Here is a 72,089-nt window from a genome sequence, read left to right as displayed (position 1 = left end):
AACTGAAGAATCATCTCAGCCTGGTCTCAACATCATATTCCTAACTTGCCTTTCTAGGCATCTCTCTCTAGATAGTGAATTTCCAAGCATATCTCATTAGACTGTGGGTTCCATGAGGAAAATAATTAAATCACACACGTTTTCATTTTTGTCATCCTATTCATTTGGTGACTGTTTTCTATTTTCTCTGTGTACTCTGGCTTCTAATCTAATTCTGGTTCTTCTGATTGGAATACTTCCCTCACCAAGTAGTCAAGTTGTGTCTCAAATACCAACATCTTTAAAAAATATGTGTTAATTCCTGTCTCCGACCCAAAGTCCCTCATTGAATCTCCAGAACAGTTCTGTGTATCACCATGTACTTCAGCTGCAAATCTTTGCCTTTTGAGGATTTATGAAATAATTAATCACAGTGAATAGCATAATAGGCCAAGGCAAATAATTACAACCTTGTCAGGCAGAGACTGGCAGCAAAAAAAAACAAACTCTGTAAATGCTTTCAGACGTGCTTGATAAAAATTTTAATTTCCTGATCTTTTAGCTATCTACAGTTGAAACAGAATAAAAATTAATGGTGGTTCTGGTGTAGTAAAAGTGAAAATTGCTCAGTCGTGTCTGACTCTTTGTGACCCCCTGGACTAACCCACCAGGCCCCTATGTCCACGGAATTCTCCAGGCAAGAATACTAGAGTGGGTTGCCATTCCCTTCTCCAGGGGGTCTTCTCAACCCAAGGATCAAACCCGGGTCCCCTGCTTTGCAGGCAGATTTGTTACCATCTGAGCCACCAGGGAAGCCCAGTGAGCCTAATTCTGAGGGAGATGATCAGATTAAAATCCCCATGGGCTTAGGGGTAGATTAGCATGAGTAGGAGCTTCAGAGTCAGTCAACTGAAACGACTGATTAGAAATGTTATGTAGAAACACCCCTTTACAACATCCCAGAGAAACACTCTGTTAATATGCAAATATGTCATCTATTATCTACATCAGAGCTTCTATGGAAAAGGACGGAATAAAACTAATCTCCTTCCTTCCTTCAACATTAGTAACTTTTGTTCCTTGTCTGAAACATGAGGAAACTGTGATCTCCAATCCAGGGAGGAAAATGGAGAACTATACTCAACGGCCATCCTTCCTCCTGGAAGACTCTCCAGTGTAAGCCATCTCTCTGCTCCTATGGGATAGGAATGCATATAATTTTCAAAAGAAATTGTGATGTGCTTTTATGAGTCACCATCACTAATACGTGAACATGTTCATTTCCTTTCATGTCTTTATCCTCAATATTGAGCACAAAGTTGGTCCAGATAAATGGTAAACATTCATTGAATACATAAATAAACTAACAAAAAGTGAAGACATGTGGTTCTAGAAAGAGTTAACAAATTTCCAGCTACAGAATGACTAAGTCCTGGGGATATAATGTAATACACAGAGGGAGTATAGTCAATAATATTGTAACAACTTTGTGTGGTGACTGATGGTAACTGGTTTCACTGCTGTGATCATTTCATAATTCATAAAAATATTGAATCACTGTGTCATACACCTGAAGCTAATAAAATAATTTAATAATGTTAATTATAACTCAGTTTAACAAAAAAAAAGTGATATTTGGGTTAATGCAAAAATCCGGGGGGAGGAGTGGGAAGGATCACATCCCATGACAGAGAACTCTCTCTTTTCAGGGCCTGAAAAGCAGTTTGCTTATAGTTGGCCCTTGGAATAGAATTGGAACCTTGGGAAGACTATCAAATAACATGTTTTAAATCTAGTCCTATCATTATGTTACTGGATTATCAGATTAAAACCTCTGGGTTTTTCTACCTACAAACTCCTCTGAAGTTTGTATTTAGTTTATACAGATAAAAAGTTTACATAGATAAAGGTACTTTCTCAGCAAAACTACTGCTGGATGAATACATTCCTGAAATGCTACAAGTCACATTGTGTTTCTAAGAGATTTAGCTGTTGATAAATTGGAGACTATGGTAACAGCTTATTGGGCTAAAGAAAGTCACTGGATGTCTGAATTGGCTGGGTGAGTTGTTTCTTTCCTTGGCTTCTATTACGCACCTGGCTTTGAGTCATAGTTAAATACAGTTTCTCAAATAATTGAAACCCATTTGACCTGAAAGAAATCTCCTTCCCAAGCTGAAGGTATTTTAGAACACATTACAGAGCAAGAAATTTGTTGTTTTAAAAATGACAGGAGAATATATATTTTGAAAGAGTTCTTACGTTCTTGAAGAAGGAGAATGTTGCCTTATCATTTAATTAAGAGTGCAGAGATTATTTATCCCTTGATGGTTCTTAGCTAAATGCCCTCACTTAGCTGAAAAGACATTGCCTCAAAAAGTCTCTCAAACAAAATGAGTAAATTCTCGTTGGTGTAAAAACTTTTATAATGAAGATTTGGGTTTATTTCATTTTTTTTTTTTACTTTTTATTTTATGATATTTTTAGAATTGCAGAAGAGTTGCAAAGATAGTACAAAGAATTCCCTTATCCCCTTCAACCTGGCTCTCTTTAAAAAAAAAATAATTTTATTGGAGTTGATTTACAATGTTGTGTTAGTTTCAGGTGTACAGCAAAGTGATTCTGTCCCTTTTAGTGTTAACAGTTTATGCAGCTCTACTATAATTATCCACCTAAGGAGTCAGCATTGTTTGATGCCACAGACTTTTTTCTAAACCATAGACTTTTTTCGTTTTGTGTCCTGTTTCAGGATCGAATCCAGGTTTTCACATTGTGTTTATTTTCATGTCACCTTGGTCTCCTCCAACCGTGAGAGCCCCTCAGTTTTGCCTTGGTTTTCACAGCCTTGAGACTTAGGAGGTGGATTGAATGATCATTCTGTAGAACGTCCACTGTAGGCTCATCTCATGGTTTGTCATGACTGCACTGGATTCACGCCATGACGTGCTTTTCTGCGCATTGGATCGAGGGTACATTAGGTCAAAATGTTTCATTGCTGATCGTGTTAACCTTTATCCTTAAAGTGGTATCTTCTAGTTTCTTCCCTGTCAAGTTACTAGTTTTCCCTTTGCAAATTATAAATAATTCTTTTAGAGTAGATGCTTTGAGGCTATGCAAATACCTGTTCTCCTTAAACTCTGTACACTAATTTCAACATCTATCAGTGGTTCCTGCCTGCAGCAAATTTTACTGGGTATTCTAACCAGAACTTTCTATTTTCACCATTGTTTCTACATTTGTTTATTTATTTTGTTTTTATCAGGATGGACTCAAGGATATTTATTTTAGTCTTTGGATTGTATTACAATGTTATCATTTATTTGCTAAACTTGTTCCAGCTAAAGCCACTAGGCACTTTGATTTTTGTTTTCCTTGTTTTAAAAATACATTCTTTAGAAGAGCTTTACAGTTACAGAAAAATTAATAATATAATATATGGAGTTCCCATATACTCCCAGTTTCTGCTATTATTAACATCCTACATTAGTATAACACCTTTGTTACAATTAATGCTGCTGCTGCTGCTGCTAAGTCGCTTCAGTCGTGTCCAACTCTATACAACCCCATGGACTGCAGCCTACCAGGCTCTGCCGTCCATGGGATTTTCCAGGCAAGAGTACTGGAATGGGGTACCATTGCCTTCTCCTACAATTAATGAATTATATCAATTCATACTGATACCCAATATTGATGCCTTAGCCTTAAACTCAGATTTCTTTAGTTTTTATCTAATGCTCCTTTTCTGTTCCCAGATCCCACGGGATACCATAGTATTTACATGTTGTCTTCTTAGGCTCCTTGTGGCTGTGATAGTTCTTAGGTTTTCCTTGGTTTTGATGACCTTGACGATTTTTGAGAAGTACTTCTCAGGCATTTTCTAGGATACCCTTCTATTGATATTTGCCTTAATTTGTTTTTCATGATGAAAATATAGTTATACAATTCAAAAAGAAGTCAAGTGCCATTTTTATCACATCACATAGAGAATATACATCAATACAACATGATTTATCAGTGTCGATGTTAATCTTGATTAAAAATCTACCTCCTTTTAAAAAATTTATAATCTTTTTATTTTTTAAACTTCTTATTTTGTATTGGGGTATAGCCGATTAACAATGTTGTGATGGTTTCAGGTGAATGGTGAACGGACTCAGCCATATATATACATGTATCCATTCTCCCCCAAACCCCCCTCCTGTCCAGGCTGCCACATGACACTGAGCAGAGGTCCCTGTGTCAGAAAGTAGGTCCCCCTTTTTTTTCTGCCTTTCCAGCCTTCACTTTTTGGATGGAAGCTGCTATGCATGGCACATACTTAAGGAGTGGGAAGTTAACCCTTTCTTTTGACAGCAGAGTATTTATGTAAGTTATTTGGAATTCTGTGTGGGAGACTTGCTTAAGTTCCACATTTATGTATTTCTTCATATATGTATATCGTTATTTACTTTATATTTCATGTATGTATGTGACTTCCCTGGTGGCTCAGATGGTAAAGCGTCTGCCTACAATGCGGAAGACCCGGGTTTGACCCCTGGGTTGGGAAGATCTCCTGGAGAAATGGCAACCCACTCCAGTATTCTTGCCTGGAGAATCCCATGGATGGAGGAGCCTGGCGGGCTACAGTCTATGGGGTCACAATGAGGCGGACACGACCGAGCAACTTCACTAGCTAGCTAGTGATCTGCACCGACTGCAAACTAAACACAAACGCATAGGAATGTCTTCAGCTCTAACCCCTTACTACGTGGACCACCTAACTTCCTCCACTTGCTGATCTGAACCTCACACTCTTGTGCGGAGAAGTCTGGCTCCCACAATCCCCTATCCACTTACTTAGCTATTTAATTCCAGACTATGTCAGGGTTGTTCATCTACATGCCGACTGGAAACGACTGTGTCATGAGAGTGCGGTGCCGACGGACGGCATCTCTGCCTTTATTTTACAGACTTCCCTGCTTTCCGAAAGTGCCTGGGTCCTTTTCCCCATCAGGGCTTCCCTGGTGGCTCAGTGGTAAAGAATCTGCCTGAAATGCAGGAGATACAGGTTTGATCCCTGGGTCAGGAAGCTCCCCTAGAGAAGGAAATGGCAACCCACTCTGGTATTTTTGCCTGGGAAATCCATGGAAAAAGGACCCTGGTGGGCTAAAAGTCCATGGGGTTGCAAAGAGTCAGACATGACTTAGCAACTAAACAACTTTCCCCCACACACCTTTCAGTAAGGTGGTTTCATATACTTTTTAAAGTCGAGGTATGTGCCTGCCTGCATGGTCAGTCACTTCAGTTGTGTCCAACTCTTTGAGATCCTGTGGACTGGAATCTTTACCACTGAGCCACTGGGGAAGCCCAAATTGAGGTATAATTGACATATAACAATATATTAGTTTCAGATGTACAACCTAGTGAGTCTAGTTAACATCGGTTATTATTTCCTTAACATACATTCTAAATACAGTTAGATTCTTTTGTCACAGTCATCACTTCTTCTTGGAGCCCCTGAACTTCTAAATAATTTTTTTAAAGTTTTGAATACATTAATATTTGCTTTTTAGGTATAAAGCTCTCTGGGTTTTGACAAATGCATAATGCCATGTAAGCACCATTGCACACCGTATACAATAGTCTCCCTGCTTGAAAATTTCCCATAGCTCAGGCGTCACCCCATTCCTGTCCTGGCAACCACCGATCTCCAAACCATCTCTGGTTTTGTCTTTCCTAGAAGGTCATGTGAGTGAAAGTATGTCGCCTTTTAAAGGTTGGCCTATTTTATTTACCAATATACATTTAAGTTTCTTCCGTATCTCTTTTGGCTTGATAGATCATTTCTTTTTATCACTGAATAATATTCCATTGTACTTATGTACCAACTCATTATCATTAGTTTATCAAAAAGACATTTGGGCTGCTTACAGTTTTGGTGATGATTAGTAAAACTGCTATGAACATTCACATCAAGATTTTTGTGTGGACATACATTTTTTAATTGGTTGGATAAATGCAGCCGTAGGGTCCCCTTGTCTGTGGGGTGTATGTTGCAAGATCTCCAGTGGGTGCCCGAAACTTCACGTAGTACAGAACTGTATATATACTTTTTTTCCCCCTATATCAGCATGCAAACTTCTAATAAAGTTAAATTTATAAGTCAAGAAGAGAATATTTGAATTGCCATTATCATTACGCTTGTACTTTGGGGCCATTATTAAGTAAAATTAGACTTACTCTCACACGCTGTAATACCATGACAGTTGATCTGATAACCAAGTAGGCTACTAAGTGACTCACGGTGGGTAATATATACAGCATTGCCATGCTGGATAAAGGAATAAATCACATCCTGGGCAGGATGGAGAGGATGGGGCAAGGTTTTAGTATGCTACTTAGAACAGGGTATCATTTAAAGCTTATGAATTGCTCATTTCTGGAATCTTGATCTAACATTTTTGGACCACTGTTGTTTGCAGATAACTGACACTGTAGACATTGAAACCCAGGGCCCAGGGTGGGGAGCTGCTCTGCTTGGAGTGGGATTAATACATTGTCCAGGAAGATTATGTTTACTTTGTAAGAAACTGCCAAGTTGTCTTCCAGTGTGGCTGTACCATTTTTGCATTCCCACTGGCAATGAACACGTACTCTTGCTGGACCGCATTCTCACCAGGATTTGGTATTGTCGGGTTTTTTTGTTTTGTTTTGTTTTACTCTTCCTAGTTGGTATGCAAGATCTCACTACTGCTTTAATTTGCAATTTCCTAGTGACAAATAATGTGGACATCTTTCCACATGCATATTTCCCATATGTTGATTTTCTTTTCAGATTGTTTGACATTTTTTAAGTTGTATTCTGTTTTATTGTCTCATTGCAAGAGTTCTTTGTAGATTTTGAAACCAATGTTTTATCAGATACATATTTTTCAAATATTTTCTCTAAGTTTCTGTGGCTTATCTTTATTCTTTTGACAGTATCATAAGAGAATACATGTCTTTAATTTTAATGAAGTCCAATTAATCAATTTTTCTATCATTTATTGTTCTTTAGGTGTTGTATCTCAAGACTCACTGCCAAAGACAAGATCACTTCGATTTTCTTCTATATATTTATAGTTTTATATTTATGTATGTAATTTGTTTTGAGTTAATCTTTGTGAAGGATGTAAGATCTGTGTCTTGATTCACATTTTTGCTTATGAAGATGTGATTATTCCAGCACTATTTGTTGAAAAAGACTATACTGTCTCCATTTAATTGCCTTGTTCCTTTGTAAAAGATCAGTTAACTATATTTGTGTGGGTTTATTTCTGTGCTATTTTGTCCGATTGATCCATATATTTGTATTTTCACCAGTACTACAGTGTCTTGATTACTCTAGCTTAAAAGCAAGTCTTCAAGTCAGTTAGTGTCAATATTCTAGCCTTATTCTTCAGTATCACACTGATTATTCTGAGTCTTTTTCCTTTCCTTATAAACATTTGATCAGTTTGCTGACATCTACAAAATAACTTGCTGGGATTTTTGATAGGGATTGCATTGAATCCACAGGTCAAATTGGGAAAAACTGACATCTTACAATTGTTAAGCTTGGCAATCAATGAACACAGAATATCTCTTAATTTATGTAGGTATTCTTTTATTTTTTATCAGAGTTTTTCAGTTTTATGCATGTTTATCTGGTACATATTTTGTTAGGTTTATTGTTATAGTATTTTTAATGCTAGTGTAAATAATAAAAAATATTTATATTATAAATAAAATAGTTTTATATTTCAAATTCCAGTTGTTAGTTGCTAGTATATAGGAAAGTAACTGATTTTTTGCATCCTTATCTTGTGTCCTGAAACCTTTTTATCATTGTTTATTAGTTCCAGGAGCATGTCTGTTGATTCTTTGGGCTTTTCTACATAGATGATCATGTCAACTGTGAACAAAGAGTTTTATATCTTCCTTCCCAATCTTTATGGCTTCTATTTCTTTTTCTTATTTTATTGCACTCACTAGAACTTATAGTACAATGCTCAATAGTAGTGGTGTTTCCACTACTTTGCTCCCAACCTTAACGAGAAAGGAACTAGTTCTCACCAGTAAGTACAATGTTAGTGGTTGGTTTTTTGGTAGATGTTCTTAATCAAATTGAAGAAGCTTTTCTTTAGGTGCTTGTGGGATTTTATTTATTTTATTTTTTTAATAGTAGGTAAGATGTCATCCCTGAAAAAAAAATATACAGTTTCTCAAAAGAACATTAGTTGAAAGTTACTCCATTCTTATTATAAGAATAAAAAAAGTTCCAAAAATTGTATCTTTTAAAACCTAGTTCCCTGACATCTTTTCTTCATAAGCCTCTTTATGAAATGATTGGTTGACTTGTTGAAGCTCTTCTAATTTCGTTTAGGTCACACCTCAATTATACCCATCATAGGCAAGATTTTTCATGGAGATAATTGGGAGACCCTGAAATCTCTGTCCAAGGAGAGCTGTTCAACACGTGGATATATTCTGTGACTTCTTGTTGCAGAGAGGATGAGTCTGGATGAGCTGATGTGGTGAGTTCATGAGCTGCATGGGACTCATGTTTGTGCTAACACTCAGTTCTAGACTCACACTATGTAGACCACCATCTCATTGGAAGCTGGCTCCCCAGGTATCCTGCATACAGGGATAACTTGTGCTGAATTGAGAGTTGAATAAGTTTCCTTCAAAGGGAAAAATAAAGAGAGGTTTTTGGCATTCAAAATTTATTCATTAGCATTATGTGTAGTCTCATATGAATCTGTTCTTAAGGGGTAAAGATGGTTTTGAAATACCAAGAAGTGACACTTTTAATCTCTCAAAGTCTAGGAATTGTTTATCAAAATTCACTGAAATTTTGAGATTCTTGAAAATTTTGAAATTTTGAGTGAGAGATGTGATTCTTGGGACCATCAAAATCTACCATATAACCAGTCCTCTGGTTTGGAAAGACATCTGCTGCCAGAATAGAGAATGTACTCTGAGAATAGGGTACCTGTTAAAAAACAAGTCGCATAGGTAGGAATCTGCATAAAAATTTTAAGTCTGCACTGATGACTATACTTCTCAGAGAATCTTAAGAGATGAAGAAAGCAATAATCGAAGTATATTTCTTTAAACCCATAGTAACCCAGTCTCTCCCCTTTTCTGTCCCTTAGAAGGTAATCAGAATTCCAAAGAGAGCTGGACAAGATGGAATAATACATTTTGTATAAGGAAACTTAGAACTTTCCCAAAATGTCATCGGCTTCATTTGCTTCCCCCTTGCCGCATTTGTGTTTCTCTTCACAGTCTAACTCCATAGTTGTCCTCTTCACTCCCACCTGGGCCAAGAGAGTACATGTTGATCTCAAGCCTGAGAAATTCTTTAAAGGTAGACAGGAGGTGTGAAGAATGATCACGATGATATTTTCTGCAACACTTTCACAGCCAGTGTTATCTGTGAATCTTCTGAAGTAATCAATCACTACCTTAGGTGAAATAAATTTACAGTCCTCTAAAGCTTTACATAAAATTTCTCTTAAGTCATATGAATAAGTAGAAAGTGCTCAAGATTTAATAAATTCAAACCCATTTCTGGTGATTCAATTCAAGCTCACCAAACCAAGTGCTTCGGTGATTTGTAGTCAGTTATGAAGCTCTCTGGCTAAGTAGTATCTCTCTCTAGTCACCAAATGAAGGCACCGGTCTTGATGATATTTTAAATCTCTTCCAGCTCTTATATTATATCTTTTATAGGCACTGACACTCCTTGGAAACTTAAATAATATCTTTCCCATGTGTTCATTTCATGCATTTTGATTCATTTTCCTTCTAAAGTAAGGTACTTGTCTTGGTATAGAATAAACAAAATCCAGATTCCACAGGCTAATCGAGCCAGAAACCAGAAAGCTGGAAGAACTGAAAATCTCATAAGATGCTCAGATTAATGTTAAAGATGTTGTGGTTAGCCATAATCAGAGAAGGTTTTAGATGAACCCCCAAGGGGCCAGTACTTTCAGCATTTGGAATTCCTGCTAATATTTCAAAACAATTTCCCATAATAAATCTGTTGTATTAAAGAACGTTAACACTCTGTATTTTATCATCTATTATACTTTACAGATGTTACCTGCTTTAAGAGTTTTAAATTTATCTTACTGGTATTTACATATTTAGGAAAAACAATAAGAAGAGATTTTAAGACTGGTGTGGATAGAATCAAGTTTTGACATGGATAAAACACAAGGTGTGACAAGGAATTTTTGTATTCTGGTATCCATGCCTTTATTCATCACATTTTTTTTTGAATGCTTACTTTGTGCCAGGTGATATGAGAATTGCAGTGAATAGAAAGAGTTAAGTTTCTGCCTTCACAGTATTTACATTTTAGGAGAAGGCAAAGCAATTAGAATGGAATGTGGTAAGTGTAACAGGTATCCTGGGGCATGTAGAGAGAGAATGCCTAACTGGGACATGATATGTTAGGAGAGCTTCTTGGAGAAGCAACATAGTAGCTGAGGCTAACTGTGGGTCACAGAGCATCCAAGCAGAGGGGTGTTCATGAAAAACATCAGAGACCAGGGAGATGATGCTAGGGAACTGAACAGATTTCAACCTAAGCTGAATATAGAGAACAAGGTGGGAAGTGATGGAGAGTTAGACTGGAGGTGTCAGCAAAGGAGACTCTGAAGGATACGATTATCCACGAGAAGCACATCTAGTTTCATTCTAAAGGCAATGAAAAGCCAATGGACATATTTAGATAGTCGTTGACATGATTTAGAACATTTACTGTGGCTGAAGTAGAGAGTATAGAATGGGTATGAGACATTACTTTAAAAGTCACAGACACCATACTTAGAAAGGATAGGATATAACAAGTTGAGGTGGCTGAACAGGGTTGTGACAAGGGGCATTCAAGACAAGTGAGAGAATTTGAGTCATAAGAATCAACATGACTTGTTGATGGATTTCAGGTGGATCGAAATAGAAAGTTGCCAGATGTGACGCCTAATTTCCCATCTTACGTGCCCAGTTTGGTGGTAGTTGGGCAAGCTATGGCTCCCAGAAAAAGGAGCAAACCGGGAATGAGAGATAAGAAGAGGGATCTGTGTTAGAGGCAACTTCTCTTTGGAGTTCCTGTGACCTCTGAGTGGAAATGTCAAGGAGTCAGTTGGATGCGGTAGTTTCAGGACTCAGGAGAGATATTTGAACTGAAGGACTAAAGTAGTCCTCAGTAGTCCTCATTTGAAAAGACCCTGATGCTGGGAAAGACTGAAGACAGGAGGAGAAGGGGACGACAGAGGATGAGATGGTTGGATGGCATCACCAACTCCATGGACATGACTTTGAGTAAGCTTCGGGAGTTGGTGATGGACAGGGAGGCCTGGCGTGCTGCAGTCCATGGGGTCTCAGAGTCGGACATGACTGAGCAACTGAACTGAACTGAACTGACTAAACCAGTGAGTCACCAGAGGAAAGACAATAACGGTGAGGACAATGAAAGCTTACTCAGGACTTTCTGTGCTTCAGTGACTGATGATTATTCAATTACTTGAAGTACTTTATTCATATTAATTCCTTAAATCTTCAAAATAACACTTTGATGTAGATACTACTGTTATTCCCATTAATAGATGAGGGAACAAAGACAAGGAGAGGGACAGATCCAGAACTGAATCCTGAAAACCTGGTCCAAGAGTCCATGGCCTTAATCACCGAGGTAATTGAAGCCACAGTAGTGTGGATGCATGACAAAGGAAAGTATGTAGAGTGACAAAGCAGCATCCTCAGAGAGGACCGATATCACCAATATTTCAGAGATTGGAAGAAACGAAAAATATGCAAAAGAGACTTAAGAAGAAGACGGTGATAGAGGGCAAGATTGTAGGTGGCGCGGTGGTAAAAATCTGCCTGCTAATGCGGGTGATGCAGGGGATGAGGGTTCAGTCCCTGGGTTGAGAAGATCTGTTGGAAGTGGGCATGGCTACCCCCTCCAAAATTCTTGCCTGGAGAATTCCATAGACATAGGAGCTCAGTAGGCTACAGTCCATGGGGTCACAGAGAGTCAGACACAACTGAGCAACTGAGCACGCGGCGATGTAAAAGGAAAAGCATCTCCTGAGTCATAAGAAATAGTCAGCGCTTTCAAATTCCACCGAGAAGTCTGCGAAGATCAGCCCTAAAATATGCTCCTTGGGCCCGACAGGTCATGAGCCCAAGTGGAATGGTCTTGTATGCCATCCCAAAGTCTGGCTCTTGTTCTGTGGTCTAGAGATTGCCTGTCTGGGTTTTGTGCAGCAGAGTCCCCTGGATCCTGTTTAGGCGTGCAGATGCCTGTGTCTCCAACCCAGATCCAAAGATCCAGACACTTTTGAAGTTGAGAGGAGTGTACAGACATTTTGAAAGCTCTGCAGGAGATTTTGATGCCCATCCAAAATTCATAGTCAGCGCTCTTAGTCACTGGGGAGTCGCTGATCACTTGGGGTGGTGACCTTGATCCATTCATGTTGTGGAAAGGTTTCTTTGATGGTTGTGCGCCAGCATGGGGTGGGGCTGGCAGGGAGAATAGGGGCCAAACAACAGCTGAGAGAGCTAGACAGGCCAGTGTTTTGGATAAACTCCTAAACCTGGACTGAAAGTTATAGCTATTCCTTGAATTTCTCATACTTTTTATTTTCTTAAGGCAGAATCTATTAATATCACGGATTCCTTGTCTCTGAAACCCTGTGGTCTTTGCACATGAAAAAGCTTTTCACGGTGAGTTTCCAGTGACTTAGTTTGGCAGATGTGAAGTTCAATCAGAAACTCCCGAGTCTGAGATACAGTTGGAAACAAAGGGCTTCCCTACATTGTGTGGTTGGTTAGAAACGTGTAATTTTTTTCCCCCATTGCTTAGAAACAATGCTTTAACACGGCTATAGTTCTAAACACATGGGAGGGGGGTTCCAATGGAAAGCGTTGGGTTTATTTATTTATTTCAAAGAATTACAAAGAAGAGAGAAAAGGCACTGTTTTCCTTCCTGTCTGCTGCTTTTCAAAAAGCTTAATTGAGCACAGCTGTGATATAGCCCAGACCTAAAACAGGAAATGAGTGTTTCGATAATTCTACATTTGCAAAGCACTTCTTAAATGCCGTGGTGAAAATACCAACAGTGTCTTTTGAGATTAACTGTGAAGGGATTGGATTTAACTCACCCAATTATTTCAGAACACCCCATTTTCAAAAAGATTCTGAAAAAGATCCCTTTTCTCTAAGCTGTCAGGGTGCAAAAACATAAAAATAAAAAGCGAGAAAAAAGAAGAAAAGTGAGTGTACAGAATAGAGCAAAAGGCTGTTGTTCCAAGCGAATTTTTCTTCCCTGCGTTGTGGCTGCCAAGTACAATTACACATTTTTTTATTTAGGAGCAGTCTTCGCTAGATCATTTCTTCAGCGGGAATGTGACCAGTGATGAAGCACTTGGGCTCTTGGACCAAGTTCTTAAGTACTTTGCAATGATGTGCTTCAGGAAGAGATTCTTTTTTTTTTTTTTTATAAAGACTTTCAATGTCAACAAATTTTAAAGTTAATAGCAGCCCTGAGTCACACACAGCCTTCCCCACGGCCACCCCAAGTTCCTCTCATTTGGATTACCGACAGATAACGCTGACCTGCTGGCCTTGCTGCTGGCAGCACAGGAGACGCTCGCTTTGGGTCATTTGACTACCGTGTTCTTGGTCATAGGTTGTTGGATTTGGGTGAGCTGCAAAGTGTGCTCAAGATAGCAAACATTTCATGTCCTATTTTGAAAAACCAGCTTCCTTGAGAAAACAAAAGGAAATGATGACCATTTTCATCCTGATTTTTCTTAGGAAATTCACCATTTAGTTCAGTTTGAAAAGCACTTACTGAGTATATAGAGTTCCAGGCAGTGTGCTATATGTTGGTAACACAGAGTTCCACTGCAAATGAGTAATAGTTCAATGCCAGAACATGCAAACTTCTCTATATAAGGTCAAGAAATCAAATTTTAGGCTTCATGGGACAACACACAGCCTGTGCCACATGATCTTCCTGTGCTCTTTTTCATGTTCACATGTTCTCTCTTTTACAACCATTTAGATATAAAATCCATGCAAAAGTAAGTCACTGATTTAACACATCAATAAATAATACATAAAAGTCAGCCCCACACATGGAGAAACAGTAGTTTGGGCCATTGGAAACTGCTAATAGTTGACCATTTTTTGATGGCAATTTTGTATGATTTTACCCATGTGCTAAGTCCAACCTACAACATAGTTAATTAAATTCCAGACAATTTTACAGTCTATAATGTTAAATATAAGTGTATAGGTGAAGGAATTAATAAATACTACCTGAGAGTATCTTCTCAGGAAGATACATTTTGACTTATATTTTGATAAGCAGATAAAAAATAAGGTGGGAGGAGTTGGAGAGAGTCCAAGCAGATAAAACTGACAGAACTGTGACCCCAAACCCTCACAGTGGCTCTGAAGTACAAAGTGAGTATGAAAGATATACTTGGATAAACTTGGGCTGGAGTGTCCAGAGCTTCATACAACTTGCTAAGGAGCTTAGACTCTATCGTACAAGTGTCAAGAATTGAAGACTTAACCAGAGAAATGCTGCAATTCTGTGTTCTAGAAAGTTAACTTTTTCCAGTGTCAACTATTTCATGTGACCCCTGTGTGCAAGAGGTATAAGACATTCCTTTCTTAAGTCAGTTTTCTTCTTTACATTGGGAACGTTATCAAGTATATTGATTTTGTTACAACAGAGTACTTGGTCATCTGATGGAAATCCGCCGTAATAAAATGTAAAAATCTATGGTGTCTGACATGTAAATAGTTTTTCTAAGGGGTAACATTTATTTATTTTTTGTATGAATTACAATATGGCAGCTATGCCACTGGAAGCAGAATAAAGTTAATAGTAGACAGGAGAAGAGTAACCCTGAAGTAAGTTAGGAAACTCAAAATAATCCAGATCCAGGCAAGAGCTGTTGAAGCGCTGGGCAGTGGAGGTCATGGATGTTACCGACATAGAAGCTCTAAGAGACGCTGCGTGTACAGATCAATAAGGAGAAGGGTTTACATGACTGTGAATTACGTTTATCTGAGACAACTGGCCAAACAGCTTCACCTTTAACTGTGAAAGGAAATGCGTGAGCTGTGATGTGCTTCCGGAGAATTTGGAAAGTTGAATTTTGGAGATGCCTAGACCCCACTCCAGTACTGTTGCCTGGAAAATCCCATGGATGGAAAAGCCTGGTAGGCTGCAGTCCATGGGGTCGCAAAGAGTCGGACACGACTGAGCGACTTCACTTTCACTTTTCCCTTTCATGCACTGGAGAAGGAAATGGCAACCCACTCCAGTATTCTTGCCTGGAGAATCCCAGGGATGGCGGAGCCTGGTGGGCTGCCGTCTATGGGGTCGCACAGAGTCGGACACGACTGAAGCGACTTAGCAGCAGCAGTGTAACGTAAGTGTGAAACACAGACAATTTCCAGTGTTTGTCTGGATCTCAAGAGAGGGGCTAATAGCACACACAGGCTTCCTCAGCGTGTAAAGATAGGAGAAAATTGTGATGTAAAAAGCAGACTCTGGATAAGGAAGAGAAATCAGCTGAGAACAAAACATACAAAGTTTGAAGGAAAACTTCAAAGGAAAACCAGATACAAGTGTTATCATGGATTCAGAAAGGAGCAGAAATATTTCCAAAGGTGTGGCCATTGAAACCATACCCATCCTTCCATGCGGGTCTGAAGGCCGTGAAGCTAGGAGGGCAGCAGTTACCTTGGTAAGACTGGTTTGAATAGTGTGGCCAAGAAAGAATTCAGATTTCCGGATGCTGAGGCGAGATGAAAGTGAGGATTGGAAGACAATGAGTGAGTATCCAATACCCTGTCATCACCGTTTCAAAAAGCCTGACTGTAGAGTCAGGTAAGGTAGACAAAACTCACTGAGGAAAGCTTTTGGGGGTTTTTAGGGTAGGAGGGAAATAACAACAAAAGAAGATTGCATATTCAGTCATTACGGGTATGAATAATGTATGAAGGACAAGTCACAAAGGAAAAACATAGAAAATGAACTTCCAAGTGTAAAGATCAACAGAAAAGCGTGTAAAGGTAGCAGGACATGACTTACTGTCCCGTGAGCAGCCTGCACCAGATGTGTTGTGAATTTAGGCATTATCAGTGTTTACTCCCTTCCTCCACTGAGTGCCCTTTGCATTGTTTCCAGGCTGTGGGGGTTTGGAAATCAGAGAAAAGGAGATAACGTTGTTTCTAGGGTTTGAAGATATTTGGAGGAGATATTTGAAGATATTTAAATGAATGGAAGGCCACCGGCAGTTTGATTTTCTAAGCTCCCTGCATAAGAGAGAAAACACCAGCTCTGCTTCTCTGTGACCAACCTGTCGTGGGTCTGAGGATGAAAGACAAACCCAGAGACAAAGTAACTCATCCTAAATGGAAAAGCTCTTTCTCCCCATGAATTCTGGAACCCAGTGTATAGAAAGCTCTGTCTCTCTGAAATTTCTTGTCGGTATTCCTCTCCTCCTCTTCTCCTCCCCGTCACTGCCGTTGCCACTGTGGCCACGGGACAAATCAAGTTGGTGTGTTTATTTTCTATTTTTTAATTTTATTGGCGTGCAGTTGGTTTACAATGTTGTATGAGTTTCAGGTGTATAGCAGAGTGAGTCAGTTATACATATACACGTATTCAACCTTTTTCAGATTCTGTTCCCATGTAAGTTATTACAGAATATCGAGTAGAGTCCCTGTGCCATTCAGCAGGTCCTTGTAGCTTATCTGTTTATACACAGTAGTGTGTGTCTGTTCGTGCCAAGCTCCTAATTTACCCACACCCCACCCTGTCCCCCAGTTTTGGTATGTTTAGGCTTTCCAAAGCCGTGAACTTGTCCTGAGGACAGGTCTGTGAGCATATTTTCCTTCCATGATTAAATGAAACCAGCGCTTCTTCTGACACCAAAGAACACAAGCTCTCTTCTTCCGAGATGGATCGATAAAAATCATCTTCTGCCTTGAGTGGCACTCCGGGCGACGGCTCATTTGTGCACAGACAACAATCTCCCTCTGAATCTCAAAGTGGACGACTCCATACATTATTCCCGGAAAACAGAGAGAGTTGAATCACTTAGAGTTCACCCGGGCTCCGATTAGACACAATGATACATTCAGGAGGAACATGCCGGAAACCAGACAGCATACATTATCACAGGCCTATTGAGTACGCCTTAAGAGCTAAACAGTGTAGTCTCTGAATCTTCCTAGACCATCGAAATGCTCTTTGCCCTCCCCTGCTGCTCAAGAGCCTGGCAGGAACGTAGAGAATTTAAGGTATCCAGGGTGGATGTTCCTAAAATTCAATCAGATCGGCAGGATGGGAGAGATGCTTCATTTTGGTAAAGAGATATGAGGGGTTGAAACTGCAGCTTGAAATTGCCGAAACCTACCTACCTGTCTGAAGATTGGGGCTGAGGTTCACTGGGCTTTGGATTATCTGTCTTTAAGGTCATGAACAAGGAAACTAGGAGAGTTATTCACGTGTAACTATGGCATGATCTCAAAAAATATTGAACCTAACAATCGAGCAGCATTAAGAATTAAGATGCAAATTGCTCAAGAGGTTTGAGGGACATAGGATGATGGGCTTGCTGATTTCAGCCTATATGGTGTCTTGTCTTAGAAGCTGTTCAGTTTCTCACAAAGATAAACACTTTGCAAATTTATTTCAAGTGTAGTGTATCCAGTGTACCATTATTGAATAAAGTACCCGCATGTCTGTCTGCTCAGAAGGAACTGAAGTTGCCCCTCCCTGTAAAGGTCCCACCTTGTCTTTTACAAGGTGGCTCAGTTGTAAAGAATCTGCCTGTCAAGCAGGAGACACAGAAGATGTGGGTTCAATCCCTGGGTTGGAAAGATCCCCTAGAGAAGGAAATGGCAACCCACTCCAGTATTCTTGTCTGGGAAATCCCAACGATAGAGGAGCCTGGTGGGCTACAGTCCATGGAGTTGCAAAAGAATTGGACTCGATTTAATGACTAAACAGTGGCATGGCAACAGCTTTGAGAGTCTGGAAGAGGTGTTCCTGTTGTTGAGAGAATGTGTGTGAAATCTGAATTGGGGTAACATTAATTTGTAATAAATATTTTTTTTAATGTGGACCATTTAGTTTAAAGTCTCTATTGAATTTGTTACAATATTGATTCTGCTTTATGATTTGGTGTTTTGGCTGAGAGTCATGTGAAATCTTAGCTCCTCAACCAGGGATTGAACTCATATCTCCTGTTCTGGAAGGTGAAATCTTTTTTTAGAATATTTTTAGCACATCTTTTAAAATTTATTTTTTAATTGGAAGGTAGTTGCCTCAAGAATGGAACTAGTGGACACAGGGTAGAAAGAGAAAGCAGCATTGACAGGTGTATACTCCCTACCGTGTGTAAAACAGATGGTGGGAAGCTGGGCTTCTCTGGTAGCTCAGCTGGTAAAGAATCTGCCTCTAATGCAGGTGCCCCTGGTTTGATTCCTGGGTCAGGAAGATCCTCTGGAGAAGGGTTAGGCCACCCACTCCAGTATATTTGGGCTTCCTTGGTGACTCAGATGGTAAAGAAGCCACTGCAATGCAGGAGACTGGGTTCGATCTCTGGGCCGGGAAGATCCCCTGGAGGAGGGCATGGCAACCCACTCCAGTATTTTGGCCTGGAGAATCCCATGGACAGAGGAGCCTGGTGGGCTGCAGTCCATGGGGTCGCAGAGAGTCAGACACGACTGAGAGACTAAGCCCAGCCCAGCCCAGCGGGAAGCTGCTGTCTAACATGGGGAACCCAGCCTGGTGCTCTGTGACCTAGAGGGGTGGGATGGAGGGGAGGGAGACTCAAGACAGACATATATAAAATATATGTATATTACATATATATTATAATATGTATGACTGATTTGCATTGTATGGAAGAAACCATGCAGCTTTGGACAGCAAAGTCTTAACCACTGGACTGCAGGGAATTCCTGGGATGATATTCTTGCTCTGATTTTTTTCTTAACCTATTGCAAATATTTCCATATTTAAAAATTTACAATAGGTCAGATGGTGCGTGTGTGCTAACACACTTCAGTTGTGTCCAACTCTTTGCAACCCCATGGACTATAGCCTCCAAGCTCTTCTCTCCGTGGCAAGAATACTGGAGTGGATTACCATGCCCTTCTCCAGAGGATCTTCCCAACCCAGGGATCTAACCCAAGTGTCTTATGTCTACCTGCACTGGCAGGCAATTTCTTTACCACTAGTGCCACCTGGGAAGCCCACTATTTTAAAAATTTACAATAGGTCCAGATGGTACAAACATACTAATAAACCTTCCTGCTGCCTCTGATTCCTCTTTTACCTATGACTCTTCAAATCCTGAGGGTGTTTGTGGATGTGTGCAAGGGCTAATAGACTATTTTGCTTTGACAATTTCAGATTTTCAGAGAACAACTCTTCTCTGGAAATTCCCTAGGCTGCTCCAAGCCCTTCCTCCTTTCTGTCTTGGCTTCAGTTAAACTGTTCAGTTGCATTCCTACAAGAAGTACAGAAGAAGGAGAAAAGTACAAATGGACTGATTTACAGAAACAGACTCACAGATGTGGAAAATAAACCTATGGGTACCAAAGGGGAAAGGCAGAAGGAGAGATAAATATGGAGTTTGGGATTAACAGATACACACTATTATATATAAAATAGAGAAAAACAAGGTCTTTCTGTATAACATAGGGAGCTACACTTAATATCTTATAATAAATTACAACAGAACAGAATATGAGAAAGAATATACATGTATATCAGTTCAGTTCAGTCGCTCAGTCGTGTCCGACTCTTTGTGACCCCATGAATTGCAGCATGCCAGGCCTCTCTGTCCATCACCAACTCCCGGAGTCTACCCAAACCCATGTCCATCGAGTCGGTTATGCCATCCAACCATCTCATCCTCTGTCATCCCCTTCTCCTCCTGCTCCCAATCCTACCCAGCATTAGGGTCTTTTCCAATGAGTCAACCCTTCGCATGAGGTGGCCAAAGTACTGGAGTTTCAGCTTCAACATCAGTCCTTCCAATGAACACCCAGGATTGATCTCCTTTAGGACGGATTGATTGGATCTCCTTGCAGTCCAAGGGACTCTCAAGAGTCTTCTCCAACACCACAGCTCAAAAGCATCAATTCTGTGGCACTCAGCTTTCTTCACCGTCCAACTCTCACATCCATACATGACCACTGGAAAAACCACAGCCTTAACTAGACAGACTTTTGTTGGCAAAGTAATGTCTCTGCTTTTCAATATGCTGTCTAGGTTGGCCATAACCTTCCTTCCAAGGAGTAAGCGTCTTTTAATTTCATGGCTGCAATCACCATCAGCAGTGATTTTAGAGCCCCCCAAAATAAAGTCTGACACTGTTTCCACTATTTCCCCAACTATTTCCCATGAAGTGATGGGACCAGAGGCCATGATCTTAGTTTTCTGAACCTTGAGCTTTAAGCCAACTTTTTCACTCCCTCTTTCACTTTCATCAAGAGGCTCTTTAGTTCTTCTTCACTTTCTGCCATAAGGGTGGTGTCATCTGCATACATACATACATGTATATATGCATAAATAAATCACTTTGCTATACACCTGAAACTAATACAATATAAATCAACTATACCTAAATTAAAAAAAAAAAAGAAAAAGAAAAAGGAAATAAAAATCTCCTTAAGCTGCATGAGGTCAGATCTGGAACAAGGTTGGGCAAGGGTAGGATTTGACAAGTGTCCATTAAGTTGAACACCAATGCTTATATGTGGATTTCCCTTCTTAGCACATGAAATGAACAGACTGACTGTCTTCTTAAGATACAAGGGACAGATTTGAACAAGGATTTTTATGAATACCCATGAATAGGTAAATGGTGTTACTTTGTGGCTAGAGATGACTCCATTAAGTCCCAAGCCCAAAAGCTGTGTGATCCAGTTGCTAGTAGATGTCAGGGAAACAAAAATGAAGAACAATAATGTATCAAGAATTGTGGGGCTTCCCTGGTGGTCCAGTGGTTAGGAATCTGCCTGCTAATGCAGGGGACATGGGCTTGATCGCTGGTCCACAAAGACCCCGCCTATTACAAGGCAACTAAGCCCGCGTGCTGTAAGTACCCAGCCAGCGCTCTAGGGCCGGTGCTCCGCAGGGAGGGCACTGCCCTGAGACGGCTGAGCGCCGCTGCTCGAGAGCAGACCAGACCCCCGCAAGCAGAGAGAGGCTGTGTGCACGGCCAAAGATTAAACACACGTAAACCTATGAAAACGCATTCCGAGGACTTCCCTGGTGGTTCCTGGGCTGGGACTCTGCTTCCAATGCATGGGGTGCAGCTGTGATCCTGGCTGGGGAACTAAGATCCCACACGCCTTGAGAGGAAAAAACAACGAACAAAGCATAAAACAGAAGCAATATTTTAACAAAGTCAATAAAGACTTTAAAAATGGTCCACATCAAAAAAAAAAAAAAGTAAGCTTTGACCAGGTCGATTTCACTGATAAGATTCTTGGAGGAGCAACACGGAAAGACCACACCTTCTTTTAGAAAATGGCTTACATGGCTGCAGGGGCTGCTCTCTGCAAAGAGGTTCTAAAATATTGTCATTGAAAAAAATGAAAATGAATTAATGGAACCACAGCGAAGATGCGATCTCAGCGATGAATGCTGGTAGTCCACTGACTTAAAAGTGACTGTGCCACGTGAGTCATGCTCGGGAATTAAAGTAAATTATTCATTGAAATTCTCTTGCCTCTCCTTCAGCCACCCCTTGCCAGAGAAGGATGGATCCCCGTAGAAGTCTCCCCTGAGCTTTCTGTCAGGAACATTTTCAATTCCTCACACTATAACGCCCACGCTTCTGGTAGGGGCAACTGGACGCCCCATGCGGATAAATGCCACGTGAGTATCCGTTCCTCTGACGGGCATTGCCTCGGTGGACACGCGTTCTAGGAGGCAGGGAGGCAGGGAGGGCTGAATCTGGGAGGGAGGGACATGTTTCTCACTGTTCGGAGCTCAGCGCAGTTTCCTTTTCACTCATTCTCTCTCTTTCTCGCTCTCCGTCAGCCTGGAGTTCCACGTCAGAGGTGGACACCCCGAGCAACCGACATTCTCAGTGCATCTCTATGTGGATGTCTCAGGCAAACTGTGAAGCGCTTTCTAATTTCTTATTCCTTATTATCAGCATCCACCAGATGATGGCCCTGACGGATGTAACACAGAGGACTTTCTGCACTGACAGCTTAAAGAAAGCAAATTAACAAATACCAACTTATATGCTTTGAAATTACTTAGTTTTTTAAATATAAATTTTAATATTTTAAATGATAAAAATAACCTGTGAAGCTTAACCTGAAAAAGATCTGTAGTATGAAGTCCGAACAGAGCCAAGAACAAAAAGAGCAATGACCACATATTTTCAAATATAATAATAAAGTGACACTCCTACTGGTTCAGTAAATGCTACTCCAGCTGAAAGTAAACGCTTTTCATTCGAAGCACCAGCCCCATTGATCACTTTGCTCTAGGATCTTCAATTGTCAATCTCAGTTTTGATGGCCGTATTAAAATAGTTTTGCTAGTACATTGCTAAAAGAAACATCACACTTGCTATCGAACATTTACGTGGTTTGAGTGTTGTCTCCTATAAGGTCACTTAGCTTCTGCATCTCCCAATCAAAAGTCTCAATATAGCCCAAGGCAAGCTTAACCCTGAGGTTACTCTTCCTCCTGTAAAGGGAGTGGGCAATGGCATCCTGTGTGTTCCCAATGCCTCACTTCCTGCTGACTTTCTGTGAGCCGGAGACTCAGCCTGACTCAGCAAGAGGACTTTTCAAACAGTCAAGTGTAACTATGAGACATTTCTTTATAATCATAGTGTCTTATAAGCACAGAGGAAGTGACATATTAAGGTCCGCGCTCTCTCTCCTTTTTCCTTCCCCTTCTATCAATGTTAGAAATAATGGGTTCAGAACAAGGAAGCTGTTCTTAGCAAAGAGGCAGCATGAATAATATTATTTTCTTCATATTCGGGATCAAAGAGTGAGGATCACAACAAATTAAATTTACTGGAGGTGTGTATTAACTCCTTTGCTGTGCTGTATATATGATATACACCTATATATACACATGGAGTTGAAGAAACATTTTCTGTATAGTAGAAAGAAATTGGACAAAACTTTGAGCCAGATAACAAGTGTTAAGTTTTCTAGTGTTAAGTAGTTTCACAACCTTGAAAGATACTTTGCTCCTCTGAGTTTCAGTGTGTTTATATCTAAAAAAACAGATTAAAAATAACCTCAGAGGGACTTCCCTGGCGATCCAGCGATTAAGAGGCTGTGCTTCCACTTCAGGGGTGCAGGTCTGATCCTCAGTGGGAGAACTAAGATCTGTCATGCCATGTGGTGTGACCAAGAGAAAAAAAATCACAAAATGACCACCTAAATATGGACAGGACCTGCCTGAGGGCATTCAGGTGGAAGCTGACACTATAGATAAATGCCTTTCAAACGCAGATCTGTCTTTTGCCATGGCCTGAAGATCCCCTGTAATGATTCTCACAGATCAGCTGGATATTCCTGGCTAGAGATTTTATCTTTTGCAGCAACAGTTGCAGAAGGCTTTCATGTCTTCTTGAGAGTATAAGTATATAATGTGACATATTTACCCAAAGGTATATAGCACATTTTAAAAATTATCTGTGAGATAAGCAGTTTTTTAATACATAGATAACTTCAAATTCCTGTCTAAGTAATGACAAATCTTTAGGTTAGTTTCCTCAGTCCGCTGAAAGCAGAACTGCGTTGAGGAGTGCCAAGTAAAATGTCACAAAGGCTCTTATTTCTCACCAATCTCTAGAGTGGAGTCAATGAATTTAAACAGTGGAAATCTCAGCTGACTGTTTTGTTATCACTCTGCATGGAGAGTTCCTGTTTCCAGGCTGGAGGAGTCATTGCTGTTCAGTCGCTCAGTCGTGTCTGACTCTTCGTGACCCCGTGGGCTGCGGCACACCAGGCTTCCCTGTCCTTTACCATCTCCCGGAGATTGCTCAATCTCATGTCCATCGAGTTGGTGATGCCAGCAAATGATCTGGTCCTCTGTCATTAAATCCTCCCTAATCACCTCATGCTGTTACTCTTTCTTCTAAAAGAAGCAGGATGGCCAGCTCTTAGATGACAAGAGGCCACCAAGAAGTCTGGTCATGGGCAAAGTAGGACTCCATCTGTGGCCTCCTGCAGGAAAAGGCAATTACTTCTGAAGATTCCCGAACAATAATGCAGAGGAAGAGAGGGGGAAAAGCAAGTAGGTTGATTTTTAAATTAGTATCAATAGATCTAAACCTCAACAGCTGCTGTGACCCTCCTACACTCCTGCTGTCTCCAAGGTAGGGAGTGGAAAGGTGCAATCTCTAATGTTCTCAGGGATGATACAAGCAATCTATACTAGAAAAGAGACTTGTGGTTGCCAAGGGGAGAGCGTGTGGGGAGGGATGGACCAGGACTCTGGGATTAGCAAATGCAAACTATTATATGTCGGATGGAAAAACAACAAGGTCCTACTGTGCAGCACGGGGAGTTATACTCAATATCCTGTGACAAACCATAATGGAAAGAAATATGAAAAAAAGAATATATATATATATATCTATGTATAACAATAATTTTGCTGTACAGGAGAAATTAATGCAACACTGCAAATCAACTACGCTTCAATAAAATAAATTAAAAAGCGATCAAGAAAACAGTCTATACATATTTTAGGGGCACACGTCCTTGAATGGATGCTATCGCCTTTGATTTGGGAAAAAAAAATGGATTGGCATAATATCTCTTTGTCCAGTGTTTTTTGTTGGACTATGGTTTCTTAATCATAATAATAGAGGCCTAAGCAGACAGCTGAGCACTGAAGAATTGATGCTTTTGAACTGTGGTGTTGGAGAAGACTCTTGAGAGTCCCTTGGACAGCAAGGAGATCCAAACAGTCCATCCTAAAGGAAATCAGCCCTGGTGTTCTTTGGAAGGACTGATGTTGAAGCTGAAACTCCAGTACTTTGGCCACCTGATGTGAAGAGTTGACTCACTGGAAAAGACCCTGATGCTGGGAAGGATTGAGGGCAGGAGGAGAAGGGGATGACAGAGAATGAGATGGTTGGATGGCATCACCGACTCGATGGACATGGGTTTGGGTAAACTCCAGGAGTTGGTGATGGACAGGGAGGCCTGGCGTGCTGCGATTCATGGGGTTGCAGAGAGTTGGACACGACTGAGCGACTGAACTGAACTGAACTGAAGCACATTTACATAATTTTGAGGTACAATATTTTAAAAAGCGACAGAAAGATGTTCCCTGTAATACCAACAGGAAAAAACAAAAGTACTAATTAGGCCAGGTGAGGCACGGTTGCAGCCCTGCTGAATGGGGGAAGATCCCAGGAAACCAGGCTTGACTCCAACCTGGCCACCGCCTCACTGTGAGCTCCTGGGCAAGTCATTTAACCTAGACCAGTGCTGGGCAGTCAACTAAAAGTCAAGCAGCAAACACATGCCTTATATGTATTCTTGAATATTCTAGTAGCTACATTAAAAATTTTTTAAAAGAAATATGTGAAGTTAGGGGCTTCCCAGGTGGTGTTAGTGGTAAAGAACCCACCAGCCAATGCAGGAGACATAAGAACCACGAGTTCGATCCCTGGTCAGGAAGTTCTCCTGGAGGAGGGCATGGCAACCCACTCCAGGATTCTTGCCTGGAAAATCCCATGGACAGAGGAGCCTGGCGGACTACAGTCCATGGGGTCGCAAAGAGTTAGACGTGACTGAAGTGCCTTAGCATGCACACATGCATGTGAAATTAACTTTAAATCTATTTTACTTGACCAAATATATAAGATATTATCATATAAACATAAAATCAACTTCAAGATTATTGAGATATTTTACATTTTTTTCATTATAAATGTGCAAAATACAGTATTTTATATTTCCAGTACATTTCCGTTCAGACCAACTCCTTTGCAAGTGTTTAGTGGCCACATGTGGCTCATAGCCACTGGAAAACGCAGTTTTAGGCTGTTAGGGTCTTCATTGGTAAAATAAAGATGACCATCTCATCCATGCCTAACAATATTTAACTCTTTGGTGCTGCCTTTTGCAATAAAAAAAACCAAAAAAATGGCCTTGTATGAAATAACTTCAAGCATGGACTGGATGTTTCTTTCTTTCTAAAATCAAACATGTTACTTAAAATGTTGAGAGCAAGATTTCCTGTGAAAAATGGAAAAACTTAATGCTTAAACTTAAATTGTGTATATCAAATGACCTAAGATGATAAACGCTCAATATATATCTTTTTACATTTGGAATTAAAATATACTAAAGAGATGGAAGAGGAAATGGCAGCCCATTCCAGTATTCTTGCCTGGAAAATCCCATGAACTGAGGAGCCTGGCAGGCTACAGTCCATGGGGTCGCAAAGAGTCAGACATGACTGAGCATGCACACATACTAAATATGAAGGCCGAGAGAATGGAGAAGTCTTTGTCATGGGGCAAATCTGAAACCATGGAATGTGGCATGTATTGAATATTACACTTGCCAGTTTATGAAAATTGACATCTATTATTGATTGCCCTTTCCTCTTTTGGGGCTTCCCTGGTGACTCAGCTGGTGAAGAATCCGCCTGCAATGCCGGAGACCTGGGTTTGATCCCTGGGTTGGGAAGGTCCCCTGGAGGAGAATATGGCAACCCACTCCAGTATTCTTGCCTGGAGAACCCCATGGACAGAGGAGCCTGGAGGGCTGCAGTCCATGGGGTCACAAAGAGTTGGACATGATTCAGCAATGAAGGACTGGCACCCTCTTTTTTTCTGGATTTTTCTTTCAGGGCAGTTAATGATACAACTCTCAGTCTAGGTACCTGACTTTCCCTGGAAAAAGATCACTGTAGGAGCCAAACCAGCCCAATCTGACTGCCTTCACCTGGAGCTTGAATCTGGGGAAGAAACTCCAGGAAGGAACACGGTTGAAGGACTCTCATCCCAATGGGACGTTCCAGGAGAGACTCTCCATTTTCTCCTCCTGCTCATTTCTCTGGACCATCACTGGATGTTGTCCCCTGTCTGGTTACGTAGCCTTTCCTCTGATTCTGTAACATTCCCTACAGCTTTCACAGAAATTCCCCCTCTTTGATCAATACAGACAGTTTCTGCCAAACACCATGACTGGGCTAGATCAAAAAATTATACTTTTAAGCTCCATGAACCCTTCTCATTTGAACACCCCTCCAGTTGAAATATCAATTTCAACACTTTGAACAGCTTCTTTCAACTGACATATGAAATCAACAATCACTCACACTTGCTAAATTTCTGCTGGTAAGTTTTCTGGTCTTCCAGGCTACAATACCCAAGATTGTAGCCACTAGTTAACTACACGTGGTTATTTAAATTTACGTTAATTCAAATTTAAATTCAGGTTCTCATTCACACCAGCCAACCAAGTGTTCATTTAACAGCAACATATGACTAGTGGTCACTGTCTTGGGCAGCACAGAAACAGAGTCTTCCTCATCTCAGAACACTCCACTAGACAGCACTGGTCTAAGGACTTTCCAGGACATTTGTTCGAAAAAATTCATTAAAGGTTGAGATACTTCCTAGTGAAGGCTATTGAGTAGAAACAAAATGAAGTATATGGTAAGAAAAAAGAATCATTTGGAAAAAATGGAGATTAAACAAATAAAAGAAATAATGACAAAAAATGACAGTGTTTTTTATAATTCCAGTTACTCCTTGTTTGTTGCTAGTACATAGAAATACAGTTGATTTTTGGATGTTGATCTTGTGCAATCTTGGTAAATCATTTGTCAGTTCTAGTAGTTCCTTAGAGATTTCACTGCATTAACTAAATTGGTGATCAGGTTGTCTGTGAATAAATAGAATTTTATTTATCCCCTCCTCCAAAGAAATTTAAACAAATGTGGAAGATTAGTTTAATAGTTTTAATTCTTTGAAAAAGAGTCACTATGGAGATGAACACACAATCAATATCTTGATTTTTCCTTTAAGGGTAAGGAGATCTTTTTTAAAGTCCTCCTCTTTTTAGGTCATTGAATTATTAAATTACAGAGTATTCATTTCCTAGTTATAGTTAGTGAGTGTCAAGTCATTCTTACTCACTTTCAAGCTCCTGGGGTAGTCCAGAGAGCATACGTCACTTTCTGGGTCAGCCTGCTCACTCATCTGCAGAAATAATACCTCCTCAAGTCCCAGTCTAAACAACTGGCATCTGTGGGACAAGGTATATTCAGGACATCTTCCTAAGAGTCATTTCTGGGGCATTATCTTAACTACAAACAGTCAAATCAGAGCCTTCCAGAACACAGCCATCCTGGTCTCCTATGAAGCCGTGCCATTCTGCAGGTCAACGTTATAGCCGGATGTATCTGGGTTTCTCTAAGGACCAGGGAACAGGAAGTAAGCCCTCTGGTGTCATGTAACCGAACCTGACTATGAATTATCTAAATTTTATCCCCTGAAGTTTGCAAGTCTCCATCGATTTTCTCAAGCAACTTGGGAAATTAAGTCATTGTTGGCAGGTGCATTTTGTTTAGATAAGGGTCTTCGTAGCTAAAATAATGTGTTTAATAAAAAGGAAAAAAGCATTTGTAGGATTCTTTGTGATGCATCCTGCAAGCCAGAACCAGAGACAGCATTTCCTATTATTAAGTGAAATGTTTTATGTGAGGAAGAGAAAACTGTCAAGCATATAAACCTGCTTTAAATTAGGTCAGTTTCCAAAGAGTCATATTCATGCATATGTAAGTGAAAAATACACTTCTGTCCTTGGGGCCTAAATCTGCCAGGTCTTGAGTTCCGGAACTTACTCTGGACATTCTTAAGTTTTACATTTCCTTAAGTGGTTTAGTGTTGGCTTGGCTAAAGTTTCCCTGCCTGCCTGCCAAATCTCCCTCTCTGTTACACATTTGATGGCTTCCTTCTGGGGCTGCTAACTTTTGCTGTCTGACAAATGAATTAACAATAGGACATCATCAAAGTGGATCCTAGATAATTAATGTACATTTGACATTTCAGTGCGTTTCTACATTGAAAGACATTTGATTTTAATGTCTACTCTTATTCCCAACTTTACTTGGGATTTTTTTCAGCTCCTCTTTACAACCTTTTTGGAATAATAATCATGTTTCTTCTCACAGGCTAAAGCAAATTCCATGTATTTTGCTTAACTTCTGTCATGATTCTTTGTCTCCTTTGCTGAAGATCTCTTTGATTCTAAACCAGATCATCACTTTAAGGCCCACTGGCTGATTCAATTTAACACATGTTTTTACTTTCTCCTGAGTCAGTTGAGCTGGCCCTCTGCCTTGGAAATGGTCTGTAATGCCACTTAACAGGAGTCCACCCTTCCAGGAGGCTGGAGATCCGAACGCTAAGAGAAAAATCATCTTAGAAGGGTGACTTACTTTCTGAGGAATGGAAGAACGAAACTGAAAACTATTCTTTTATTGAGGTCTTCTGATGCTGTCCATCACCTCTTTGGAACAGAAGCCAAGTAAAATGACCCTAACACAAGCACAAATAGAAACATAGCCAGCCCTTTTAACTCACCAATAAGCATGTCGTGTCGGTTTCAGGTGTACAGTAGAGGGATTCAGTTGTACATATACATGTATTCATTGTTTTTCAGATCCTTTTCCCATATATGTTATCACAGAGTATTGAGCAGAGTTCCGTGTGCTGAACAGTAGGCCCTTGCTAGTTGTCTATTTTAAACAGAGTAGTGTGTCTATGTCAGTCCCAGTCCCCTAACTCACCATCGCCCACACAAATGAATTCCTTTGCAAAACAGAAATAGATTGCTTGGATTCTAATCCCAGCTGTTACTTACCTCTCTGCTTCAGTTTCCTCATCTGTAAAACAGGAATAAAAATAGCATATACCTTATAAGGTATTCAGATTGAAAAAGAAAATATAAAGAAAGATCTTAGAAACATTAGTTCATCATTACGAAACTTATTTTGGTAGTAGTTTATTATGATAAGTTGGAAATCTATCCCTGGTAGCCTAAAGTAATTGATGCACACCTTTTTTATCTTCCTGTGTTCAACAAAGCTAGAAGGAAGCAGACCCCTTCTAGTATCGGATCTGGGAAACCTAGAGAACTAAATTCTATTTTCAACTGATATTTCCTTAGTTAAGGGTAAGAAGGTGAATCATGTGTTAGTATAAGTTCAAACTCAGGAGTGCATGCAAATCTATTCTTAATCCTTAGGATACTAGCTAAGCAGCCAAATCAAGAGCCCAGGTAAACATGGTTTAAAACGATAGATTCTTTCTCTCTCCTGTCACATAAGTCACCCAGGTCTGATATTCTTCAGCTCTCACTATCACAAGCATATTCTAGCCGTAAAAAAGAAGAGAAAAGGACAAAGGAAAACATAGCCTTTTTATTGAAGGCATCAACTGAAAGTCAAACTCACGATTCCTATTTATATACTCTTGATCAGAACCTCCACGGCCCAACCTGCGGGCGCAGGGGCCTGGGAAATGTCTTTAGGTGGGAGACCACGCTACACCCACTCCCTGTTTAAGGTGAGAGGTTCTGTTCCTAAAGGTAGAGAGTGGGAGGGTGAAGGAAGGACAGATAGGAATGGAGAACTCGAACCAGCTTCCGCGAGCTTCTTCAGGAACGCAATCCCTAGCTCCTACCCAAGGGAGTCAGAGTACCCTCGAGTTGTTGCTTTGACCTGAGGTTTAAGGTCTCTGGGTCTGTGAGGAGTTTTCTGTTCTTAGGGTGTCCTTTCTTTGCTCTGCTACCTGAAAACTAGACTATAAGGAGTTTGCAGCAGTCTTAATCCCTACTATGCCCAATTTAGAATGATGAAGAATGAAATGGGCAGAGAACATCCATAATAAAAACGTTTCCTTGCAGAAGGTGTGGAATGGGGAACACACGGCAGTTGCTCTTCAGAACAGTTGTATCTTCTGGGCAAGGACTCTGACCATCCTCGGTCCTGGCCCGCAGGTGAATTCCTGGCCCACTGAATATTTCGTAGTTGTTAGTTTGTTTGGAGACCATTCTCTTCAACAGTTTGGGGTGTTTGCCCTTGGGAGTTTTCCCTGCTGTTTTGCACTCCATGGCCACCTCTGAAATGGGCGCTGGGGAGAGTTTTCTTCTTGCAGCCACTGCAGTCCTTGGGTTGCTTTACATGTCAAACAGCCACAGGCTTTGACGGTCGGGCTGGTGGTTTCTTAAATAGCAAAGTACATTCAACAACCTAGTCTGCTTGCCTTTGATCAATTCGTGTTTCGCCAGAAACACAGCGAAAGGTATAACATATATATATTTATACTTTATACTTGATAATTTTGCTCCTTTATTTCCTAGCCTCAGTGGTTTGCACAGCTCCATAATTTTCAGTTTAATAGGGGGCCAATGGAATGCTACTGAAATAATAGATGATGTCTTGGATTCCCATGGAGTACAGCCTCAGACAAGTGGTCATGTGACAATGACTCATCAGTGAGCGTGATCAGGGAGAACCAACAAAGGAGGAGGGAGGGCGGCCAGAACGTGAAGGACAGCAGGCAAGGTCAGGGAGGGCCCCTCGCCCCCACCGTCCAGAGGGGCTCTGGGGGTGCTAGAGTGGTGGAGACCACGCCTTGAAATTCATCCTAATCAGGTACGAAGGGAGTTAGAGGATTTATATTTCTGCACCCGGTGGTCATTATTCTGGGGGCTGCCCCAGGTTAATTAAAGGAACTCCTGGCTCTCTCCCAGTTTGAGCCAAAGTAGTTCCAGCAGCAGCATCAGGGCAGCCTGCCAAAAATGAGATGCTGGCTCCAGGGAGAGGAAGCAATCTTGGAGCCTCTGTATGCGCTACTCGAATGTAAAGGGACCACAGTGAATATTGGCAGAGCACTGGCCCAGTCTCCTTAGGATATGGAGACAAAATCCTTAATCGGATAATTAATTCAGTGGGCCGACTCACAGCCTCACATGCTGCTTGCACAGGTTCTGTGGCGGGAGCTCCTGTAAGTATCAATAGTGTGTTATGGATGAGATCCTGGAAAGCTGGCAGAAGCTGCCAAAGCGTGAGAATTCTTACCAAAGGCAGGGCTCCTAGATGAGAGGGATTAAAAAAAGACATAGAGATAATCCTGAAAAAATGCTTACTGCAGTATTGTTTACAGTAGCATCAAATTGGTAATAACCACGGGCTTCATTTCATTAGATAAATGTCTCACCATATTATGCAAACATTAAATTTTTTCAGAGAGCTATTTTAAATTTACAAAATATATATTTATGTTTATATAGTCCCTCAGATATAAAAATATAATACAGATAAGTCTCTCACACGCCTCATCCTCTATCAGCTGAAATCCCAAGTGCCCAACCCACAAACCACCACAGATATACTTGTTTACCTTCCAGAGTTTTTAAAATGCCCATTCAATCATACAAGCATAGATTTTTCTTTTTCTTTTTTTTATACACTATATGTGGCAGGCCATTTTCACCATTTTACAATATGTTTTTATCACTGAATGATGTCTTTATGTTCTTTCCATGTAAATACAGGGAAGGATTCCTGATTTTTTATTAATTTACAGATCATAATTCCATTGTGTATTTAACCAGACTCCAGTTCATAAACCTTTGGGTTATTTTTATCTTTTGCTGTTACATCAAGTGCTGCATAAATCAACTTGTACATTCATTACTTACATAATTTTGCACCTGTGTAAATATATCTGTAGAATAATTCTCTAAAAATATGATTGTTAGATTGAAGGGAATAAGCTTTTGAAATGTCAGTAGGTATTGCCAAATTGCCTTTGACAAAGGAGTATATGAATTTTCTATCCCACCAGCAGTGTATGAGAGTTCACTTTTTCCCGTAGCTTATACTAAAGTGAATTGTGAACCTTGGATTTCTCTTAATTCTGTACATGAAAATGGCATTTCAGAATGTGGATGATTATTTCTATGTGACAACCCCCACCCCCAAGCTTCCCTGGTGGCTCAGACAGTGAGGAATCCATCTGCAATGCAGGAGACATGGGCTCAATACCTGGGTTGGGAAGATCCTCTGGAGAAGGGAATGGCTACCCACTCCGGGATTCTTGCCTGGAGAATCCCATGGACAGAGGAGCCTGGTGGGCTATAGTCCATGGGGTCACGAAGAGTCAGACAGGACTGAGTGACTAACATTTTCACCGCCCCCCAAAAAGCACTGACTTGAAATAACCGTGCACCAGTGTGATGCATCATTCTGGGCGGTGGCTGGGCGGTTCTGGTTTTTCCTAGGTTTTACTCATGTAACTACATTCAGCTGGAGGTTTCCTGGGACTGGGTCTGCTGGATCTCCTTGGAAAATTCATTGTGCCTCTCCATGTGGTCTATCATTCCCAAAAAAGCCACACTGAACATTTTTACAGGGTGGCAGCAACCTTCCAGGAGGCAATCCCAAACAGGCATCACATTTTCTGATGTCCTAATGGCCAGGCGATTCCCATGACTCAGGCCAAATTCCCAGTGGAGGGAACCCCACAAAAGCACTACCATCTGGAGGCATGATTCACTGAAGGTGCAGTTGTGGTAAGTCTACCAAATTTAAGGTGGTTGATTTGCATTTCTCTTGTTATAAATGAATTTGAGGAATCTGAACATCCTTTCACATGTTTAGCAGCATTTTTTTCCTTTTCTACTAAATGTCTAATATATCTTTAGCCAGTCTTATTTCTCCATAGTTTTATTGGGCTTTTTCTTCTAAAGTTTTAGGAATTTTCCATATAGTAGGGGGATTGTTCACTTTTCTATGGTGTGAGCTAGAGATGTTTTTTCAAAAACACAGTAGCCTATGGAGACATTGCACTAGTGGACCTTTTGCATTTTCTGTTGGCATTACTACTTTTTAAGACATTTTTGAGGAATTTTGTGCGATGCTACATCAGAATCCTTTTTTTTTTTTTTTTGATTACTGATTGCTGCATTAATTGGATTTTTCCAAACTAATCTTTTTAGACTTTTCTGTGGTATTTAGTTTTTATTTTTAATTGATACACTCTAATATTTTTCTGGTTAACAGTCTTTATGTTAACATGGTACAGTAAGTCCCCGATATATGAATGAATTCTGTTCTGAGAGCGTGTTCATTCTTAAATCCAATTTGTCCATAAGTCCAACAAAGTCAACCTAGGTACTCAACTAACACAATCAGCTATATATACTGCTGCTTTTGCCATTGGCTTCTGAACATCCTTGGTTTGAAATAAAGATACTGCACTACCGTAGTAATGTACTAAGTACATTTCAGACTCTTTTGTTGACTATGAGGATTACTCCATTTATTCTAAGGGATTCTTGCCCACAGTAGTGGATAAAATGGATGAATTAAATTCACCCATTCCCATTCATTTTAGTTCACTGAAGAAAAGCTATGACAAATTTAAACAGCATATTAAAAGCAGAGATATCACTTTGCCGACCAAGGCCCGTATGGTCAAAGCTATGGTTATTTCAGTAGTCCTATGTGGATGTGAGAACTGGACCACAAATAAGACTAAATGCCAAAGAGTTGATGCTTTCAAACTGTGGAGCTGGAGAAGACTCCTGATAGTCCTCTGGACTGCAAGTAGATCAAACCAGTAAATCCTAAAGGAAATCAGTCCTGAACATTCACTGGAAAGACTGATGCTGAAGCTGAAGCACGGATACTTTGGCCACCTGATATGAACGACTGACTCCTTGGAAAAGACCCTGATGCTGGGAAAGACTGAAGGAAGGAGAAGAAGGGGACAACAGAGGATGAGATGGTTGGATGGCATCACCTACTCGATGGACGTGAGTTTGAGCAAGCTCTGGGACGCAGTGAAGGTCAGGGAAGCCTGGTGCGCTGCAGTCCATGGGATCATTAAAGTAAGACACAATCGAGCAACTGAACAACAACAAAAGGAACAAGTATATTTCTGCAAAATTAAATAGAGAAGATTCCCAAAGATAGTTCTGAAAGTATGAATTTTAAAAGTCTGGGAAGAAAAGGGTTTTGGAGTTCAGCAGGCTTGGGTTCATAAGGACCCTCATCTAATTGCTAAGTGATTTTTATCAGATGCAAATTACTACAAAATTCTCAGATTCAGTTTCCTCATTTGTAGCATTATACTACTAATGTTTATTCGATGTGTTCTTAGGAGGGTTGAGTACAATATATTTTAAGTGATACATCCATAGCTGTCTTTTCTATCACATATTAACAATTATTTGATATAGGCAGAGTAATAGAACAATGGCTGGGTATTCATAGCTTTAAAATCACCAAGTATGTAGAAAAATTGACATACTATAGAAGTTTTTAAAATTTGTAGAATAAATGGCTTTTATCTAAATAGTTGTAAAATGCTTATCAATGTTGAAAAATGTTGAACTTTACCTCCCACTTAAAGGCAAAATATGTCATAGTTCCAATGGTTCATTTTATGTGTCATCTTGGCTAGGCTAGGTGAACAGCTAATTGGTCCCACATCCATCAAGATGTTGTTATGAAGGTATTTTTAGATGTGACTGACACTTTATTTTCTTTCCCCTTCCCCCAGTTTAACTGAGAAATAAATTGACATATATCAGTAGGAGTTTAAGTTGTGCAGCATGATTTTCTGTCAACTGATGATCACAACGGGTTTCAGTAACACCCATCATCTCATAGAGAGACAATGAAGAAAAGAAAGCGAATTCTCCTTGTGATGACAACACTTAGACTCTACTCCCTTAATAACTTTCAGAATATCATACAGCAACGTTAACTATACTCATCACATTGTATGTTATATCCCTAGTACTTTTTATCTTCTAACTGGAACTTTCTAACTTTTGACCAGCTTTCTCCAATCTTCCCACCTCCTTTCTCCTATCTCTGAGGACCATAGACCTGACCTCTTTTTCTTTAAGTTTGGTGTTCTTTATTTTTGTTTTTTTGAGTCCACATAAGTGAGATCATAAAGTACTTGTCTTTCTCTGTCTGATTTTTATCACATAGCATCATGCCCTCAAGATCCATCTTCAGTTCAGTCAGTTCAGTTGTGTCTGACTCTTTGTGACCCCATGGACCGCAGCACACCAGGCTTCCCTGTCCGTCACCAACTCCCGGAGTTTACTCAAACTCATGTCCATCAAGTTGGTGATGCCATCCAGCCATCTCATCCTCTGTCGTCCCCTTCTCCTCCTGCCTTCAACCTTTCCCAGCATCAGAGTCTTTTCCAGTGAGTCAGTTCTTCACATCAGGTGCCCAAAGTATTGGAGTTTCAGCTTCAGCATCAGTCCTTCCAATGAACACCCAGGACTGATCTCCTTCAGGATGGACTGGTTGGACTCCTTGCAGTCCAAGGGACTCTCAAGAGTCTTCTCCAACACCACAGTTCAAAAGCGTCAATTCTTCAGTGCTCAGCTTTTTTTATAGTCCAACTCTCACATCCATACATGACTACTGGAAAAACCATAGCTTTGACTAGATGGACCTTTGCTGGCAAAGTAATGTCTCTGTTTTTTAATATGCTGTCTATATTGGTCATAACTTTTCTTCCTAGGAGCAAGCATCTTTTAATTTCACGGCTGCAGTCACCATCTGCTGTGGTTTTGGAGGCCAAGAAAATTAAGTCTGTCACTGTTTCCATTGTTTCCACATCTATTTGCCATGAAGTGATGAGACCAGATGCCATGATCTTAGTTTTCTGAATGTTGAGTTTTAAGTCAACTTTGTCACTCTTCTCTTTCACTTTCATCAAGAGGCTCTTTAGTTCTTTTTGTTGTCAAGATTGCCGGGAGCAAGATCCATCTATATTGTCACAAACAGTACAGCTTCCTCACTTGTTTTTTTATGTTGGAGTAGTATTCCATTGTGTGTGAACGCCCAGCTTCTTTATTCATTCATCCATTGATAGACACCTATGTGATTTTCCTGTCTTGGTTATAAAAATAATGCTGCTGTGGGCATTGGGTGGCAGATATCTTTTCAAGTTTGTATTTTCATTTCCTTTGTATATGTTCCCAGATATGGAATTGCTGGATCTTATGGTAGTTCTATTTTTAATTTTTTGAGGAATCTCCGTACCATTTTCCATAGTGGCTGCACCAACTTACATTCCCACGCACTCTGCAAACGAGGCGAGCCGTGGGCTTTCTACGAGCTGGGCTGTTGGATGGGCGAGCAGCTCCCTGCGTGCTTGGGTTAGGTTCCCTGTGTATAGGCTGAAGGCTGCGTGAATTATGAATTAGTTTCCCACTCCAGGCACACAGGAGATGCAGCTCTTAACCAAGTAAAACCCTTTGTTGTCTGAACTCAAGCTGACCTGCACCCCAAGCTCCCTGCCCAAGTAGGACTACTGGCTCTGCTCTGCAGACTCTCAGCTCTGCCTGCCCGGATCTTGGCTGGAGCACTGTCGTCTTACACAGTGTCCTGGTCAGAGGGGGCCAGGAGATGCTCTCCAAAGTGGGTGGCGCCGTTTCTGTCACCTCACCTGGATGGGGTGAGGGAAGGACACTCCAGGCTGCACCCGGCCGCGTTCATCCCAGTTTAGGACCTCATCTTGGGTGTGTTCTCCTGACTTGGCCATCCCCCCTCATCCCAGCTCACCACCAGAAGCCCTCTGCTCCGAGGGGTCAGCAAAGCAGATGGCTGTGATGATAATCAGCAATGGAAAGCCAGCGCAAATGCGGGTGTCGAGAGCAGCCGCACCAGGCGGCGGACACTCACATGTGAGGAATCAGCGCCTCTTTGGCAGCAGCTCGAGTCTTCGGGTCTGCCTGCTTCGCGTGTCAGTGGCCGACACCTCTCCAGTTCTGGGGAAAGCGCAGGAGCCCCAGGATTCTCGGACCTTCTGCGAGAAGGGCTGCTCTTGCACATTCCTCTTGCTAGGTATAGGTAGTAAAGGTGAAAGAGGTAAGAGAGCCAGTTAGGAGAGTAGAGCCAAGAAGATATATTTGGTTGTTCCTGACAATACGAATGAAATAATGCCACTTGCGGCCGCATGGACAGACCAAGACTGTCAAACTGAGTGAAGTGAGTCAAACAGCGAAAGAGAAATATGGGGGGGCATCTAAGCGGTAAACAGACTCTGAGACCTAGAGAATGAATTTATGGTTATGGGGGAAGGGCAGGGGAAGGGGTGCAGAGGGACTTTGGACGGACAGGTACGTGCGCTGTATTTAGAATGGACGACCACTCGGGACCTACTGTAGAGCACCGGGAGCTCTGCTCAGGGTTATGTACTAACCCAGTTGGGAAAGACGTGTGGAAAGAATAGACAGAAGTGTGTGGGTGACTGAGTCACTGTGCAATACACCGGAAAATAACACAATGTTGTTAATCAACTCTACTCCAATGTGACATTTTAAAAGTTAAAAAAATAAGTGAGGAAATCTTGAGCGAGTAGAGAGTAGTGCTCTTGTCACTGTAGTTTAGAGCGAGGACTAATCTCCCATCAGTGTCTACAGAGTTTGAAGTCACAAGAGAAGACTGGAGACAGGAAAATGAGTCTCTAAAACTGGAAAGAAAACACACTGAGCAGTCACTAAGTCAGAAAGAGAAAGCGTTCGGCGTCACCTGGGCTCAAAACATCTGTCATCAAGAGACTTTGTTTTTGCTTTTCGGCAGTTAACTGCCCAGCACTAGAAATTTTGGATAAGATTTCTAATTTCTTTTTTTTAACTTCTTTATATTTGTCCTTTTAAAAACTTTTCACTGCTATCACTCTAATTCAGAAATGAGACTCATTTTGCAGGAGATGTCTGATTTTTCCAGTTTATCTTGACCAATGATTCTCAAAGTGGGTTCCCCCAAATGCAGGATCAGCAGCTCCTGAGAACTTAGTCAGAAATGCAGTGTTTCCACCTCTGCTGGAGATATTCTGAACAGGAGTCTAGGGATGGGAGCCGGCAAGTCATGTTTTAACAAGCATGGTGATTTCAACGCACGCTTGAGTTGAGAACCACTGAACTGGTTAATTGGGCCCCCTTGGTGGCTCAGATGGTAAAGAATCCACCCGTGATGCAGGAGACCTGGGTTCAATCACTGGGTCAGGAAGACCCCCTGGAGGAGGGCATGGCAACCCACTCCAGTATTCTTGCCTGGAGAATCCCATGGACACAGAAGCCTGGTGGGCTATAGTCCATGGGGTCGCAAAGAGTTGGACAAAACGGAGTTACTAACACTTCACTTCAATAACCCCCTAAATTTCAGAGACATAACGTATTGTATGGATTTTTATCACTCATACAAAGTGTTAGAGTGACCTCTTCAGTGCAGTATTTTTCCAAATGGTGATTCAGAAATTCAAACAATTTCTCTCCTGCGGCTTCTGACATCTCAACACGAGCCCTCCAGGATCACAAAGAAAAAGGGAGAGGGAGCTGGTAAGTTAATCTATTAGCTTTTAAATATTTTATTTTTTACTTAAGTATAGTTGATTTACAATGTTGTGTTAATTTCTGCTATACAGCAAAGGGACTCAGTTACACACACATATACATTAATTTTTCATATTCTTTTCCTTTATAGTTTATCCCAGAAATACGGACATGGCTCCCCGTGCTGTAGAGTAAGGCCTTGTTGGTTATGTGTCCTGTATATAATAGTTGGCGTCTACTAACCCCAAACTCCCGGTCCGTCCGTCTGCCTCCCCCTGCCCCTTGCAGGGCTTCTGTTCTGTGTGACATTTGCGATCACAGCTCATCTGTCAGAGCTATCCTGCGGCCTCTCACACTCAGGGGAGACGGAGAAGAACAAGGCCCTGAGGGAGCTTGACCCACTACGAAGCTTCAGAGCCAGTGTTTTCCTCCATCAGCCTAGTCAACGGGAAGACAAGAGAACCATTCTTCTAACCTGTTTTCTCTCTGATTTTCCCTCCTTCAGAATGATCAGTTTCCATTGCCTACGATTCCGTGGCTAGGTGTAAAGCATGGTCATGGTATTCAGTGGTTTTCACAATCTAGTTCCTTCCTACTTTCCCGATTACTGCCCTTAAACACAAATTTGCAGCATTAGCTTTGATTACTGTTCACTAATGTCTTCCTTTCTTGTCCCCATAATCACTGCCCATGAAATGTGCCCCTTCTCACTTCATAATGCCTTCCTTGTTTACTTTCTCCCTATCCACGTATTTCTCGTCTCGCAAGACAGAAGTCAGCAGCTCTTGGCAAGCATGTCACTGGTAGAGAGGATCCTGTACCAGGAACAACTCCTTGGTGCCCAGGACCCCCGCCTACCCTGTTCCACTCTGCTCCGGTGGTCACTGCCAGCGGAACCAGAGGTAGACATGTCCCTGTCCGAGCCACTCAGACTCTGTAACAAATACGCAACTGTGTGTCGTGAATAATACTGCAAGGGTGTCTAGTGATGGCGTGGTTGGTTTCTAGTCCATTGATCACTCTCTTATGAGAGATCTTTATAACCAGTAGGTTTCTGAACAATATGGTGATAGATATAGGGTAGGGAGCAGGTTCGGTGTGCAAGGTCAGATGTTGAGAGGGCTACATCCAGAACTGGCTCTGGTTCTACGTCATCCAGATACTTTGTATTTTGTCTGGAAAAATTAGAGTTTTGTGGACTTTAGTTTTATTTCTGTATAAAGCAGTCAGTTTAATCCTAGAGTTCATGGATCATTGACACTACCTTGAATAATCCTTTGAATAGAGATTATTAAGGAACCTTTATTTAACCAAATATGTATATCTGTAAGGCTTCTCAGGTGGTGCTAGTAGTAAAGAACCCACCTGCCAATGCAGGAGACATTAGAGACATGAGTTCAATCCCTGAGTTAGGAAGATCCCCTGGAGGAGGGCATGGCAATCCACTCCAGTATTCTTGCCTGGAGAATCCCATGGACAGAGGAGCCTGGTGGGCTACAGTCTATAGGGTCACAAAGACTCAGATATGACTGAAATGACTTAGCATGCATGTATATCTATATCTATCTATCTATATACATATATATGCATAAAATTATATTGAAGTTTTAGTTTAATCTAGTGCCTGTAATAAGAAGTACTATAGAGTTCATTTCTTTGTAAGCTCATCAATTTCACAAAGGAAAGGTGTGTTTTGATCCTAGCACCCACTCCTGTTAGAGACACTGAAGACTCCCCAGAATATTATCTGCCAGTTCCCGAGTCAGGAGAGAGAAAACTCTTCACCTCTGTGTGTTCAGCAAGACTGAGCGGTTTCACAATCAGCTCTCCAGCTCCCATCATCGAAACAAGTCCTTTAACGAGGGTCTGCCATTTTACAGCTTCTGCTTGTTAATCCCTTATTTCCAGCCTAAGTTTTAGAGGAGAGACTAATCCAGCAGGTCTGTTAATGAGTTTCCGGAATTATCTGAGACAGAGATAATTCTCCGAGGTGAAATAACTGAAATAGTGATTGACCTTCGTCTTCTTCAATTCAGGTATAATTAATTCCTCAGCTGCTTACACGTTGGTTGCACTATGGAGATTCACATATTCCTGACCTTGGTGCAGACTTTATCTCTTTTGCATTAATTGCCTACGAATGTTGCCCACAAAGGGAACACCATCACCTCAAATGAGGTTGATTAGTATATGCTTACATTGCAAACTTTCCCAAAATAGATTGGAATAAATTCAAGGTTGTATGCAGGAAGGAAATTACCTTTGCTATCTATAGAGTTGATCATATATTATATTTTTCATTAACTTTTTGAATGCATGATTTAATTGTTTGAAACACTCTACCAGTTTTTCATTTATACTTTATCTATAGCTACAATTTTTGACTTTTCTGGCGTTTCCTTTTAAGTAGCTTGATTATGGCCCTGTGTACTAAAAAGTAGACATAAACTATAGAAGTATTTTTCATTGAAAACAAGATAATCATTTTTATATCATTTCCACAAATACAGCACTCAATTAAAACAGCTGGACATTAACAAACTGTTGAAGAAAGATATGTTGAAATAAAATTGTTTATGTTTATATCTGAATTATGATTTTGAAAAGAAAAATAACATATGTGTAATCCCTGTACAGAAAATTTACAACAGGGCTTCCCTGGTGTCGAGTGGTTCAGACTCCACACTCCCAATACAGGGGTCACAGTGTCAGTCCCTGGTCTGGGAAAATTCCACCTGCTGCATGTCATGGCCAAAAAAAAAGAAAGAAAAAGAGAAAACTAAAGAGTTTAAGAGTGTCAATGGAAAGAATAAAATTATTAAAAAAAAAAAGAAAATTTAAAACATAATGATAAAAGCAAAGATATCCAAACTCATCTGAATGTCTTCCCACCAATAAGATAATTGGTTTAAAATGATTTTCCCCAGTATTTCATCACATATGTATGCTTTTATAAATGGCAATAAGGCCATATGTTAAAGTTTACCTCTTTATTATTTCTAATCTAAAAGTTTGATATTCTTGACTTCTGTGTCTTCATAGTCATAATTTTAATTTCTATATTATAGCTCAATAGATGTTGGTACCATAACTAACTAATTAATTAATTATTCCCCCATAATTGAGCATTTATATTTTTTTCAGTTATAACACTAAAATCAAGTTTTTGTATATTGATAGTTTTCTATACTTCGCATTATTTTCTTAGAAGAGAGTCCAGCATGTTTACTATGGGAATAGAAGTTATAAATAATTTTGTAACACTTGCTATATATTGTCAAATTGCTCAAGATAAAAAGCTATACATCACTATAATACTACAAGAAAAATGTCATTCCAATTTTCACTTGCTACCATAATTCCTATATCACATACATACTAATATGAAGAATATTATCATTGTTATCTTTATATTTAACACACAAAAATGTCAAATTGTTTTGATTTGTTCATCATTAGACTTTCCATGTTTTAATACAATGTTATTAGTACTTAATCTTTAACACTTATCTATTCAGGCTCTTAACTTCCACTGTTGAAGAGCCTAAAGTTTTTCTTATAAATATTGCAAATATTACACTTATAAAATGCTGTCTTTTTTTTCATTTTTACAGTAATTATGTTTCAATGTGATTTTGCATTTCTATTTATTTGTTGGGAAGATTAAAGAAAATACAGATGCTTTAAACTTTTAAGGAGTCAATGTATGTCTATGTATATTTAAAATTTATATATCATTTTTATGAAGAGTCATCCCCCTTTTCCTTTATGTACTTGTTCCCTACACTTATCGCTTTCAATGATGAAGTTGCTTCTATGGACTGATTTTTTTAATATTGAAATTCCATCTGTTTTAAGTAATGAGAATTCTCCAGAGAAACAGAATATAGATGAGGAGAGAGAGAAAGTGGGATGGGTCTTAAGGATTTGGCTCTTGCCATTGTGGGTAAATCTGAAATTCTCAGTACATTAGGCACGTTGGAAATTTTGGCAAGAGTTGATATTGAAAGGGTGCAGAAAATATCACCCAAAATATGCTTCGTTGGCACAATAATTATTTTGAGCTGGTTATTTTTAAGAAGCCAGCACAGGAAAGCCTCTGAAAACCAGGCAGAAGTGACCCTTCTGAAAGGGACAAGAACATTTATATGGGAAATTGTCTTGTTAAGGACATCTCCCTCTCTAAACCGGAAGAGGAAGATGACAGATCTCTAGAAACTTATCAGTAGAGGAGGCACGGAATTAAATGTCCCGAACAGCCGTATCCTTACTTACTGTACTTCGCCTGATAAACCCTCACAACGGGCCCCCTCTACCACTCCAGCATCTTCTCTCTTTAGCTGAAGATGGTGTTTAACGTGGTGGCTTGGACCATTTGGGAGAGTTACTCAGTTTCCCAGATGTCTCCCGTGTATAAACAATATACACATGTTATTAAACTTTTGCTTGTTTCCCTCCTGTGAACCTATCTGCCTATTATGACAGGGGATCTCTGTAACGGTAGAAACTAGAATGGTAGAAGGGAAATTATTTTCCCTCCTCTACAATCTGGCGACCCATGAGGTGCTTGCTAAGACACCATATTCCCTCTGAGCCTGCAGACCGAATCCTGGAAAACATGGAAGCTGGCAAAGGGAAACATTTTTACCAAGTCAGTTCTCCTGGCTCTCACGCTGTAGTGCTCAGCTGGGAGAGGAAGGTAAAAATTTAATCTTGCCTTTTCCTTTCCAAATGCAGACTGGAAGGAGAAAATGTTAGCGTCAGCATGGCTCTGGGTTTCTGTTGATCCTTTTCCTCCCAAAGCTGGTCATTATTTTTCCTCCTTGTCCTTCGTGTTGTTCATCGTAAGGATGAGACCCGCAAGCCAGATGTGTTGTCCTTTCCTCTCGTTCTTGTCCTGAGAGCTTGGCTTCACGACCATGATATCCTCTGGCTGCTGCCAACCAGAAGATGCCTGTTGTTGGCATGCATCTGGCAGACAGCCATGTGGGTTGTGGATCTGGGAAGTAGTGTTCTCTCTGTCCCAACCTGCCAGCTGTCAGGAGAGTTTGTTATAAGGGGTTTCAGTCCATAGCGGGTCTTTGTTGTCTTGCTAGTGCTGGAAAAGTTCCACTCCAGTAGTACCTGCCTGGGGCCACAGATTAGTGGCACCATAATTGGAGGTGCCTCCTCTTCTTGTGGGAAACCAGAATCACTGTTTTCTCATGTTCTCACGGGAAACGGACTGCACCATTTCCATGACACCACTCATACTGCCTGTGACAGCGGAGGTCTTTGCTCTTACAGGCTGACTTTGTGAGCAAACTTTCTGGATCTAGTGCGGGCTGCATCTCTGGGGATATCTCTTATAGTCACAGTTATAGCCATAAAAAGGCTTAGTGGTTTGAGTCACTACTTCGATTAATATAAGATCCTACTCATCAATGGCCAGATGATGGCTCTTTTGAATTGAAAATACTTCTAGATTAAAAAAAAAATACAGACTACTCATCCTGAGTGATTGCCTTATTGGAACCGATGGAAAGATTGGATAGAAAAGAAGGCTGAAAGGAGCATGGCACCAGCCTTAGGGGCTCCCTAAGAAGCCGAAATCGGAAAGCCTGTTGCCTCCACTATGGTCTCTACGTGCAGAGAGGAGCTAGATCAATGGCCCCTCACAGCTGACACGGACCCCACATACAGAGATCCTGATTGCTTCTAAAGAATGTTCTTCCTGCCCATGATTGTACTGTAGTTATCAGACAAGCCAAACAGACCCTGGGATTTTCCCTCAAAGAAGGAAAACATGACTGTAATTTCCTCCAGGCCCTCCTGCAAATGATCAGAAAATGGGTCACCTGAAAACCAAGGTTCAGGTCTGATTGAAGAAACAGTAGAGACTTTTCCCCCTAAGGTGGGTTGATCTGAGTTTGAACTGTACAGCCAGAAAGAGGAGAGCATTCAAAGGCCTGTGTTGAATGCTCTTCACAGATATTATAAAGCCACACCTCATTAAACCCTGAAGCTCTAGAACAGGCATCTTTTGATTTCCACTTTAGTTGAAAGTCTTCTCCTTGATATAAAGAAGCAAATTGAAGATAATGTAGTTGGATGGGCAAGTCAGTCCCATGACATCATTAAGGCTGCAACCCAATTACTAGAGGAATCAAAAGCAACTGTATTTCCTTACAGATCTTTACAAAATCAGAAATGTGGCTGGAGAAGTAAAGCCTGACTATCCTTTTACCAACCCCAAACCCTGGACTGTTTCCCTCAATGCTCCTACAAGTTTCAGGATATTGGAAACAGAATGATCTCACATTTAAGAAAGGGAAGGAAACACTTAAATAGCAATTACTCTAGACATCTGATTATTTGCAAATATACCCTGAAAACTCCTAGGAGAAAGTTTGGATACTATTTTTGTGCCTTTGTGATATAGATTTTTCTATGCCATCTTCTTTGGGATCTAAGAGACACTTCTTTCAAATGTAAACTTGAGGGAAATGATTTTCATGAGAAAAACAAAAGAGTTTTTGGGGAACTGGGCTAATGAAAATTCTAGTGTCTCCTTAACAATCATTAAGGAAAAACTTTGGCCATCTGTAAGGGTAAAATGCCAGAAACACAATTTGAATCTGACTGTTATGTATAATACGAACTCGTGAGTTTTGTATTAAAGTTCAAGGCTTTAGCACAGTCAGTGAAGCAGAAGTAGATGTTTTTCTGAAATTCTCTTGTTTTTTCCTACGATTCAATGGATGTTGACAATTTGACCTCTGGTTCCTCTGCCTTTTCTAAATCCAGCCTGTACATCTGAAAGTTCTTTGTTCACGTGCCATTGAAACTCAATTTGAACGATTTTGAGTATTGCCTTGCTAGCATGTGAAATTAGCACAATTGTGTGGTAGTTTGAATATTTTTTGGCATTGCTCTTCTTTGGGATTGGAATGAAAACCGACTTTTTCCAGTCCTGTGGCCACTACAGAGTGGATCACAACAAACTGATTTTACGGAGATGGGATACCAGGCCACCTTACCTGTCTCCAGAGAAGCCTGTCTGTGGGTCAAGAAGCACAGTCAGAACCTTACATGGAACAACTGACTGTTTCAAACTTGGGAAAGGAATGAAACAAGGCTGTCCATTACGTACCTTTAATTATTCTTCTTGTAGCTGGCAGTTTGTACCTCTTAATTCCCTTCATCTATTTTGCCTATAGGTTAGTAATTCTAATTAATATGTATAATTCAAACTACTAGAAATAATAAGTGAAACAGCTCTGTATGCAAAGAAAGTAGAATATATTTTAGAGTAGGAAAACCTATGAGATATGGAAATGTATTTTTGTTAAGTGAAACGGAAGTAATTTTAACTTTAACTATGTCCTATAGTTAAAGAAGCTATTTCTGAGTGAAAAAGGGATAATAAAGGACAAAGTCGGCATTTGGGGGCTGGGGAGAAAGAGAGAGAGGAGAGGGAGAGAGTTTCTCCTATGTGGTCAAACTGGCAAAACCTTAATGAGTGTATTATAAGTTTTTAAAAGAAACTTTAATATCAATACTGTACTTATATAAAACTAAAGCTTAATTTTTTATACATGCTAAAATAACAAAGTTTTGTTGGACTATTGCTCTACTCTTGAAAAGGAATTATAAAGACTTTTTCTTTAGCTTTGCAGTGATGCAGAAGCAAAACACGTCTGTTTTATCAAAATAATTTCCTGCACTTTTATCAGACTTAACTATTTAGGAAAACTGAGTCTTAATATTAACAGCTAAATTTTGCTCACAACTATTAATCTTCTATGTTCGCCTTTGAAAACTTACTGTCATTAAATATTATTTTTGAATGACGTGTGATCCTTTTTAGTCAGTGCCTAAAACTGTTGCTATTTTGACAAACCTCCAAAATCAAATTTTAAATGAATTCTGGTTGACATTGAATTAATTTTGGGATTTTCCACAGGGTCCCTAAAACATCTCAAAAGATTTGTTCTCTCTTCTTATTAAAAAAGAAGAGAGGTATATTAACTCATTAGGCTTATTTGCTGTATTAAATTATATGGAAATCACTGTCAAAGAAGTAATACTAAGCCTTCTTCAAGTTGTATTTTTATTGGTATATATTATGTATTCCAGAAACTGTTAGATGGAATACATAAACTTCATATATGTCCTGACATAATGTTATCAGTCATGATTCTATTTATTGTCTTGAAATGTGTGTCACACGCATAAGCAAATTTCCTTGTCAACTGCATTGTAATAAGCTCTAATCAGATTTTAACCATTGGCATTTTTAAGTATTTTTGTCATTCATAGATATGTTTTTTGTTTTTTTTTAATTCAGATGCTTTTGCAATAGTGTTTCATCTTCAGAGAGATTCATAGAAAGGACTCGAACAAGTACTATAGATACAGGTTTCTGAAAATCTTTAAATCATAAAATTGAACTGAGTAAGAAAATTTATAAGACTTTGATGAAAAAACTGGATTCGTAAAATTGCTAACAAAAGATAAAAATCAACAAGAATTAATTTCATGGGACTGAATAAACTGATAAGGGTGACTATAATGCACATAAGTTTTAATTGAAAGTCTTGCTGGTTCTTTAATATTGTGTTTTTCCAGATTTAAGAAAACTTTCTCTTAAGCTATAACTTACAGCAATCTGGTAAATTTTATCTTTGTGAACTGAGATAAAACATTTACTTTTTCTCCCTGCCTGATCCCTCCAGAATTTGAAGACTTCTAGTGAGTATTTACATAAGTTATTTACATAAATCCAATAAGAATTTGTCCTCTTGTAACAGGACACAGTTGGAAATGTTGGCTATATTTCCAAGGCTTTGACTGGAATGCTGTATTTGAGAATGATGTACATAGACTTAGATATAACCCGGCAGCTTTAAGGGACTCAGGTTGACTTTACAGAGCCCATAATGCCTCTTGGGAAAACATCCTGATGTCTTGCTCACAGGGTTCATGGTAGCCTCACCAGTTGACTAAAAAGCTCACTTCCTGGCAGCCCCGGAATTTTGAGATGTTTTGTGGACCTAAATAAGAGAGGGATTTACCCAAACCTTTAAATGTTATATCCAAGATCAGACGGCGAGCCTTGCCTTGTCTTGGCTTCCTAGCCTTTAGCACTTTTAAATGTTCAGTCTGAGATTCCTTATACAAAGTTTCAGCAAGACTCATTTTAAAGAGTCTATATGGTTGATATATTCTATATGGATTTCCTAGGTGGTACTAGTGGTAAAGAACCCACCTGCAATGTAGGAGATGTAAGAGATGCGTGTTCGATCCCTGGGTCAGGAAGATGCCCTGGAGGAGGGCATGGCAACCCACTCCAGTATCCTTGCCTAGAGAATTCCATGGACAGAGGAGCCTGGTGGGCTACAGCCCATGGGGATCACAAAGAGTCAGACACAGCGTGACTGAAGCCACTTAGCACATATGGTCGATAGTTATTCTTGCTGCACTTACGTAAATAACCAGGTCAAGTTTATTGAAACTAGACATAATTTGCAAACAAATTAGTTTTACCATGATTACCTTTGGTAGAAATGCAGGTGATTTTAGAGCGAGAGAGAGAAGACAGTATGTTTGCCCCTTGGTAGATGTTAGATTCTAGTGCTGTTACCATCTTTGAAGTTTTGTTTTCTACCCGTGAACTGGACTGGACCCTGCATTCTAGTTTCCTTAAACATGCTATAGATCTTCAAACTCGCACTTCCTCTTTCCTCCCCCGCTTTGGACTTGGAGTCACTAAGAACAAAAACTGTCCTTTTTCCTTGAAGCCTTGAAAATTGAATGACAATGACTTGATATAAATTTCAGAGATATTAGCTCATATTTCTAGAAAAGCCTCATGCCTGCTGCTATGCGGGCCACTCAGAAAGTTTGCCTGAGCACGTGGTAACACCGTCAGAAACATGAAAAGGTGCTCCGATCCCAACATCTGCAAATCTTTTGGACCAGCTGTTCTCAAGACTCGGATTAGGCCTATAGCCCTTTCTGACAATTAACCTTTGTCTTACTTTTGTTTCCATGGAAATGCCTCTTAAGACATTCCTCACTGCTCACAGCAGACAGGCCTAAGGTGAAAAGCTTGCCTGCAAGTCCGCCTCCTGAAATGAGAGACACACTTGCCAAACCGGAAGGACTGAAGCTCAGGACTGAGAGGCTGGGTCAGTGAGATGCACAGCATCTAGCTGTTTGGTTCTGGGTTGAGAAACTCTTCACTGAAAGTTTCAAAGGTGAGAACTGAAAAGGAGCTGGCTATACCATCTTAGAAAACGCTTTTGGGGCATAGTGTTTATTTTGAGCTGGTTATTTTAAAGAAACTATAAGCATAGAGAAAGCCATGGAAATTGAGAACTTACTCTTCTGTTAGAGACATTTATATACATATAATGGGAACCTCTCTTTTCTAGGGTGTCTCCCTCTACCCGGAATGGCCATTTGGTCTATCAGGAATGGAGGATGACCGACTCCCTAGAAGTCTTATCGATAGAGAAGGCGCTGTGTTAAGTCTGTGATAACCATACCCTCAGGAATGGAGGATGACCAACTCCCTAGAATTCTTGTCGATAGAGAAGGCGCTGTGTTAAGTCTGTGTGACAACCACACCCTCATTCATGGTGCTTTACCGAATATCTCCCATAACTGGCTACCCCCTCCTCAGCATCTTTTGTCTTTAGCCGAAGATGGTGTTTAAGGTAGGGGCGTGGGCCATTTTAAAGAGTTCTTCAGTTTTCTTATGTTATCTCTCATATATGCAAGAGGAATGCATGTTACTAAACCTCTGTTTTTCTCCTTTTTATCTGTCTTTTATTACAGGAGCCTTTTAGCCAAGGATCTGGAATGGTACAGGGAAAATTATTTTTCCTTCCCCACAATATTGTAGTTTTGAGTCTGAAAGCTAGAAAATTAGGCAAAATTTTTAGGTTACAGTCTGCAGGAAGAATTCCTTCCTTTGGGGGGACCCTCAGGTTTGCTCCTAAGGCCTGATTGGATGAAGCCTGTGGACGTCATGGAGGATAAGCTGCTTTACTCAAAAGACAGAGACGTAAATGTTCTCAGGGAGATGACGTTCCCAGGACGGCCCCACAGTTGCCGCCGATCTCTCCCCTTCACAAGAATGTCTCACAGCCGCCCTGAACCACCGAGAGACCCCGGGACACAGAGGGGAGGTGGCGGGTCGGCCCCTGCCCCACAGACCGCCTTCCGAAGGGAGGGAAGTGAGGGCGCCTGCACCACCGCCCCTCCCCGGGACGCGCCTCCTCCCTGAGACACCCCCGGGGGGGGCCCTAACTTCCCTGCGGAAAATGCAGCCCCGGGGAGACCACAGGCCCCCCAGCACCGTGAGTCACCTCGTGCAAGGGCCTGCTCTGGTCTCGCTCAGCAGTAATGGCGGGGCGATCGTGGGCTCAGCTGCCGGAATCTGCCCGTGGTGCGCATGGGGGAAGGGGCGTGTGTTAGCGGCCCGCGCAGGGATCCTGGCCAGCTGAGTGCATCCCTGCGGTGTTCAACTCGCAGTGACAACCAGCGACTTGGTCCATCTCGACAACCAGGCGGGTGGCGCATTCTGCCCAGGGAGCTCCCTGAGGCGCAGAGCCGCCTGACGGTGGTCCTCAAATACTTCCTCTGGCCCCAGAGCCTGGCTTGTGCATGCCATAGCCCCACCCACTGTGGAGAGAGGTCTACCTCCCCACGTGGCCAGAGCCGCCGGCCGGGCACCAGGAAACTCTGCAGTCCAGCAACATTCAAGCTGAGATGCTGGCAGATGAGGCTGAGCGCCCGCAACGCAAAGGCGTTGCCAGGTGTGGGTGTCCCCCCCGCTACACTCAGGAGGAATGATTCATAGCCAAGGCTGACGGTAGCTCTCAGCCTCTTCCAAGGAGAAAGCCTGCTTGAGGACAGTTGGCCTCTCCCTGTCCTGCGCAGGCACATGAGCGGAAACGTAACCCCACCCATTCTGACTGCAGGGACCCCATTGGACCCAAAGGACTGATAAGAGTTTCTGGAAGCTGTGTAACCAGCAATATTCAAGCTGAGAGGTGGCCAGGTGGAGCTTGTCACCTCCAGAGTAGATCCAGGGCTGGGTATAGAGGGTTTCCTTGCTAAAGGGGGTTGATTCATAGCTCAGATTGAGGGTATCTGCAACTCCTCCAGCCAGAAACTTGTTTGGGAGAGATTGGCAGAAACCTGGTGTGTCCCTTCCCCATCCAGCCGAGGCAAGGGAACTAAGACACAGCTCAAACTATTGCAAAGTGTCTCCAAGCTCCATCCGACCAGAAGGGATGGGAAAAACAAACAAACAAACAAACAAAAGACAACACACTGAAAGCTGTATTTAACAGCAACACTAAAGCAAAGAGGCAGGCGGGCAGAGCTGATGGTCTGAAGAGCGAAGCCAGCGGCCCTGAGCAGTCAAGGAGCACAGTGCACGGGTCAGCCTGAGTTACGACAACACCCAAGACTTACTGGTTTAGAGCTGCTTCCACCGCTGCACACACACACAGGGACACTAAGTTGTTCTCTGCTTGTTGCTGATTGCATCCTTCAGCCTGTTCGACCAGGATACATGTAGCCTGTGAGAAGGGACAGCCCGTCCCACTGCCCTGCTTAAAATGACACTTGGGAGGAGAGCTCAGTCCTCAGCTTCCCCACTTGCAGAGCAGAGCCAGCGACTCTGCCTGACCAGGGAGCTCAGTGTACACTCTTGCATACTCCCATTCTTCCTCCCTGCCGAGGCAGGGGAACTAATTCATGGCCCAGTCTACCCCCAGTAGAGTACACAGCCCCAGCCACCCAAAACGCTGACCAGGGAGTCAAGGTACCTACCGAGCCCATCTTACAGCGTCACTCGTCCAGGGAGTCAGGCCAGCAGGCTTGGTAGGCTATCCTCAGCCAGTACACACTGGCCATCCCAGGCCTCAGCTCAGACAGTTGCCTCACCCCAAAAGAGACCATAATGGGAGCCCCCTCTTGCCCAGAAACCCAAACTGAACTGAACTTTATATACCAACACAAGGGGTCAGAGTCACAAAATATCAGATCAATACGGCACGACTGAAGAAAACCAGCAAAGGGCCCACGGCTGACTCTAAAGCTAAACAACATCAGTATACTATCGGGCAAAGAATTCAGAATAATCCTCTTAAGAAAGTTTAGCAAACTGCAAGAACACAGATACAGGCTGCTAGATGAAATTGGGAATATAATGCATGAACAAGAAATGAGAAGAAAGAAATGAAAACCATTACAATAACCCAAAGAGAAATTCTAGAGTTGAAAAGCACAATAACTGAATTGAAGAATTCAACAGAAATTTTCAAAAGCAGACTTCACTGTGCAGAAGAAACGGGGACCTGGGCGACAGGACAGTGGGAGTTATGTAGTCAGAAGAGCAAAGGTTAAGTGAAGAAAGCTTGCAGGACTCCACGAGCAGAAATAATACCTGCATTCTGGGCATCCCAAAAGGAGAGAAAGATAAAGTATATTTAAAGTAGCAATGGCTGAAAACTTCCAAACCTGGGGAGAGACATGGACATTCAGTCTACGCAGCTCAAAAGACAGCACATAGATTTAATCGAAATAAATCTGCACTGAGACACATCATAATTAAATTGTCAAAAGTCTAAGACAAAGTAAGAAATATCTTTTTCCATTCCATCACTCTCAGTCTGTGTGTCCTTTTAAGACAAAAGTGAGTCTTTTGCAGACAGCATATCATTGATTATTATTTTTTTATCGCTTCAGCCATCTGTGCCTTTTGATTAGAAAATTTTATCCATTTATGTGAAAATAATTATTGATAAGTAAAAATTTAGTATTGTCATTCACCTGTATGTGAATTCTAAAAAACCCCACTTCAAATTAATAGTAAAAGATATCAGATTGCAGGCAAGGTTTGAGGGAAGAGGGATTTGAAGGCAACTGTTTAAAATGCACAGACTTTCACTTATAAGATAAATAAGTACTAGGGATACAATGTACAACACTGAATACAGTTAACACTGCTGTATGATATATAAGAAAAAGCTTAATATTTTATCTATATGAGATGATGAGAGTGAAAGTGTTAGTCACTCAATGCGTCCGACTCTCTGCAACTGCCTTGACTGTAGCCCGCCAGGCTCCTCTGTCCATGGAATTCTCCAGGCAAGAATACTGGAGTGAGTTTTCATTCCCTACTCCAGGGGATCTTCCCAACCCAGGGATCAAACCCAGGTTTCCTGCACTGCAGGCAGATTCTTTACCATCTGAGCCACCAGGGAAGCCCACCTACCATGGTCATCATTTTACAGTATTTGTAAATCAAACCTTTAAGTGTTATACCTTAAGCTATATGATAATGTACGGTAATTATTTCTTAATAAAACTGCAAAAAATGTGTTAAATATTAACCAACTGACATTTCCATCTGTATATGCAACAGCCTGCCGATCGCAGTGTTTCCGGTGGAAGATGTTCCCTTATAACCGTGGTCTAGGACGGAGCTCTGCCAATCCTTGGTATGCTTTGCTGGCAAAGGGAGGACCATCCATCAACATCTAGCGGATTTCACAAAAGTATTTGTTGTAACCAAGGCAACCACCAGTGGTGGTGTGTGGCTGGATTACTGGCACTCTGAAGAAAGTAATAGAAGACTAACTTTCCCATTTAATCTAGAACCTTCCAGGTATGCATGCAGCAATAGAAAAACACTGCCTTTTCCATGGCTTTACCCTTGAATGGGCAACCTCTCTAGTTAAAGTCCTATCATCCCATCTTAGTTGTGGAGGCAAAACTTGTATGATCATTAGAAATACTTGGGCAATGTTTCTGAAACTATAGGCTATTGATGACCACCATGAGAAATTCTTATTCACAGAATCTACAGTGGAGGTTGACAACACACACACAATTTAAGAAAAATGTTCCGCCTGTGACTCTGATCATCAGCCAGATTTTACCAGCACTGATGTAGGAACTACAAGAAGCAAGTGACCAGACAAATAATACCAGACGCCTAACCCAGGAAGGCTCATGGCCTTGCAAATGCTCCCCACTATCCAAGGGCCTCTCCTGGCCTCTCCTGCTGCCACCAGCCTCCTGGATTGTCAGACTGGATGGGGAGAGAGCCATGCCTAATTACTCCTTGACTACCTTCCAAAGCAGATGACCACAGTCCCAGCTCCCCACAGCAGGCTATTTGTTCCCTTCATTCATCCAGTATGTGACTAAGACTGAAGCATTTCCGTGGGGGCCCTGTGGGCAAGGAAAAATTTGGCAGCAAACTACAAAATTAATTCTCCTTGAGCCGTACAGCTCCCTGCCTGGGCTATTTCACCCTTTGTCAGCCAGCTGAAATGATAGTGATAGTCCCCCTTTTCTGGCAAATGAAAATCCAGAAGGAAAGGACGCTTTTCCTTTCCTTTTTGCAAGATCCTCCCCTTTGCATGATTTTGTCCTCCCAAGTGAGGGCGGACTGTCCTGACTGTGCACAGAAACTCCCAACATCCTGCCAGCTGCGAGTACTTTTAGGACCTTTTAATCACTAAAAGTGTAGCATTTACAGGTTCTACTGGCAGAGACAGTCCTCTGGGATGTTCAGGATGGATGTATGTGTGCAGCCTCTGCAGCTGGACCTAACCAGATGTAAGAAAGAATATACCCTCCCCTTGTGGTGCAGAGTGGAGTCTCAGCATGAGGTCAAACGTGCAACTAGGAAAAACTTTCTTTAGGTGTCCCTTCTCTACTGCCCTATATGTCCAGGATTCCGTGTTAAGATTGTATCCACCACTCCTCTAATTCCTTCTGGGCTAATCACATCTTGGCAGGAGACCTTTATCAACCATCTGTAAATCTCACCTACTGACCTCAAGTCCTATTCTCCGAAGCTGACGCTCAACTGTGCACCACTATGATGGATGTGTTCAGGGGTAAAAGCTAGGCGTTCAGTATTGTTAGTTGCCAGTGGGTGTGTGATAGCCCTTCTGGCATAGTGCAAGGCTCAGAGAAGCATCCAATAAATGTTTCCTGAATGAAGGAACATGTTTGCATCCAGACCAAGTCCTCTGGAAACGATGCTTTAATCACAGAGAATAACTGGTTATTCTGGATATTTTCATCTGGCTCTAATTCAAGTATGACTTCTCATCCTGCTTATCCTTGAGGTAGCCTCAAAAATTGGACTTGGAACAGAAACAGTGAATTTTCAGTAAAGGGGCAGGATTGAGCCAAATTTAATCTCCATGGGCTACGGCCTTCCTGAGAAGAAACCACCCCCGGAATAAAAATAGGGGTTGAAAAAGGTCAAGAAAGGACAGCAGAATAAGTCCAAAAAGATCAGAACTGGGGTGATTTTTCAGCATAACTTTGGAGAACTTTCCACACATTTCAACCTCAAGAAGGTACTGAGAGAACCCAGGAGGAAACTATGTTTAGTGGCTTAAAAACAGTTTCAAAGAAATTCTAGACTTGTTCTTTCCAAAATAATAGTTTTCAAACACTCAGCTACATAAGAACTCATTTTTGCCTCCCTGTGATCAGGCTCACACAAACTACCCAACTCTGTCTCCATGACCTACTAGCAAAGGAATCTTCTCTGCAGACCAGTCTTCTTTAACCTGTGTGCTGGGCTGGCTTAGTCACTCAGTCATGTCTGACTCTATGCAACCTCATGGACTGTAGCCCACCAGGCTCCTCTGTCCATGGGATTCTCCAGGCAGCAATACTGGAGTGGGTTGCCATGCCCTCATCTGGGGGATCTTCCCAACCCAGGGATTGAACTCAAATCTCCTGTATTTTAGGCAGATTCTTTACAGTCTGAGCCACCAGGGAAGCCCAAGAATACTGCAATGGGTAGCCTATCCCTTCTAGAGGGGATCTTCCTGACCCAGAAACCAACCCGGCGTCTCCTGCATTGCAGGTGGACTCTTCACCAGCTGAGCTACCAGGGAAGCCCCTTCTTTAACCTAGTAGGCCCATTTATTTAGCAAAACTCTCCTTCATCACCGATTCTGTCTCTCCACTTACTGAAAGTTCATTGACCCTTCAAAATCCCACCCTTATTCTTTTTGTTTTAAACTATTTAAGATTTTTTTTTGACTGTGCCACAGGGTATGTGGGATCTTAGTTCCCCAACCAAAATTTAAACCTGTGCCCCCTGCATTGCACGGAATCTTAGCCACTGGACCACCAGGGAAGTCCCCCTATTCTGTTTTAAAATAGCCATTCTAATGACTCTGGCCCTTTCTTTATTATTTTTTTCACATCTTGTCTTTTTGTACTTTCTGTCTTTACCACTTAAGACTATTCCCTATTGTTTTACAACTATTTTAAGTGCATTGTAAATTATTAAGTAAGTTAAGAAGCTATTTGATGGCAGGATTCCTGTCTTAAATATTATCATAGATAATAAAGGAACAGAATCAGTGCTTGATACAGATTTCTTGAACTGAGTAGCATCAAACCGATCATTGCAACTCCTAAACCTCATAGTTAATCAAAATCATTACAAACCCATGGATGAGGGTCATTCAGGGAGCAGGGCAGAGGATCACCTTCTGTTCTCCACGTCTCTGCTTTTGATCCGTGTTAGCAGATGCTTCCCTGAGACCCCACGGACCCCAGAGGGCGATCCTGTATGAGTAAAGTTTCCAGTTTCAAGTCTGTGTGGTTTGCACTCGTTGTGATGCTGAGCCAAGCTATTTACTTTGTTTTATATTCATGAGGGGAAATTTGTATATTTTGAACACTCAGAAATTCCCTGAGAAGTCTTCTGTGAACAAATAAAAGTGTGTCTAATTGTTCAATCTATATGGCCAAACGTTACCTACTGGTCTATTTTTCCTAGAAGATATGATCTCTATCAAGTGAACAACACACATCCTTTTAACTGTTAAAAGTGTTAGTTAGTGTTACTTGCTCAGTAATGTCTGACTCTCTGCAACCCCATGGACTGTAGCCCGCCAGGCTTCTCTGTCCATGGGATTTCCCAGGCAAGAATACTGGAGTGGGTTGCCATGCCCTCCTCCAAGGGATCTTCCCGACCCAAGGACCGAACCTCTGTCTCTCGCATCTCCTACATTGGCAGTTGGGTTCTTTACCACTAGTGCCACCTGGGAAGCCCAACCACATGCTAATCCTTACAGAAAAATTAGATAGAAATAAAAATAACTGGTACACATAACCACTTTATTAGACATTGTCTTATATTTACACCCATCTGCAAATTTACTATCCTATGTTACCTTTTTCACATTGTTTCAAATCTTCCAAAGCAACTGCCTGATCTCAAGGTTCCCATGAATTCTGCTCCCCCATTCCCCGCCCCCAGCAGACACTCAGTGAAAAGGCTGAATAGATCTGTCTTGAAATGTGTCACTATAATTTGGGGTTCTAAGGATAAGGAGTCAAAGTAACTCTAGCAGTTTGTTTTTCACACTATTTCTAGTTTACCCTTTCCACTTCAATCTAACAGCTGAATGCAATGCTTATCATCTACCTGGTGTATGCCAATACATCTTGGCAGGAATTTAGGTTAAATTCTGTCTTTGTCTGAATAGTTGTTGAAAGGATACCCAAATGCTAAAAAGCTCAGCGACTCCCAAATACAGAGTAAGCTATCGTGTAGGCAGTTATCTCCCTTATCTGATTCATGGGAACTGAAGTGGGAGCGCCCGTGAAGTCACAAGGACTGCATTGCTTTGGGAAAGGTACTGGCTTTTCTGGGCACCAATTTACTTATCCATAATATAAAGCCATAATGTTGGAGGGTAGATTGAACAAGAGAATTTTCAAGGTCCCTTCTGAATTTCACATTTATTCTTTCATAGGAAGAAAGGCATCTTAAGAAATGTCTGTGTCTTAACTTTTTACATCAAGTTGGAAAAAATAGAAAAATTATTAGAAAGAGAACTCTTATAGAGAGTATATTTTTCCTGTTCATTTAATTGCTTGGTTTAAGCACTCAAGCTGTGAGAAGCAAGAATTTGATGAATTCATCAACATTTGCAAAGAGTTGTTGGTTTTTCAGGGCAATTGCATAAACCTAGAGCTCTTGCACGTTCAGGGAGCAATTGCAATAACTTCCAAACACAATGACCTGCTTTATCAGGTTGAAATTGATCCTCTTTCCTTTAAAACATGGTTACTGAATGAAATTTACACCGAGTCTTATTTCTTAGAACACACATTTTTCATTCATTATGCATTAACTTATTATTTTATTCACCAACAGAGGTGGGCCGCCAAGTCCCATGTGCTAGGAGGACTGCAAAAGTGAATAAAACCTCCTTTTAATCATCTGCAATATTAATGAAGCCACGAACCCCACATCAGGAGACACAATTATGCAGAAAGTTATGGGTCCCCTATTGGCCTTTTATACTCTCTACGTGATTACTCAGAAGAGGAATGCTGAAAATAATGTGAATTGAACATGCTTTTTTTTTTTTTTTTTACAATCCCTGTGTTATATCCAAGAATATAGGGTGGACTAAAATATAATAAGCAATCCGCGTTGAAGCAATGTGTTGGAGTGAAAAAAACAAAGACATTAAAGATGTTACGGAAGCCATCCATGTGCCATCTAGCCACATCTCCACTGAACCATTTATCCATTATTTATTCAAAAACACTTATTGAACACCTACTATGTGCCAAATATTGTGTTGAGGAAGAAAACTGACAAGAACTCATATTTTCGAGTGGGATGATGGGAGCATTAAGATAGAGAACACCTTCTCTTATGATGATAGATTGAAATGTATAGGTACCAGAAGTCAAGGATGTTGTCTTGGATGAAGGAACATTTCTGAGATCTGTAGCATGAGTTGGAATATTCAGGTAAAGAGCAGAGTGAGTAGTGAAACAAACAAGGATTGTGCCCCTCAAAACAAACAGCAAGAACCAAGGTCAAGAGCAAAGAGGAAACAGGAAATGGAATCAATTTGGTTTTATAGAAATGGTGACCTCCAAAGGGGGAAGGAAATGTTAGGAAATAGGCCTGCAAATGTAAGCAGAGAAAATCGTACAGGGTCCAGCAGGGGTTGTAGGAAGAAAAATGATGTGATTGGATTTGCATGTTAAGGCGATCACTCCAACTGCAGCACAGAAAAGATAATGAATCCAATGAGAAGAGAAACTCAGCGACTGCGGCAGGAACCCAAACATGAGATGATGAAAATTTGCAGTAGGAAAGCATCTGCGGTTTCTGGAAAGAGGCAGTTTTGAGAATTTCTTAGTAAGCAGAGTGGACATGACTTGCTGCCTGAATTCTGGGATAAAAGAGAGCCCTTGTGAGTTTCTTCCTGGATTATGATGCCACTCATTGGTCAAGATGGAATAAGTGTTGGGGATGAAGAGAGTTATGGAGGGGGGATAGGATGGCTTCTGTGTTCAGAATTCTGTATTTCATGTGCATGTGATATAGCCACCTAAGGTTCTCCACTGGGAAGTTTGTTTGGTTTGGTTCCAAAGTTTAGGGAAGACAGGGGAAGGGATATTTGAGAATCACTGTTATAAAGATAATTGATGACAGGGAGACCCAGCGAGAGTATGAAATCATCCATAAGGATGGTCATGGACCTAGAAGGGGGAAGGGACCTAGGAAGGGCTTTAAGTAATATTAATATTTAATGTTTAATAATATTTAAGAGGAAGAATAGCCTAGTAAAGAGATTGAGTGTGAGTGGTCAAAGATGGAGAAAAACTCTTCTGCATTGGATGTTGCTAGAAGATTAACCTGTTTGCACTCAGCTCCTTCCTGTGCTGTGCTCAGCTGTGCCCTGCAGGGACGGGGAGCACGCCAACTACCTCCCCAGACCTCCTTCCGAGCTGGCTCCACCTTGATTTGAGCCATGAGAGATGCTCGCTGGAGACTGGAAGGTGGGACGAAGGGAGAGGCGACCACTCTCCTGTCTCCCCTCCTGTCTCCACCAGTAGCAGGCGCGCCTGTCTGCAGGGCATGGGGGCTCTACCAACGCCAGAGTGTCTCACTGTCACATCATCCAGTTCCTAATACGCCATCACTCTCAAAGGAGGCTGAACAGCTGCACACAGCAGAAACTGCCCCGGAGGTGGGGGTAGCAGACAAGGGTTCAAGGCCTGGCTCCATCAAAACCAGCTATGAAAGTGACATTACCCAGTGGAACATCAATTTCTTCACCCATACAATCAAGATGGAAATACCTGCCACCTGATTGCTCTAAAACTATACAAGGCCATACAAGTGAATGTACTTTATAAAAATGGAAGCTTTGCCTAAATATACATAGAGTGCATTTTTCATGGCTTCTGTTTCAAATTTACACACAGGCTTTATTTGGCAGAAATATGAGTATTTCCAGAAGTGAACTTTAAATGATTAACCTCCTGGACTGTGGAAAAAAGAAGCTCTGAGCTGAAGGATCTATTAATAGGGCTTCCAGCACTCACCCCCATCCCCACAGTAAATATGTGTTGCCATGTGTGTGCTAGTGTGGCAGGGGTGAGTGGGTGTGTGTTTCAGAGTGGAGGTGTAGACAGAAAATATCCCAGCTTAAAAAAGCTACACTTGCCTGCTTTGCAAAAATGGTTTCTACAATTAACCCTACTCATCTGTTTATAGACCCAAAATAGTACAAGCACACAGTTGTGTTCATTAATTTTTGATAAGCAAAAAGACTCACAAATATTTCATTTCCAAGCATATGTTATCTGCAATTGGCTTCGCTGGCAGGCATATGCTTTGACATATGAAATTCCATCTTGCACCAAACACATATGACTCAACGTCTCAAACAATAACTGAACCATACGTGGGCATCTCATTGGCAGAGAGTTGGGCTCATTTGTATTTGTAGTTCTTTGAATAAGACTTTAAGCAGGGGAACCACAAAAACCCGTAAATCTGGGACACTGATTTTATGAATGTATGTTATCTATCCATTCTGAAAACAGTAATGGGAAGAGCAGATTGGTTGTATATAAGTATACTTTGTGAATTTCTTTCCCCAAAACTTGCATTTGTCCTCAACTCCACATTTGTCCTCAAATAATCTGATACACTAGGACTTTTCTGGAAACATAACAGAAACAGTTATTGTTTTGTTTTAAGCAATCCAAGCAAATTGAATACCTTTTATGCATTTAGCACAACTCTTGGTACAATGTTTTTTAAAAGTAGCAAAAGATGCAAATAGCAACCTGGCAGTTGGAAAGTCAAGATTTACACATGAAACAATTAACACGCTAGTATTGTCTCTGTATACAAAATTCTATATTATTCAGTGAAAACTAGCAGGTTTGGCATCAATCTCTGCCAGGCTGTGAATCCTATAACACTCGAGGGGTTAAAGGAGATGATAGGAGAGGGTACAATGAGGAGATATCACTGAACCGAGTACAAACCACAGGCAGCTAAGAACTTCCAAAGAGGGGTAAGGCGCGCTGGCTGCAAATCACATCACAAACCAGCTTGTGAAGGCTGGATCAGCATTTGGGCCAGTTGCAGGGAGACTGATATTACCAGGGCAGAAGCACCTAGGGAGGGATTTGTCTGAGTTAAAGTTACCTCGAGACCTGCTCCTAAGGAATATAAGTGATAGGTAGAAGTGATAAAAATTGATGGGTAAACATTGGAGCACAGTGCTGGGTCTTCATCAGGGACCAGTGGGAATAGAACTGGATTAACCTGGAGCAGTGTTCAGGGAATATTAAAGTCAGAGAATGATGCCATCCACATGGCAACTGGGGTTTTCCTTGTTAGCATCCCTTTTACAAGAACAACAACTAACAACAATTCATGGATAAGATGATTCTCTATGGGTAAGAGAATTCTAGGAGGGGGTGAGGTTGAACCACCGCTTACACCACACAGACCTAGACAGACCGTTAGACAATACGATAAATGGCTACTTGCCAACTGTGTTGCCCCTCCCCCAGGCTGCCCCAGCGTCCTACTTGGAGGATTTCCTGAGCCTCCAGTTCCTCTGGAACAGAAGGGAAGCGGGCAGGGAACGTTTAAAAGAATAACATGGCCTGAGGACAGGACATAAACTGATTAGAACCAAATAGATCCAAGATGACAGACAGTTGACTTGCACTAGACCTTGAGCCTCAGTATATGCTCATTGTAACACAGCAGCAAGCCACACGACACATCCATCAACACCATGATAGTCCCAAGGTCAACCTTGAAGGTCGAAAGTGGGTGTTGACCCAATTCCTGGAAATCCTCACCCCTTCCCCAAAATGGCTGGGATATTTTCCCCAATGCTTAGCCTGTGAAATTACCTACCCTAGAAAAACCGACAATACCTACCCTGGGGCTGGTGCAGTCCTCTAAGACGACCCACGTGCTGTGGAGCGTGCTTCTCTCTAAGCAAATCCACTTCTTATCGTCACTTTGTCTCCCACTTGATTCTTTCTGCAATGAAACATCAAGAATCTCAGCATCATTATGTCCCAAGGTTAGGTGGAATCACAGTTAAAGGACCATGGGTTCAAGTCCCAATCTGAATTTTGGCTGAGTTTGAGTCCCAGCCCTCGGGTTCAAGTTCCAGTTTGAATGACACAGTTTCACCTCCAGTGGGAAAGGAGAACCCAGGGTGACATCCAGTCCCCCCAGCACTGTGGGCTGGTTTGTGGGAGCTCCTACCCTGGTTTGTTTTCACAGGGATATCAGGAGACTGCGGGGGTGCTGAATCACTAGGAAACTGGCTATGACAGAGAAGAGGGGAGGACTTCCGACACAGCACTTGGCAGATAGGATTCCTACGTGCAGAGCTCAGGCAGGAGTCCCGCCCAGCAGCTGTGCTCATCTGCAGAAGCAACTTGATGGCACAGGCCAATGAGGGAGTCCAGTGGGAGACAGGTCTTCTTAACTCAGGTCACCAGATAAGGGATTTTGCTCAACCTGGAGCCTGGTCTTGGCATACTTCAGGCAGAATATCTGAGTCCCAACCCTGCCTGCTATGGAATGTGGCTCCCGTCCCTCCAGACCAGAAATTCTATTCAGGAAAATTGAGGAGCTGCCTGAAGTGGACCCTCTCAGTTCTACCCAGGCAGGAACCCGAGTCACAGCCCTGTTGCCATGGAGCCTGGCTCCCAGTCCCATCTGGCGGGAAGGGCTGGCAAGAACACTTGGAAGCGGCACAACCCACTCCAGACCCCAGAGGTGGGCAGGCGGAGCTGGTCACGTCCGAGCAGAGCCGGTGGCCTTATCCAGCCAGGGAGTGGGGTCAGAGGCTGACTTGAGTCGAGATCACAAACAAAGAGCATCACTGGTTTTGGAGCCCTTCTCCTTCCGCACCTGGGCGGGAAACTATTGTAACCCGCTTATTGCCGACTACAGCCTCCAGGCTGCCCAGGCAGTGATCCTTTACACCGGAAGCCACATAAGCTGTGGAGCAGCCCTGCTTGCAGCGGTGCTTAAACAGAGAGCACAGCCTGTGACTTTCCCCCATCTGGAAGCTGAGCAGGACCCTGGGGGCTCCTGGGGGCTCCTAGGGACAAAAGCTTTCAAACAAGGCTGTTGATCTGGGCAGGGAGGGGCTGCAGAAACAAGGGAGGAGCAGACCAGAAACAACAGCGCGGCCTTGGGGCAGGGGCCTTGTTCTGCCCAAGGGATGTACAGAGCAACAGCCTCGAGTTCTTCTGCAGAACTAAAACCGCAACAAAGGAAGACGTCAGTCTTCTTCATTCCAGAGAGGATCACAGCTGGATAACCAGAGAAGACCATCAAGGGACCACCTGAGGCAGCTTGAAGGAACCGTATTAGCTCATCAGGAGACCACCTCAGGCCAGGTTAAAGGAATGCAGGCCCTGCATGCACCCTGATCCTTATCAGCAGCCCTGCCCTTGAACCACTGCTATAGAAAGTGAATGTGTTAGTTGCTCAGTTGTGTCTGACTGCAACACCATGGACTGTAGCCCACCAGGCTCCTCTGTCCATGGGATTCTCTGGGCAAGAATACTGGCACAAGAAGTCATTCGATTCTCCAGGGGATCTTCCCAACACGGGGCCTGAACCTGGATCTTCTGCATTGCACCATAAAACTCCTCACCAATTCCTTCCTGGTTGGGGCGCATAGTTCTGAGAGGCATTAGCCCACTTTGTTCCCCTTTGCCTGGCAAAACAATAAAGCCATTCTTTTCTACTTCACCCAAAACTCTGCCTCTGAGATTTAATTTGGCACTGGTGCATGCAGGCCAAGTTTTCGGCATCAGTTTGCAGAACAGCAGTGGTGACCTCACATAACCAGCACGTTCGGGGCACACTCTTGTCGATTTCAGTCCCCAAACAATGAATTCTGCAGGCCTTGAGTCCTCCCCTCGGCCCTGCCGGGACCGGGAAGCCAGCTCACAGCCCCATCTACTGTTCGGTATGTCCCCGGTAAACACTTACTTCACTCCAATAACGAGGACTCGACACATACCAGGTGCCGTGTTAAATCCTTTGCAGGTACTATCTCTTGATTTATATATCAATTTAGGAGTTTGTTTTTGTGCCTGTTGTTTAGATGAGTAAAATGAAGCTTGGGGAGAAGGGCCTGGCCCAAGTCCTCCAAGGGGGAGTCGGGATTCCAGTTCAGGCCCACTTGACACTGAAGCCCAAACGTGCACCTGAAAAACCACCCTCAGCTCCAGCACCTGTTTAACATGGGGTGTGCGGTCACTCCTTGGTTGTTCTTATCTCCAGTTTTTATTTTTATATCTAGGTGTAAATGTAATAGTAAAATATGTTCATTAAACCAAACACACACACAAACTGTCAAATACTAAGGAAGTAAACCTACTGGAAGGCAAACATTCAGTTCTTTACTGTGTTCCTCTCGCAGCTGATTTCTGTCCCCTCCCTGGAGGCAACTGATAATAGCAGACTCAAGTGTGGCTTTCCATATCTTTTTCAGCACTGAGAGCAATCTTTGCTCCCTGAAGAATTCACCCTGCTTTGAATTTGTCTTGATACGTAAGTCAGATCCTGTCTTCTCATTCTCTCGTTCCCTTTGGTATGGTTAGAGGAGCTGCGGGAGAGAACAGGACACTCAAAAAATGATGGCCTGTGTGGCAGCTTAAATCTTTTGACAAAGTTTTCTTTTTTTTGTCTCAACTAGTTTGAGAAATATAAACAAAAATTCACATTGTACGTGGACTTAAATTCAACAAATACCTATTGGAAGTCTATAATTCAAGCAGTGATGTTACAGACACCTATAAAACAGGACCCCAGTCTTCAAGATGTTCATAGTCTAGTAAAGGAGACAATCATAGAAAGAAAGAAATACAATAAATGGAGTTTAGCATGCAAGAATAAAGAGCCTTTGAAATCAGATAAATTGTATTTAGTTATTTATTGCAACATAACAAACTACCTCAAACTGAGTGGCTTTAAACAGTTCACCATTGTCTCTCTGATTATTTTGTGGGTTGACTGGGCTCAGCGGGTAGTCCTTGGCTGGAGTCTAAAATCTGATTACAGTCAGATAATGCGTGCAGTTGGGGTCATCTGATGACTCAGCGAGGGTATCTATCAAAGCAGCGCCTGGCTTTTTCACTCAATGCCTGGTGCTTGGTGCCCTTCTCGGCTATACTTCTGTCCAGTGGCGCAGCCTGGAGTTCACCTGGGAGCTCAATTCTGCCTGAAGAAGAGGGAGGAAGTGGAACTGCCAGGCCACTTAGGGTTGTGCCCATAGGAATTACTTATCAGTTCTGTCATGGACTAGTGGTCAGAGCTGTGATGGGGCCTGTCCAGATTCAAGGGCATGGAGAATTAGATCCTACCCCTTGACGGGGGACTACCAACGGCAGTGTCCAAACATAAAATTACATACGGTGGTGGATGCTGTTACAGTCATCTTTGGAAAATGCAATCTGCCACAAAGAGTACAAGGAATGTGATAATTAATGTTTTGAGAAGAGAAAGTTTCCTGAAAAAGGCAAAAATTGATCTAAGTTTTGAAGAATAAATCAAATTTCAATGGTAAGAAAGATGAGAAGCAGGGTAGGTGAAGCATATTCCAGACAGAGTATAGATGTTGTCCAAATACATTTCATGCTGAATGTTGGGGAAAGCATAGAGGCATATGTTTGCACAGGATTGTAAAATACGAGGCCAGAGCTTTGGCAAACAGGAGAGGCTAGTTAGACATGGGGGAAATAGTGAAGAACCTTGTCAACTATATTCAAGCAATGGAGAGTGTCTGAAGGATTCAAAGCAAATGACCAGTGGGGTTACATTACTTTTAAGAAAGTTCAGACTAGTAGTAATGCAAATTAAAAAAAAAAACGAGGGCAAGAGAAGAGACAAGTAAGGTAGCAGAGTGCTTCCTGACAAAGAGACGGCCGTGTTCACTGCGCGGGGCATCAGTCTGCCGAGGCCTGAACCCTGGCACCGGCACCGCTCACTGAGTGAGCTGGCACAGGTCACCCGGCCTCTCTGTGTTGGTTTACTTTTCTTCATCTGAAAAATAGATGATGCTTTTGAACTGTGGTGTTGGAGAAGACCCTCGAGAGTCCCTTGGACTGCAAGGAGATCCAGCCAGTCCATCCTAAAGGAGATCAGTCCTGGGTGTTCATTGGAAGGACTGATGCTGAAGCTGAAGCTCCAATACTTTGGCCACCTGATGTGAAGAGCTGACTCATTGGAAAAGACCCTAATGCTGGGAAGGATTGGGGGCAGGAGGAGAAGGGGAGGACAGAGGATGAGATGGCCGGATGGCATCACCGACTCAATGGGCATGAGTTTGAGCAAACTCTGGGAGTTGGTGATGGACAGGGAGGCCTGGCGTGCTGCGGTTCATGGGGTCGCAAAGAGTCGGAAACGACCGAGCGACTGAACTGAACATACACAGGGTTTTTAGAATGATTACATGACCTGATCTCTATGCAGCATTCAGAATAGTGTCTGTCATATGGAAAGGTACTGTTTTCTGGATTTATTTGAACCCGTAAATCACCAGGCTGGTGCAGCAAGAGCTTACCACATGCCTGCCTCACTTAATACCTCTAACACCCAGTGAGGCAGGTACATTATCAGCTCCTTTGACAAATGAGGACAGTGAGACATCGAGAGTCACGTAAATTTCCCAAAGCCCACCATTTACAATAGGGACCAGATTCGGCAAAGAGAGAATGACAACAGAAACATGTAGAAGCAGAATCAGTTTTCCATTTTAAACTGTATATTTTCCAAACAGAGAATCTATGTATTTCTATTTAGAGAACCAAAACATTTCTTTGCAGCGAAGATTATTTTTTTTAAACATTATCTCTCAACAAAATGATTTTAAATTTTCTCCGAGTGTATGAGAAAGCTTACCAGTTGCTAAAAGTTAAATTTATTCAGAACCACAAATCATCATTTACTTAGACAGAAAGACAAATTAGACTTCTTATCTGTCCAAAGGAAAATAGCTGACAGATCAATTTTGCATGAAGCTTCGGAACTTGCGTTTGGCTTTTCTTCATTAGCAGCAGCACAGAATACTTCCAAGATTTGGCCTGGTGGTTTCTCCTATTCAACTAATATCCCTCACAGAAGACTCAGCCTGGAATAAATGAATCAGAATTTGTAGACCTGAGTATGGAAGTGATAGGTGACTGGGGAGTGTGACTTCCTTCAAGGCCATGTGTTAGTAGGTTTCATTCACTCTTTCTGCAGCTGTTTTGTATCCTGATGTGATGCAGAGGATACCTTGGTGGGATGGGGAATAAAACTTTGGGAGACATCTCGACTGAAAAGAAGGAAGGAAGGAGGGGAAGGAAGGAAAGGAAGGGAGGAAGGAAGAAAAAGGGAGGAAGGAAAAAAATAAGGAAGAAAAAAGAAAGATAAAGGGGAAGAGAAAAACATTAAAAAGTAAAAGTAAAAACAGATCTATGCTGACAACTAGCCTTTGGGAAGTAGATACTTCTATTTCTCTCTCTGAGACAAGTTTTGCAGGACTTTGCAATGACCTGATCAGAAACCCTCCATGCTCACACCCTGGCAGGCTGGCTGGTGGGTGGCTGTGAAGGCCACGCCCCGCAGACGCCTTGTCCTCCTACCGCCCTGCCCTGCTGCTGCCCCGGCTCTCACACCCCTTATCCTCTGCAGAAGGAATCTGCAGGAAGTGCATCATCTTCCTTCCACTCCGCCTCCAACCAACTGTTTCACAGGCTCTTTTATTTGTTCAATACTGCACCAGTAAGACTTACCTGGAAGGTTGGTTTTCATTCAAAACAGTTTAGAAACCATGGGAATCAAATGGGCTAAATATTCTTCACTTGATTGAAAGGAAAGAAAAAGAAAAAAAACAGAAACAAAACCAAACTTCTTTTCTCATTCTTTCTCTGTTCCTCTGATTTTATTCTAACCAGATGGATTCAGTGACCAGAACCCACCTCTCCCCCCACCACCCCCCAAAAAATCACACACAAACCAACAACTCTAATGTGAAATTCTACCTTTTCCATGATGGGAACCTGTCACAGAGCCGGGGAGGAGAGGCGTTTCTCTACTCTAACGTGGGGTTCCACCAAGCCCCAGAGAGACAGCAGCCTGTCCCCATCAGCGCTCCCTCCTGAACCCAGCAGAGGGCAAGACGCAGGATGAAATGCCAGGGGCTTTCTTTGACCGCATTCCCTTTGTTTAAAGAGCTTGCTTTTGTATATATGACTCACATTGGCCAAACAAAGGAAACAAAATCTTCCTCCTTCCCTGAAGTTAGGAAAATTCAATTACTTTAGGATTACTCAGAACTATTATCGTCACTTCTGGGGCCACTCACTCCAGGAACCTGGGTTCTTAGCAATGGAACTGAATTCCCAGCTTTACTCTTTTTGATACTGAGTCCCAGGGCTTCCCAGGTGGTGCTAGAGGTGAAGAATCTGCCTGCCAGTGCAGGAGATGCCAGAGACATGGGTTCCATCCCTGGGCTGGGAAGATGCCTTGGAGTGGGAAGCGGCACCCCACTCCGGTATTCTTGCCCGGGAAATCCCATGGCAGAGGAAGCTGGCAGGCTCTAATCCATGGGGCTGCAAAGAGTTGGAGGAGACTGAGCACACACACTGTGTCCTAAACCATGCAGACTGTTGGAATCTGTTTCTCAGAGCTTGGGGCAGAGCAGATGGAGGGGCCAGGAACCAAAAAGCCACAGAAAAGATGACATAATTAACTTGAACGCAATTCAGGGGCATGGTTTTAGCAGTGCTGAATGTACTGGTTGTGTTTCATAAGATTGGGAGTCAAGGTTTAATAAGAGATAGATATCTGTATTGGGCTTCCCAGGTGGCACTAAAGGTAAAGAACCCAATGTAAGAGATGCAAGAGGCGCACTTCAGTGCGTCTGGAGTGTTCTTGCCTGGAGAATCCCATGGACAGAGGAGCCTGGCGGGCTACAGTCCTTAGGGTCGCAAAGAGACACGACTGCAGCAACTTGGCAGGCATGCAGTTATCTGCATTGATACAGGAGACACCAAAGCATGCTCCGGGCCCAAGGCCAGAGGGAGAAACTGGCAGGAAAAAAAAAGAGAGAGAGAGAGAGCAACGGGGGAGAGGAGATCTTGTGTGACTGTGCTTGAGCTCAGACGTGGTCCTGATGGTAACATGAAGAGAGCATTGGAAAGAGAGTAGGGACCGGCTCACCCACATCAGGAGGTGTTGAAACAAGGAGGCTGCACATCTGCTGTTTACCTTCCACTCAGGAGCGTGTCTCCTCACTTAACACACATTATATTGACTACAGACTTCCAGACCCCTGGACATGGGTAGGAAAGTTCCACCAGATATCTTTGCACCCTTATCACACATTTAGTGGCTAAACGTGCTGCTCGCCTGTACAGGCAAGAAGAGACAGACACAGACGTTTGGATTCATTTCCCCACAATTTTTTAACCAAAGCTCTGGCAGAGTACTGGGTTGGCCAAAAATTTCGTTCGGACTTTCCATGGCATCTTATAGAAAAATCCAAACCAAGTTTTTGGCCAACCCAATGGTAGACTGCTATCAATCTCCAGTTTGGATATTGGTACATGCATTTGGACTGCGAGACCTGTTCCAGAGTCAAAAGCATGTCTGCATTTGCTCTTCTGACAAGTCCCAGTTTTACATTACGTTGAGCAGAAACCAAAGGAGAAGCGTGTTAATCCTTCTGCCTAGGTTTTCTGGCCAGGCAGTTTTTACTGCTGGCTTTAAGAGGCTCACCCTCAAAACAAACTTCGAGAACTGAGTTGAAGGTCGTCTAAGGAGTTCCAGGAGGTCAAGAGGAAGGAGGAGGAAACGTCACTTCGATAGACAGTGTGGCGAGCTTCCTGTTCAGGGCGCTGTCTGCGGGAGCACCCGTGCAGCCTGCAGAGGCCCCGCCGGGCCTGGGGGTCACTGCGGGGCGCTCGGACCCTTGCCAGCTGCTCTCACGGCCGCTCTCGTGGCGGCTGAGCTCTGTCTGCGGCTGGCGAGCCTCCTGGACTGGCGGCTGTGGGTGCCTGGGGGCGGCCATGGCGGACGGAAGGCAGAGACTCCTCAGAGAGAGCGCAGGGAGGACGTTGCCATGGGCTCAGGGAGCAGCGGAAACCGTCTTTCTTCAGTGGGAAGCCTGCGATGGAGGCTTGAAAAACAGCAGCTTCCTGCTGAGCAGCCAGCCTGAGTCCCAGCTCCTGGAAATGGGCAGGTTGTCTGGAAGCGGGGGCTTCAGAAAGAAGGTGAAGACCACCGACATGATCAGGGAAGGCACATGGCCTTCGTCACAAGGGACTAAGTAAGGTCTTGGCAACTGTCCACACGTGTCTCTGAGGTAACATGGAGCTGACATAGACATTTCCTGAACACATTTATTCAAACGATATTTATTGGGTGCTTATCATGAGCCTGGTTAAAAGATGGAAAACTTAACGACATGGCACAGTCAAGATCAAAACCAGACACAAAAAATCCTTTTTTCTAATGTTTGATGGAGACTCCCAGCCTGTGCCTTGAATTTACTCTTAAAAGTGGATTATAAATAAAATTTAAACTTGGCTAGAACGAATTTTAGCTTTTGAATTATGTCTTTTTGCACAAAAAGTTCTCATTACTTCAGTTACTCCAAGGAATGTTCAGATATCGTCCCCAAAGTTAACTACAATCTGGACAATTTAAATATGTGAATTATTTTTTCAATAAGAAATAAAAATTTTCTGATTTTTTTCTGACCCTAAACATAGTTTTTCACAAAATTTTTCAAGTATATGCCTGGTTAAAATAGTAAAAACTTTGTAACAGAGTCATCTACATTCTATGCCAATAAGAAGACGTTGGATTTTCAAGGACTTGATTCCTTCTCCTTTATATTTATAAAGAATGCCAGGGCTAAAGTGAGGACTTGGTATGTATCAGACCAGGTCTTAATGCATTTATGTACATTACTTCTTTAAACCCACACAACCACTCTTTGAGCAGTTACTACTATATCCCCAATTTTCAGATGAAAATAAAAGTCTCGGATCCAGGAAAGGCTTAAATGAGAATGAGATATGCAGTCAGAGGAATACATCCAGTCCTCTTTTCAACCTGATACATGTTCCAGAAAATTACTGACGCATTTAGTCAGTAAAGATAAATCATGAAATTGATAGTTGCTCACTTGGGAACTTTTCCAGCCCTAAAGGGCTAAAGGAAATCCCATCTGGCTAAGAGTAAGCTTCTATCCATATAAAAATAGGTATTGAAGAAGAA

The 72,089-nt window shown here is 41.9% G+C and overlaps 1 long non-coding RNA gene across 1 annotated transcript; it reads right to left on the bottom strand.

Moving 5' to 3' along the window:
• Nucleotides 1-35,184: 35,184 nt before the first annotated feature.
• On the bottom strand, nucleotides 35,185-63,213 carry LOC145517800 (uncharacterized). Its single transcript, XR_014062341.1, has 3 exons — nucleotides 63,060-63,213; nucleotides 62,724-62,828; nucleotides 35,185-37,948 (listed from the first exon to the last, which is right to left on the bottom strand). It is a non-coding gene; the product is annotated as an uncharacterized LOC145517800 (long non-coding RNA).
• Between the last annotated feature and the right edge of the window lie 8,876 nt (nucleotides 63,214-72,089).

Source organism: Giraffa tippelskirchi, chromosome 8 (genome assembly GCF_054371585.1).
Source record: "Giraffa tippelskirchi isolate mGirTip1 chromosome 8, T2T-mGirTip1v1.2.pri, whole genome shotgun sequence".
Lineage (NCBI taxonomy): Eukaryota > Metazoa > Chordata > Mammalia > Artiodactyla > Giraffidae > Giraffa > Giraffa tippelskirchi.
The sequence above is the reverse complement of the archived record's forward strand: the minus strand, read 5'-3'. Positions and strand labels throughout refer to the sequence as shown.